Below are 72,089 nucleotides of genomic sequence, written 5' to 3'. Positions count from 1 at the left end.
TACATTAACCCTAACCCTACCCGAGGTTTTTTGGCTATCGGAAGGGAAAGAAGGAACGAAAAAGGAGAGAAGATGAAGAGGAAAGTCACTTGGCACCCCGGGATTCGAACCTCGGACCCCTCGCATGCCACGCAGAAGATCCCCAGCATGTAGCTACACAGGTGACGTTGGCCCGGCCAACGATTCCCTGGGTATATATGACTTGGTCTGATTGCGTCATCAAGTCCCGTGGAATGCATGCACGCAGAGCGGTTTTAATAGTGAGCTTTAGTGAGTCCTAGTTCTGTTAGGGTTAAGAAGGCATATAGGGAAAATATGCATTTACATTAACCCTAACCCTACCTGAGGTTTTTGGCTATCGGAAGGAAAGAAGGAACGAAAAGGAGAGAAGATGAAGAGGAAAGTCACTTGGCACCCCGGGATTCGAACCTCGGACCCCTCGCATGCCACGCAGAAGATCCCCAGCATGTAGCTACACAGGTGACGTTGGCCCGGCCAACGATTCCCTGGGTATATATGACTTGGTCTGATTGCGTCATCAAGTCCCGTGGAATGCATGCACGCAGAGCGGTTTTAATAGTGAGCTTTAGTGAGTCCTAGTTCTGTTAGGGTTAAGAAGGCATATAGGGAAAATATGCATTTACATTAACCCTAACCCTACCCGAGGTTTTTTGGCTATCGGAAGGGAAAGAAGGAACGAAAAGGAGAGAAGATGAAGAGGAAAGTCACTTGGCACCCCTGGATTCGAACCTCGGACCCCTCGCATGCCACGCAGAAGATCCCCAGCATGTAGCTACACAGGTGACGTTGGCCCGGCCAACGATTCCCTGGGTATATATGACTTGGTCTGATTGCGTCATCAAGTCCCGTGGAATGCATGCACGCAGAGCGGTTTTAATAGTGAGCTTTAGTGAGTCCTAGTTCTGTTAGGGTTAAGAAGGCATATAGGGAAAATATGCATTTACATTAAGAAGGCATATAGGGAAAATATGCATTTACATTAACCCTAACCCTACCCGAGGTTTTTTGGCTATCGGAAGGGAAAGAAGGAACGAAAAAGGAGAGAAGATGAAGAGGAAAGTCACTTGGCACCCCTGGATTCGAACCTCGGACCCCTCGCATGCCACGCAGAAGATCCCCAGCATGTAGCTACACAGGTGACGTTGGCCCGGCCAACGATTCCCTGGGTATATATGACTTGGTCTGATTGCGTCATCAAGTCCCGTGGAATGCATGCACGCAGAGCGGTTTTAATAGTGAGCTTTAGTGAGTCCTAGTTCTGTTAGGGTTAAGAAGGCATATAGGGAAAATATGCATTTACATTAACCCTAACCCTACCTGAGGTTTTTGGCTATCGGAAGGAAAGAAGGAACGAAAAGGAGAGAAGATGAAGAGGAAAGTCACTTGGCACCCCGGGATTCGAACCTCGGACCCCTCGCATGCCACGCAGAAGATCCCCAGCATGTAGCTACACAGGTGACGTTGGCCCGGCCAACGATTCCCTGGGTATATATGACTTGGTCTGATTGCGTCATCAAGTCCCGTGGAATGCATGCACGCAGAGCGGTTTTAATAGTGAGCTTTAGTGAGTCCTAGTTCTGTTAGGGTTAAGAAGGCATATAGGGAAAATATGCATTTAAAACCCTACCCGAGGTTTTTTGGCTATCGGAAGGGAAAGAAGGAACGAAAAAGGAGAGAAGATGAAGAGGAAAGTCACTTGGCACCCCCGGGATTCGAACCTCGGACCCCTCGCATGCCACGCAGAAGATCCCCAGCATGTAGCTACACAGGTGACGTTGGCCCGGCCAACGATTCCCTGGGTATATATGACTTGGTCTGATTGCGTCATCAAGTCCCGTGGAATGCATGCACGCAGAGCGGTTTTAATAGTGAGCTTTAGTGAGTCCTAGTTCTGTTAGGGTTAAGAAGGCATATAGGGAAAATATGCATTTACATTAACCCTAACCCTACCGAGGTTTTTGGCTATCGGAAGGAAAGAAGGAACGAAAAAGGAGAGAAGATGAAGAGGAAAGTCACTTGGCACCCCTGGATTCGAACCTCGGACCCCTCGCATGCCACGCAGAAGATCCCCAGCATGTAGCTACACAGGTGACGTTGGCCCGGCCAACGATTCCCTGGGTATATATGACTTGGTCTGATTGCGTCATCAAGTCCCGTGGAATGCATGCACGCAGAGCGGTTTTAATAGTGAGCTTTAGTGAGTCCTAGTTCTGTTAGGGTTAAGAAGGCATATAGGGAAAATATGCATTTACATTAAGAAGGCATATAGGGAAAATATGCATTTACATTAACCCTAACCCTACCCGAGGTTTTTTGGCTATCGGAAGGGAAAGAAGGAACGAAAAAGGAGAGAAGATGAAGAGGAAAGTCACTTGGCACCCCTGGATTCGAACCTCGGACCCCTCGCATGCCACGCAGAAGATCCCCAGCATGTAGCTACACAGGTGACGTTGGCCCGGCCAACGATTCCCTGGGTATATATGACTTGGTCTGATTGCGTCATCAAGTCCCGTGGAATGCATGCACGCAGAGCGGTTTTAATAGTGAGCTTTAGTGAGTCCTAGTTCTGTTAGGGTTAAGAAGGCATATAGGGAAAATATGCATTTACATTAAGAAGGCATATAGGGAAAATATGCATTTACATTAACCCTAACCCTACCGAGGTTTTTGGCTATCGGAAGGGAAAGAAGGAACGAAAAAGGAGAGAAGATGAAGAGGAAAGTCACTTGGCAACCCCGGGATTCGAACCTCGGACCCCTCGCATGCCACGCAGAAGATCCCCAGCATGTAGCTACACAGGTGACGTTGGCCCGGCCAACGATTCCCTGGGTATATATGACTTGGTCTGATTGCGTCATCAAGTCCCGTGGAATGCATGCACGCAGAGCGGTTTTAATAGTGAGCTTTAGTGAGTCCTAGTTCTGTTAGGGTTAAGAAGGCATATAGGGAAAATATGCATTTACATTAACCCTAACCCTACCTGAGGTTTTTGGCTATCGGAAGGGAAAGAAGGAACGAAAAAGGAGAGAAGATGAAGAAGAAAGTCACTTGGCACCCCCGAACCTCGGACCCTCGCATGCCACACAGAAGATCCCCAGCATGTAGCTACACAGGTGACGTTGGCCCGGCCAACGATTCCCTGGGTATATATGACTTGGTCTGATTGCGTCATCAAGTCCCGTGGAATGCATGCACGCAGAGCGGTTTTAATAGTGAGCTTTAGTGAGTCCTAGTTCTGTTAGGGTTAAGAAGGCATATAGGGAAAATATGCATTTACATATAGGGAAAATATGCATTTACATTAAGAAGGCATATAGGGAAAATATGCATTTACATTAAGAAGGCATATAGGGAAAATATGCATTTACATTAACCCTAACCCTACCCGAGGTTTTTGGCTATCGGAAGGGAAAGAAGGAACGAAAAGGAGAGAAGATGAAGAGGAAAGTCACTTGGCACCCCTGGATTCGAACCTCGGACCCCTCGCATGCCACGCAGAAGATCCCCAGCATGTAGCTACACAGGTGACGTTGGCCCGGCCAACGATTCCCTGGGTATATATGACTTGGTCTGATTGCGTCATCAAGTCCCGTGGAATGCATGCACGCAGAGCGGTTTTAATAGTGAGCTTTAGTGAGTCCTAGTTCTGTTAGGGTTAAGAAGGCATATAGGGAAAATATGCATTTACATTAAGAAGGCATATAGGGAAAATATGCATTTACATTAACCCTAACCCTACCCGAGGTTTTTTGGCTATCGGAAGGGAAAGAAGGAACGAAAAAGGAGAGAAGATGAAGAGGAAAGTCACTTGGCACCCCTGGATTCGAACCTCGGACCCCTCGCATGCCACGCAGAAGATCCCCAGCATGTAGCTACACAGGTGACGTTGGCCCGGCCAACGATTCCCTGGGTATATATGACTTGGTCTGATTGCGTCATCAAGTCCCGTGGAATGCATGCACGCAGAGCGGTTTTAATAGTGAGCTTTAGTGAGTCCTAGTTCTGTTAGGGTTAAGAAGGCATATAGGGAAAATATGCATTTACATTAACCCTAACCCTACCGAGGTTTTTGGCTATCGGAAGGGAAAGAAGGAACGAAAAAGGAGAGAAGATGAAGAAGAAAGTCACTTGGCACCTCCGGGATTCGAACCTCGGACCCCTCGCATGCCACGCAGAAGATCCCCAGCATGTAGCTACACAGGTGACGTTGGCCCGGCCAACGATTCCCTGGGTATATATGACTTGGTCTGATTGCGTCATCAAGTCCCGTGGAATGCATGCACGCAGAGCGGTTTTAATAGTGAGCTTTAGTGAGTCCTAGTTCTGTTAGTTAAGAAGGCATATAGGGAAAATATGCATTTACATTAATTAACCCTAACCCTACCCGAGGTTTTTTGGCTATCGGAAGGGAAAGAAGGAACGAAAAAGGAGAGAAGATGAAGAGGAAAGTCACTTGGCACCCCCGGGATTCGAACCTCGGACCCCTCGCATGCCACGCAGAAGATCCCCAGCATGTAGCTACACAGGTGACGTTGGCCCGGCCAACGATTCCCTGGGTATATATGACTTGGTCTGATTGCGTCATCAAGTCCCGTGGAATGCATGCACGCAGAGCGGTTTTAATAGTGAGCTTTAGTGAGTCCTAGTTCTGTTAGGGTTAAGAAGGCATATAGGGAAAATATGCATTTACATTAACCCTAACCCTACCGAGGTTTTTGGCTATCGGAAGGGAAAGAAGGAACGAAAAAGGAGAGAAGATGAAGAGGAAAGTCACTTGGCACCCCTGGATTCGAACCTCGGACCCCTCGCATGCCACGCAGAAGATCCCCAGCATGTAGCTACACAGGTGACGTTGGCCCGGCCAACGATTCCCTGGGTATATATGACTTGGTCTGATTGCGTCATCAAGTCCCGTGGAATGCATGCACGCAGAGCGGTTTTAATAGTGAGCTTTAGTGAGTCCTAGTTCTGTTAGGGTTAAGAAGGCATATAGGGAAAATATGCATTTACATTAACCCTAACCCTACCGAGGTTTTTGGCTATCGGAAGGGGAAAGAAGGAACGAAAAGGAGAGAAGATGAAGAGGAAAGTCACTTGGCACCCCGGGATTCGAACCTCGGACCCCTCGCATGCCACACAGAAGATCCCCAGCATGTAGCTACACAGGTGACGTTGGCCCGGCCAACGATTCCCTGGGTATATATGACTTGGTCTGATTGCGTCATCAAGTCCCGTGGAATGCATGCACGCAGAGCGGTTTTAATAGTGAGCTTTAGTGAGTCCTAGTTCTGTTAGGGTTAAGAAGGCATATAGGGAAAATATGCATTTACATTAACCCTAACCCTACCTGAGGTTTTTGGCTATCGGAAGGAAAGAAGGAACGAAAAGGAGAGAAGATGAAGAGGAAAGTCACTTGGCACCCCTGGATTCGAACCTCGGACCCCTCGCATGCCACGCAGAAGATCCCCAGCATGTAGCTACACAGGTGACGTTGGCCCGGCCAACGATTCCCTGGGTATATATGACTTGGTCTGATTGCGTCATCAAGTCCCGTGGAATGCATGCACGCAGGAAGGCATATAGGGAAAATATGCATTTACATTAACCCTAACCCTACCCGCTTTCCGGCCACGACAATGTAAAGAAAAAATGAAAAAGGAGAGAAGATGAAGAGGAAAGTCACTTGGCACCCCTGGGATTCGAACCTGTTTTTCTTCGTGATCCGGCGACCACCGCGATCTACACTCTCTCCCTACACAGGTGACGTTGGCCCGGCCAACGATTCCCTGGGTATATATGACTTGGTCTGATTGCGTCATCAAGTCCCGTGGAATGCATGCACGCAGAGCGGTTTTAATAGTGAGCTTTAGTGAGTCCTAGTTCTGTTAGGGTTAAGAAGGCATATAGGGAAAATATGCATTTACATTAAGAAGGCATATAGGGAAAATATGCATTTACATTAACCCTAACCCTACCGAGGTTTTTTGGCTATCGGAAGGAAAGAAGGAACGAAAAGGAGAGAAGATGAAGAGGAAAGTCACTTGGCACCCCGGGATTCGAACCTCGGACCCTCGCATGCCACGCAGAAGATCCCCAGCATGTAGCTACACAGGTGACGTTGGCCCGGCCAACGATTCCCTGGGTATATATGACTTGGTCTGATTGCGTCATCAAGTCCCGTGGAATGCATGCACGCAGAGCGGTTTTAATAGTGAGCTTTAGTGAGTCCTAGTTCTGTTAGGGTTAAGAAGGCATATAGGGAAAATATGCATTTACATTAAGAAGGCATATAGGGAAAATATGCATTTACATTAAGAAGGCATATAGGGAAAATATGCATTTACATTAACCCTAACCCTACCCGAGGTTTTTTGGCTATCGGAAGGGAAAGAAGGAACGAAAAAGGAGAGAAGATGAAGAGGAAAGTCACTTGGCACCCCGGGATTCGAACCTCGGACCCCTCGCATGCCACGCAGAAGATCCCCAGCATGTAGCTACACAGGTGACGTTGGCCCGGCCAACGATTCCCTGGGTATATATGACTTGGTCTGATTGCGTCATCAAGTCCCGTGGAATGCATGCACGCAGAGCGGTTTTAATAGTGAGCTTTAGTGAGTCCTAGTTCTGTTAGGGTTAAGAAGGCATATAGGGAAAATATGCATTTACATTAACCCTAACCCTACCCGAGGTTTTTGGCTATCGGAAGGAAAGAAGGAACGAAAAAGGAGAGAAGATGAAGAAGAAAGTCACTTGGCACCCCGGGATTCGAACCTCGGACCCCTCGCATGCCACGCAGAAGATCCCCAGCATGTAGCTACACAGGTGACGTTGGCCCGGCCAACGATTCCCTGGGTATATATGACTTGGTCTGATTGCGTCATCAAGTCCCGTGGAATGCATGCACGCAGAGCGGTTTTAATAGTGAGCTTTAGTGAGTCCTAGTTCTGTTAGGGTTAAGAAGGCATATAGGGAAAATATGCATTTACATTAACCCTAACCCTACCCGAGGTTTTTGGCTATCGGAAGGGAAAGAAGGAACGAAAAAGGAGAGAAGATGAAGAGGAAAGTCACTTGGCACCCCTGGATTCGAACCTCGGACCCCTCGCATGCCACGCAGAAGATCCCCAGCATGTAGCTACACAGGTGACGTTGGCCCGGCCAACGATTCCCTGGGTATATATGACTTGGTCTGATTGCGTCATCAAGTCCCGTGGAATGCATGCACGCAGAGCGGTTTTAATAGTGAGCTTTAGTGAGTCCTAGTTCTGTTAGGGTTAAGCCTAACCCTAACCCTAAACATAACTCTAGCTCTAACCCTAACTGTAAACCTAACCCTTACCCTAAAATTTCGGACTAGCGGTGGTTCGGACTGACGGTGTTTCGGACTGACGGGGAGACCCCAAGAATTCTGGGCATTTTTGCCATGACGCAATAACGCTACACCGCAGACAAACAAGCACCTAGACCTCTGACCGCCCATCCTAAACCACAGCGTCGACTTCACTACACGCATCGAAGTAGGTACTTACTTGTTTGTCTGAACTATTACGGGATCATTGGATGACAGCAAATTAAATTAAAACGGGGTCATTGGGTGAGAAGTTGTAACATTTTGCTGCCCATCTCGTTTAGTGGCCAGGAGGAGTTCACGAGCACCCCTAAAACTAAACTCTAACATTTAGTTTTAGCACCCCTAAGTCATCATATTTAGGAATTTTGATGTTACCAGCGAAAAAATGTCCAACGGGGGCCTAATTAGCATAAATTCACAATGGCTGCCGGACGCCATCTTGAAAATTGAACTTTTGAACCACTTGCTCTAAAACGATCTATAATACCACTTTTAAGGGGTTTTGGGATGTGTAGAATCCATTTCTGATTTAATTTTTCTATTCAAGGTCAAGGTCAGATGCTAAATGTCAAATATCCAAGATGGTCGTCGGATCGGACGTCATCTTGAAAAAGTAACTTTTGAACCACTTGCCATAGAATGATATATAATACTACTTTTAAGGGGTTTTGGGGTGTGTAGAGTTCATTTCTGATGTTATCTTCTCAATTCAAGGTTAAGGTGCTGAAGGTCAAGTATTCAAGATGGCCACCGGACGTCATTTTGAAAATTCGTTGACAATTTTGAAAATTTGTTGAACCATAATGAAATGAAATGAAAGTATAATGTATAATACCACTTCAGGAGGTTTTGGGTGTGTAGAATCCTTTTCTGATAGGTTTTTTGTCAATTCAAGGTCAAGGTCAGGTGCTTAAGTTCAAGTATCCAAGATGGCCGACAGACGCCATCTTGAAAATTGAATTTTTGAACCACTTGCCCCAGAATAATATATAATACCAAGAGATTTTGGGGTGTGTAGAATCCAATTCTGATGTTATTGTCTCAATACAAGGTTAAGGTCAGGTGTGAAAGGTAATCCAGGTAAGTTCAGGGGCCCGAGGATTCAGGGCCCCGAGCTAGCAAAAGCGATAAAGGATAGAGTCTGATAAAGGAGATGTTAAAAGGGCCCAGCACTGCTCATTGTCCACTGTCCCCCGAGGTGGCCACTGTGTGGACAACTTCTTTTTCCCAACACTCATCGTCCACCAGTTTGAGCGTAGAGAGAGAGAGACGGTGAGATCTACTTAAAGCAGGTGACCATGAAGCATGGCATGATGAAGTCCTTAATTGCTGTCCATGTGCAGTATGCCTGCTACTTCACCCAGAACCACATGTTTGTACTCAACGCCGAGGACCAAAGTGACCTTGTCTGTTGGTACCCTAATGGGTACTGCAACGCTGTCTTTGCTGACCAGTTTGGAGTGCAAACTGCCATCAAGATGATTGGCGAAGGGAGTTCTCAAGAGCATGACGCTTTCTATTGATCTAGCTGTACCTTCCCTAAATTGCCGTCTATGTGTCCGCGTGGAGTATAATATCTACTCTGATTACACCACGTCAAACTGTGCAAAAACAGCACAAGGAAAAGCTGAAGTACCGGTGCATTTTGAATGCGGAAGATCGGGATGGCGGCGAAACACTGTACCCACACCCACTCAACATGCTCACGGGCAACAAGGTAACAAGCCAGGTCAGTAAAAGACAGCTATTGATGACTGGTCATGAGAGCGGCAGGCTGCGTTTGGATCCATGTTGGCCTACGAACTGTGTGCACTAGTGTCTTCATCGTTTATCGATCAACAAGTCGGATCTGGTCAAACACCCTGTGTGCTTGAGACCTTCCCAACAGCTGCTGACGTGGATGTTACTATACGATATTTTACGATATGATGCACAATATGTGGCCACATGGTGGCAGTAACTCACATTCTGATTGCGTCCATACAGGGTCGTTTAATTCGCTATCAAGATGGTACTGAGGAAGTTGTTGTCTTTGACAAATACCAACATGTCTCTGCCAAGGATCATGAGGGAATGAGGCAGGCTGATTAAATTATCATGGATTATGAGCTCTCCATCAGCAGCCCTCTACCCAAAAGAGTTGCAACCATGAATAGCAAGAATATAACAAGTGGATGTTGGCGAGAGTGTTGTGTACCTTCAATCCAGGAGAGAATGCGACAATGGAGACTCGAGACGATGGTGTGTTTGGTCATGATGATGCGAAAGTCACCATTGAGGCTGTGGCCAGATCCGTGTACTTAGTGACGACATCGACATTGACGTGTTTGTCCTACTGGTTTATTGGGTGTTACCGAGCGGAGCGGAGAATAGAAGCAGTGCAAGGTATAGATGGAACGGTGGGACTACTGGATATCAGTGCCACCTTGGGGCCAAAATGACTGCAGCTGCTTGGTATGCACGCCCTCATCGGGTGCGATACATCATCTTAGCCGTATGCCAAAGTTAATATGTGAGTGGACACTACGAATGAGCCGTAAACTCGGCAAATTGTATTCTGAGATACAGTGCAAAATGTGCGTGCAGGTCGTATTCATAAGTGTCTCAATTATGCGCGACATGTTTCTCATTTGATAGCGTTTAAACCAATCAATGATCCTATTGCTGAAGAGGATAATAATCTAATCATTAAATAGCTCTAGTCTTTGTTTGCTTTGGCTAAATCCTGTTCAAGTGGTGGGTTAGAATTGCATTGTATTTTGTCATGGTATGTATAACCAACAATAACAATGAGAGGACATTCCTGAACCTCGTTGACTTGGGGATGATTTGAAATGACCACCAATTATGACTTTATTACAAGCAATGTGGAAAAAGAGACACACGTAGAACCGAAAAAAGTTACCATTTTGTTGAAGGAGCAGAGTTCAACAAACCACAACCCCGCTTCTGGATATCGTTTGAAGTCAAATGATATACTATTTTAAAGCTTATGATATATATTTTCTAAACACGAAATAAAACAAAATTGACTGGGGGCCGACTTTACGGCTGATTCGTAGTGTCCAGTCACATATCAGTATACTAAACACTTTGCTCGCTGGAGACTTCCCAGGATTATCTGATGTGCTGGGTGAGGTGAGCACCACACAGACAGATCATATGGTGGCAGTTAAACCTTCTTCATTGCTCCTTATGGTCAACCGCTGGGACATCATTGGAGTCTGGCCGCTTCACACTCTTCAGAAGAAGAAAAGTTATGCCCCTACCAGGCCTGCCTCCAATGTCTGCCAACCCGCTGCAGCATTTGCTGCGGGCTAATCTGCAGGTCAAATTGTGGAAAGCAGCAGAAAATCAAGCCCCACCAGATAAGTCAGCCGATATCACTGGGAGGTCCAGGATAGCACACAGTTCTTGTTATTACTCAGTGTTACTCAGCTCCATCAGAGTTACTTGGCGTGATTCAGTGACAGTATAGGACACACCGACATCGCCTGGCTAATAATTACTTTCTCTGCAGAGATACTAAAATCAATACCCGGGATCGATACACGTGAATGTCCTATGCACGAGTTTGCATCTATGGCACGATTTAGGATAAGAAAAATCTGCTCTGTTTATAAACAGAGCTGAAAACAGAGAGGATGCTGCCCTCTAACGGCGGAGCTACTGTGCATATACAAATGTGTCTGTGTGTGTATTTTGTAACGCATAGGCCTACGTTCATTCGCGTCTTGTCCGAGTGCTGTTGTCTCCACAATTTAGGCTTTCTTCATTAACTAGGTAACAGTCAGCAACCTGGACAACCGATTCTTTAGAAATGCATAGTCGCGCTAAAAGTCGATCGATACATGTTAAAATCAACACAATTCAGAGATACACCTTTTTGCTATGAAATTAATTTTCTCGGTCAAATATAAAGCAATAATTTTTTTTCTTCAGTAATGTCACTTAAAAACGTGGTGCTTGGATATTGCTTATGTCGACTCTTGTAGTCGGACTCCCATAATGGCTCTCCAAACTGCTCTGTCAAGCATACAATTCTTGGTGTCTGGGCCTGTTAAACCTGTATCATCTGCCAACATCTTGATATAATCCTTCTTGTGTGCACCTCTTGTTCGCTTTCCATGTTTGGGCTGCCATATAAGAACACTTGAAGGCTGCTTCCTCTTCGCTTCTTGCACAGTGCCCTGCAAACTTTAACCTTCTAATCCTGAGCCTCTCAGAGATTGGTGACAGATTCCCATATAGTTCTTTGTTGGTGGTGTGAGCTTGCCATGAGATATCTAGTGCCTTCCGCAAGAGACGGGTATAGCAGCCATACATAGCTTTTCTCATTTGGGTTGTTATTGTCCATGTTTCAGCGCCATATGTTAGTACCGATTCTACAGTGGTGGTAAACAACTTGATCTTTAGATCTCTTGGTAGATTACTTTTCCAGATCTTGTCCATGCTGTTGCATGCTTTCCAAGCAAGTGCCTTTCTAATGTTGAAGTCCTTCTCACTTGGACTTCGCTTGGATATACATTTGTTTTTAAATCCAGGTGTTAAAATTAAGCATCAAATTGTGTCTTTTAGTGTGATATTTTTGATTTTTATAGGCCTTGAGTTCGCCCGCGAGCTTTTTACGGAAGTCATTTTTTAGCGTCTCAAACTAATATAGTTTGCTAAAGAAAGATATTTCCCACCTCTGTAAGGCACATCGTGTGGGTCTATATTATAGTTTTGTCAGAATTTCCGTTTTTATTTTACCCTTTTTCCCTTCATGCTCCGAAAATGTCAAACTCAGTACTTTTATCTCGAGAGCAACCAGCAGAAATAGTCGATATTTCCTTTGTTGTTATCCAGGTCAATTTTCCATTGAAAGCAAATATTGCCCGACCAGCGATTTGGTAGCCCAAATCCCCAATTGGGTGTTCTGGTAAATGAGGTGAATTTTAAAAATTTGCTCCCGTGATAGCCTGAATTTCAATTTATAGGCCTATGGATTCCATGATTATAAAAACCATTTTGTCTGTCTGTTTGTTTGTTTACCTAGGTTAGTCCGTATTAAGAGACGCACGCTTGAGGTCCATGGGAAAATCCACGGTCCAAACCTAGAAAAATTAGCGCGTTATTATAGGGGATTTTAATCTTCTGTCCTCCTATCTCCTCACCCCCGCCCCCATCGCGGGTTGGTATTTTCATTACACCCTTCAGACTTGTGTTCGGGTTTGTTTTTAATTTGACATGTAGGCCTATAACCATATTTGTCATAATTTAGCGCTATACCTATATAAATGTATAGCTATAGTCGTGCTATATAAATATTATTATGTACCAGTATGTAATATCATGTACATGTAGGCCTATGGGGTGGGGTGGGTGCAGAGGTGTGTGAGGTGGGTAGTGGGGGTGTATAGGGAAATTTTGGGGTGGTACTCAACACACTTTAACCATGACTTTCAATGCAAGGCTCATTGTTGCCACAAATGTTTTTTTTTTTCCTTTAGGTTATTTAATAGGTTTTATAAACTTCCATGTTTATCCTGGTATTGTTTTGGCTGCTTCATTAGGGCCTATGACTTTCGGTGGGTTTCCAAAAGCAGTTTCAAACAAACACAAACAAAAGGCACCATACCCAGTCACCTTCATGACAATTGAAACACTACGTCAAGTATTAACATCCAATTTATTCTGTTTTTAGGCAAGCAATTTTAAATAATTGCTTGAACAGGTTTTTGTTTAAAAACAAAAACCTGTTTAAGTTACAATGATAATGAATGGTTCTTATCAGGCACAATCTCGTCTGATGAGGAACTCAAAGCGCGTAAAGCATGAAATTTACAAATAAACGTAAAAACAATCAATTTACAGAGATGGAAGTGTGTTCCAAACAGTTTGCTTGATCATAAAACATACAGCGTAATATTTATGTTTTGTAAATAAAAGTTTTGCTTAAAATATTGCCCAATTGCATGTAAGATTAGTGCTTAAACATGATCAGTAGGAGCGCTACATATGTATAGGCCTGGGAATTTCTTTGCTATATTGAAGTTCTGGCAACACTGTAGCCATGCCGGTATTCCTATTAAACCCAGGGATATCGATCCACAATGCTAGTATTAGCCTTAGATTTCACGCGTTGATTTAAAAAAAATTTCAGCCGGCAGTAAAAAATGGTGAAATCAAAACGGAAATTCTGACAAAACTATGATATATCGCTCCCGGTGATGTGCGTTAGAAAGTTGGGAAAAATCCTTCATTAGCTTACTTTGAAAAGCTAAAAGGTTGATCCAAAAAAAGGCTCGCGGGCAGAGTTTAAGCCTATCAAAATCGAAAATCTTACACTAAATGAATAAATTTGACGCCTAAGTTTAACACTAGGATTTGAAAAAGAAAATAATACAGTATTAAGCACTAGAATTTGTCCTGACATTTACTGAAAAAATGAAAATGATTGCTTTTCATTTGGCCGAGAAAATTAATTTTACATTGAAAAGGTGTAACTCAAAATTTAGCTCATTTCAACACCGAATTCGATCGTTTGTATTGCCTCATTAAATGACTGAGTGAGCCTTGCATTTCTAAAGAATCGGTTGTCCAGGTTGCTGACGGATACCATTCAACATTTCAACTAACATTACAACATATTTAGTGTTTGATCTAAACATAATTATGTAGGCCTAATTTGTTATGAAGCATACTGCAGTTACTGTCTGTTTTCCTATACACAATACACAGTGCTCCTACCATTGACGCGTGACCTCTACAAATAGCGTACGTTAGAAGTATGGGGATTTGCCTAGTTAACGTCGCTGTGTGAAAAATAACCGGCCAATATTAAAAGTACTCTTCTAAAATTCTAGAAAATATAGTTTTGTAACATGTCCTAAATTTTTAGCTAATTTAGATGTTTGGAAATATTCGTACTTTGGTGTTTTAGTGTATGTTATAGGTAATAGTACATTGCCTAGTTAACGTCGCTGTGTGAAAAATAACCGGCCAATATTAAAAGTACTCTTCTAAAATTCTAGAAAATATAGTTTTGTAACATGTCCTAAATTTTTAGCTAATTTAGATGTTTGGAAATATTCGTACTTTGGTGTTTTAGGAAGGATATGTAAACGACAGATAACACCAACAAATATGAAGAAATTATTTCCAAACCGTGTTAAGTCTGCAAACCACCATGCTTCTCATTTAACTCTGGTTAACAATAAGCACGTATTGTCTCATTTCGTAAACAAAAGCACACACAGAATTGTTCTCTAGCGTTCGCTTTATAATCGTTCACCCAACTGAAACGATAATACCAGCTCATTGCTCCATTGTACGTGTAAAGCATAAACATATGTTGTGTGTATTTAACCAGAGAAGATATGATTTAATCAGTTGAGCTGTTTTCAATGAGTGTTATCTTGGTTTAATAGCTTTTAATGGGGTTTAAGTCCTGCAGAGGTCGTGGTGAATTCTACTGTAGACATGACTGCATCATGGTTAGTAGGCCTACAAGTGCAGTTTCGTTTTACAGCATTCGTCACACGAATTAAAAACAAATCATTCAAACTACCGTATCATATTATAACGAAAAGTATGCTTGCTATAAAGTAGGTCTATGTAAGTGGAGTTTAATTTTAGAGCATATGAATTAAAAACAAACAGGCCTAGGCCTATGTTTCCAATGGATGTTGTACACTGCCCATAGCATACGGGTGTAACAGCCATCCAGCTCTTTGGCTAGTGTGGGAGTTATGGTCCAGGCTTCACATCCGTACGTTAACACAGACTCCACTGTTGCACTGAAGACCCGCAGTTTGAAATTCTTTGGTAGAGCAGACTTCCAGATCTTGCTTAGGCTGTTGCATGCTCTCCAAGCGGCTGCCTTGCGTGTTTTGACATCGTGCTCAGTGCTAGCCATCCATGCTCCTAGATATTTGAAGTCTTTCACTTCATCTAGCATTGTACCATTATTTGTGCTGATGTTAACTTGCTGATCTTGGTTAAAGGACATGAAATTTGTCTTGGTGGCATTCATCTTTAAGCCGACTCTTCCGACTGATGCTTCTACCCTTTGTAGCAGTTCCTGAGCTTGTTTTATTTCTTCTGACAATAGGGCGATGTCATCAGCGAAGTCCAGGTCGGTTACCACTTCTGGCCCAACTCGTCTGCTTTTTCGCCTTTCAAGCTGGAATCCTAGTGCTGCTTCCTTGCCATCTATAGCCATTCTCAAGGCATAGTCAAGCACTATCACAAACAAATACGGGGCAAGTGTATCTCCTTGTAGAACGCCGGCTACGATGTCAAACAGCTCAGTTTTACCACCACCATTAATGGTACTTCGGTTATTCTGAGCAGATGGCAAAGGCTCTTATCGACCATACCATGCGGTAAGAGGAGCAGAAACTTTAATTTAAAAGGTCTTGACAAGTGGGGCGTGCGAGAGGACAATGACGATTGCTGCGATGGCAGTCGATATCAGGTGCGGGCTGGTATTTTACCAGAGTGAGGGAATGAGCGCCCTCTGCCTCCCTAGCTCAGTTGCTGAACATGCCAGCTTTAGGGCGGAGGAAACCATCAGGTTCAACGGCCAGTATGTTCTAATGTCTTGGCCATTTGTTTTTGCTACTGTAACAATGTAGACAGTACAGCCAGCGACACAATCATGATGAGATATTGCTCCGTTCTTTCTCCTTCTAGTTACTCATATCTTGGTGTTCATGGCATTTTGTTAGGTTAGGTTTAATACCAGGTCTTTCAAGAGCACTAATACTTGTGAGTTATGTTCCGGCCGGAATTTGTCCTTAAACTGCTGGAGAACAGTGCGGTAAGATCGGGTGCTGTTTTTCTGGTAGGGCTAGTTTAGTTCCAAGGTCCCTTTGCCATGAACATCAAGCTCCATCTTCATTTTCTTGAGTATTCTAAGGGGTCAAGGACGGTAGTGATTCTCTTCATATTGGAGTAGCCTATCTCAATGGCTCCGAATCTTCATCATGGGCCAAAGAGCGGAAGAGGAAAATTTACTTCTCAACGGTCATTAGGCTGGTGTTGAACATGTCATCATTGGTCAACCTTCCAACACTGGCCAACATGTTCCAGATCAGGGGCGAACTACTACATATTGGTAGATCTCGGCTGCTGTGTGTCCAGAAATAAGCTGAGACAGGGCTGATCACCCGTAAAGCTGTTGGGGCTGGACCAAAATAATTCCCAACAAACCTCATGATTACGAAAACTACAAGCAAATCTTCAAAAATGCCGAGGGTAGATGAGCGGCAGGCTACCGTTGACTTCATGACGGACCAGCGGGAACTCGGCACACCATCACGAACTGTTGGCCCTGATTATTGTCGCTTGTCTACCTTCAAACCTCTTGTAATATCTACTTATAATGTTCGTACTGTAAATCAACAAGGGAAAATGCATCAGCTATTCATGGGCTGTGCTGATGCAGGTATTGACATTGCCGGAATTCAAGAACATCGTCTCATTACATCAAGCCCAACTGATGAACTTTGGTCAGATGATAGGAACTGGGTTTTAATATTCAGTTCTACTACCAAGCAAAGGCACGGAGGAGTTGGTCTGGTCATGTCCAAGCACATTCACAGATGCCTTAAGAGTGTTGAAGCTGTTTCCGAAAGGATACTATTGGTAACATTCCATGGCAACCCTCAGCTTAGCATCACTGTTGTATATGCATACACTGAGTGCCCAACATATCTGACAAGGAGGAATTCTATTCGTCTCTATCTGACCACCTGGATGGTATAAAAAGACACAACATCCATCTCATCCTCGGCGATTTTAATGCCAGAATAGGAGCAGATAGTCATCTTTCTCATCCTTGGGTTAGTGGTCCACACTGCTACCATGATTCAACCAACGACAATGGTGAGCGCTTGGTCAACACTTGTCAGGAGTACTATCTCAGACCGGCCCAGATGAGATTCCTCAACCCAGGAACCGTCTCTGGACTGGGACCCATCCAGCTGGATCAACCCATGCACAGCTAGATCACATACTATAATAAACAGCAAGTGGGTAAACTCTCTCCGCAACTGTCGAGCATACAACTCAGTAGAAGTGGACTCCGATCATCGTATTGTCTAGCTGCCAGTCTGGGAACTAGCAAAGGAAAACCTTGCAAGAGACCAAAATTCAACTGGAAGAAGTTGCAAGATCCTGATACAAAGAAGGAATTTCAGCTGGAGCTATCAAACAGATTCCAGGTCTTGAGCATGGATGACACCACCCCCATCTCTGATAGGTATGAGACCTTCGAAACAGCGGTTCTAGAAGTTGCTGAGAAAGTGGAAAGCAAGAGCCATGCGGACTGCCAAGTTGGGTATCAGATGCAACCATCAGACTTAAACTTGAAAGGGATGAGGCCAAAAAGCGGTACTCCATTTCAAAGTCTCGTCAATCTAGAGAAAGATGGAGGAACTTGAACACCAGCCTTAATAACTCTTTATAAATCTGATGAGCTTGCTACCCTCAATAAGCAGATGGAAGACCTGAAGCTGGCCGACGAGATGTGGAATTATTCCACCACCTGGAAAATCATACATTCGCTTTCTGGGAAGAACTCAAGAGAGACGGATCAGTTCCAACCAGTGACCATGAACTCATTGAGGAATGGAAGGAATATTTTAGCTCACTCCTTAACAACGACAGTGGCACAGCAGCTTCAGAACTTCCTGCACCAGCTGTTGAAGATCTTCCTATTATCACTGAGCCCCCAACTCGTGAAGAAATAGTCGAAGCAATAGCAGCCATGAAGACCAACAAGGCAGCAGCATTGGACTGTGCTATAACTGCAGAAGCACTTCAGGGAGGAGGGGATAGCATGATTGATATGATTCTCGAATTCAGTATTCTCAACGCTGACACCGCCACGTCAATGGGTCACGAATGTAATCATTCCTCTACCAAAGAAAGGTGACCTCTCTCTCTAATTGACCTTGTCGGTAAATCCCATAAGCCTTTGCGAGTACACCTGGGATGCCGGCATTTGACGTCAGTACGCGTCATTCCGATGCGCACATCGTTTAGTGATCAATGATTTTTTTTTAAATCAATTTCCAAGAATCAATATCTGACCAATTTTATCAGGATACACCTTCTCAATAAAATCTTGTCTGATCGATCATTGAATTTGTGATCAATATTGCTTCAAAAATTTATAACAATGAAAATTTTGAGTAAGGTACCATAATAAATTTCCAATAATCAATATTTGATCAATTACTAGTAACCATTGCAATAAATCAATCGATCTGATAATTCTGATCGTCATCGATCAATTTCAATCGATCAACAATATACCAAATGTTTCAAAATTTGATGAAAGTTTGACATTGAAAATCTTGATTATCAATTTACAATTATCATTTCAATTTATCTGACCAAATTTGACCAGATACACCTTTTTAATAATTATTGATCAACAGGAATACAACAATCAGATGCCCAAGTCAATTTCCCATGGCATCTTCCAAATAGTTTCCGAATTGTCAGGAATGGCAATTCAAGCTCTTGTTCCAGAAGTTTCAAGGCTAGTCCAAAGCAACAGCAAAGTTCAGAAAACGAAACGGCCAATCACAGTGCCAGTGGAAGGTCACATCAAAAATTCACTCTAGGCGACAAAAAAAATTTTGTCACTTTTGAATTTTGAATCATGTAAAATCAGCTGTTTTGGGGTTACAATAAATTTATATTTGAATTGACTGAAAATTTTTTTAAATCAGAACATTTTCAAACGATTTTTTCAAGACTTTCAAGCTTTTGGTGATATTTTGACCTTCAGAAAAACAAAATTCTGACTGACCCTACTTGAATACTCCATAAAATAGGGTGGGTTTTTTTTGTCGCCTTTTAACTATCAAAATATGCATTCTTTGCTCATATTTGTACATTGATTTATTCATCATTGCTAATGTCACTGAAGAATGCGAAGCCAACCAAAAATATGGCTTTTTGGAATCTAGCCTTGCAGGTGTACATTGTAACTATTCGTATGCACTTTTGAAGCTTGAGTTCTTGTAAGCAAGCTAGCTAGTTGAGTATCCATTGGCTTTTGTTTCTCTGGTGCTTCAATTCAAGCAAGCCTACTACATCTACACTATGTAGCATTGCATCTCTGGGCCATTATATTGCATGCCATGGCATGGTTATTGTGTGATGGTCAACAGACTCAACACTCAACACTACTACACTAGAGCCGGGTCTCTCCCGGCTAGGGTTTGTTTTCCTAATCGGTCACCAAATTCTGGCAACAAAATACACATTTTTTGCTCCAGCTCAGACATGCTTCGACCGATTTTGACCTAACTTGGTCACAACCATCATTGACCACGACCATACATGTCACGTGACTTTGAATGGGTTAAAGGTTACAGAGGGGTCAAATAGGCCATAAATGTGATTTGAGCTAAAAGTGCTTTTCCTCCTACATGCAACATCCTACAATGACGTCACTTGCACATAAGCATCTGCTATATCCACTGTTTATAGGGTGCACACAAAATTGGGGTCAAAGGTCATTAAGGGGGCGTTACCGGTATAAAACCAAATACCTGTAAAATGCTTGTGCCACAAATTACATAGTACAATATATTACTTCCACATATAGCATCGGCTATACCCAGTGTCTAAAGGTTGCACACAGAATTGGGGTTAAAGTTCATTAAGGGGTCATTTCCGGTACAAGTCTAAAAAAGCTTCAAAAATTTATATCTGCTACATGCAGCATAGTACGTTGATGCCATTTGCACTGATGCATGGCCCATTGACCAGTGTTTGGGGAGAAATGTTAATTTTTTTAATAGCCACTCATTAAAGTGCATATTTGAAGTAATTAAGCCATTTTTGCTCACATTTAGACACCTCAGGACACCTTGTAGATATGAAGCACAGCTGGCTATTGCTAGAGATCATCCCTGACACATGTATACTTGGGTAATCACAGCCACAAAAGTGCAATTTAAGGTGTGTTCAGACATGGGGTATAGTATTCAACTCGAGCAAATGGGCAGGCCTATTTACCTTGAGTAGAGTGCCCAGTTGGGGTAAACTTGTGATGAATGTTGAGTTTGTGCATGTCTGGACATATTTAGCTTCCCTTTGCAATTCCAAAGCTGACTGGGGCAAAATTTGAGGATTTCTACATGTAGTAGTGTGGACATAGGAATAAGGAATCACAATTCTCAAGGATTCTATCCTGTCTGAACATGATTGGATTGGGTGTCGGCGAGTGGGTAGTAATTCATTTCTGGATACACAGGTAGTACATTTTTTGGCCACATCGATATATTTATATGTTTCTTTGGCCAAAAAGATATAATGATCTGTTTCCCATTATAATATGAATACGGAAAAATAAAGTCCTTAACTATAGTGGTGGTGGTGGTGATGGTGGTGGTGTGGTGTTGGTGGTGGTGGAGGGGGGGGTGATGATTCCGCTGGGTAGTATGAAGCCATGAAGGTCATCTGAGGTAAAAGGTCAGGTCAAATTCAAGGTTGCTCCAATGGGGCTGTAACTCGGGGGAAATGAAACATGACACTTCACATGCCCCCTCCTGTAAGAATGGAACATTGTTTCCATAAGGCATGTCTGTGACATAGTATAGATCTCAATTCTTTGAAAGATTAAACATGCACAATAACATTATATCAATGTCAATATATTATTGATGAACATATCAATATACTAGTAAGTGCAAATGCGGTGGTAGTATGAACGGACCTTTAGAGTTGTCTTGTTTTTGTTCAACTCATCATTTTCCACTGGTACAAAGTTCTGGAAAAGATGAAAGTTAATTTCTTCTACCCTGGAACTTAGGGTGCTGGAAGCAATGTTCAGCATCTTCTTCCTAAAATTTACAAATCAGCTTCAGCTGTAGTTCTCACTGAAATCTTTAAGGAAGTTGGATATGGTCCCTGGTGAAGTGTAGCGATAGTCAGCTCTTATTTCAAACACAATTATTATATCATTGGAAAAGTTATAATTCATCTGTGTTGCCCTAACAACGAAGAAATGTTCATAGTAACCTTTGCCCTTGGTGTACAAAGTGATTGTAACAGTTATTGTATGGCAGGATTTTCGACTTGAGTGTAAGATATAGTATGGAATATCACTGGAATATATAGTTCTGCTTGCTGAGATTCTGAGGACATGAAGTAATTAAGCAGTCATATTTTAAAAGCAGCATACACATAATAGTTCAGGTAATGGTATTAAAGTCAGCAGTTCTTACTCTCTAAATGTAAAAAAGAGTGAATTTCCACTCTTTCAAGGAGTTGAATGAAGGACAACCCATTTTTGAGCATGTGAGTGGAAAACACTCTAAAATTAAATAAAGTACATTTTCTTTAGGCAATATTCACAATTTTGAGAGCATACAGGGTGTAACAATAAAATGTGTACAATTGCATTTTGACTTCTCAGTAAAAAACTAAAAAGTTACGGCACAAATTTTATATGCAATGGAATCAGTAATATCTTGGCTAAAAGAAGACGTTTAGTTGATTTCTTTACTAGATTGGGTTCAAAAGTTATGTCCGATTAATTAAACCGTCCAGAAAACGTGTTGGGCCACTTTTGCCATGTTAGCGTATATCAAGTTTGAACCGCGTAGATTGTGCTTATCATGATTAAACATCAAAGAACTGACACAAAAGAATTATAAGGGGTGTTTCTTCATATAATTAACATGAACTTAATAATAATGTGATATTTTTTTAAATTATCTTATAAATAAAGTAATTTCTCATATCCCTGAAATATCATTGGTAAAACTGAGAACAGTTTTTGCACCCATAAGTACAAAACAATAAAAATTTGAAATTAAGTTCAGCTGGGCTTCTAGCTATTCTGGGGCGACCACTATTGCCAGCATTTCTATCAACAAATTTTACACACTTCTCATACCAAGCAAACACAAAAACGTTTTTAAAACGTTTTGAATAAGTTATATTTTGGCTTTTGGTTTAGGTAAAAACGTTTTAATAACATTAAAATGTCGGGTTATATAAAGGTCATGAAATCGTTTTAAAACGTTTTGTATGAAAACACACCACAACAATATTTTTTTAATGTTTTTAAAAATGTTATTGTAAACTTTTTTCGCAAACGTTTTTTGCCAAATATTTTGTCAACACTTAAATAACATTATGTTAAAATATTTGCACCCAGCAAACACAGAAATGTTCTTAAAATGTTTTTTACAAAACGTTTTAATAACATTTAAATGTCGGGTTATATAAAGGTCGTCAGTGAAAACATTTTAAAAACGTTATTGTAAATATTTTGGGCAAACATTTTTTGCAAAATATTTTTCCAACCCCAAAATAACATTCTGTTTAGAATGATTTGTACCAAGTTTTCAAAAATGTTTTTGGAATGTTATTAAAACGTTTTTATACCCTTTTTATAACCCGACATTTAAATGTTTTCTGTAAAACATTTGTGTTTGATGTGCAGGAAATTACCAACAAATGTTATTTAATGTTATGAAAACATTTTATACCAATAATGTACCCTTTATATAACCCGACATTTAAACGTTTTCTGACAACCTTTTATAACCTTTTGTGAATGATGTCTAAAACGTTTTGTGTTTGCTGGGTAGTTATATGTAATTGTATGCCTTGATGGAAGACTAGAGTTTGGAAAATGAGATAAACAATCTTATGGTTTCTGCTTGACTCCATGTTGACACTAATGTAACAAACATAAAAATGCGCTCTTCAAACGTAAATTGGGGTTGAAGTTGTTGAGCTTCAGCTACGATTTCTAGTAAATGAGGTTGTTATGTCAGTGCTTAGTTGTGACTTTCAAAAACTCAAGGAGATATTCTATTATGTAATCATTTCTACCACTTCGAATATACCCCATTGTTTAAAACGACCTATCATAAGAGCATCGTCCAACTGGTCCATGGTTCAACTCTATTCAGTCACTTTTAGACAAAAGTGACAAAAGTGGCCCAAGTGGTTTTAAGACTAGGTTACATAATTGGCTATATCTTCACTTGTATACCTACGATTTTATTGGAACAAAGCTTATCTGGTGGCTAAAGAAATTACCTTGATAGACATACAAATATCAAACCAAAAAGCAAGCAGCATACTTGTGTCATTCTATTTTCAAAATTGTGCAAATTTTATTGTTACACCCTGTATAGACTACTTTTTCAATCCTTTTAGAGTGAATTTTTCCACTCAAGGGGTTGTCCTCCATTTCACTCATTTTCCACTCTTTCCACTCGGTGTACATTTAGAGAGTAACTGGAGCTTAAAGTAAAGGTATCTCGTTCAAATCAGATACATAATTGTCTCTGTTTTTATGCATGTCATCTCATGCCTTTATATACGTAAAGCGACATGGTTTCAGAATTACGTTCTTCATCCATAAGCTATTCTGTCTTACAATGAAATAAGCATATACGTTTCAATCAAATACTCAATTTTGAGTAACATAACTTGAATTTCACATATTTCACATGTATATTCTTTAATTTTCCAGTTTATTTGTATAGGCAATATTGGTAGCCTAAATGTTGCTTATAGTTTCATTCATAGTTGATTTCTTGTTTGCAATTAATCTTGAGTTTCAATAAACCAAATTCTAAATCAAAACAATATTACAGTTTCTTTAGTTTTGTTAAAATAATCGAAGTCAGTCTGTAATGTTATTTTGTTTTTATTACTTTTCATTTGAACACTATGTCCAATTATATACTGGAAGTAGTTAGATTTTTCATGAGATCAAATTAACATCAAATTTTGCAAACTTCTAGAGTAGTGGTCATTAATAGTGCTAATGTATTTTTTAATAGTGTCAACACATTCTTTGTTTTAAGATAGCGCATGTATCTCTCTATGTCACAAAAGGTCATCAGAGGTCAAAGGTCAGAACAAATTTAAAGTTGCTCCAACTAGATTGTAACTTGCAGACAATGATCCCTGACACTTGGGGAGTATTAAACCATAAAGGTCATCCGAGGTCGAAGGTCAGGTCAAATTTAAAGTTGCTCGGACTGGGCTGTAACTTGTGGAAAATGATCCCTGACATATGGGGAGTATGAAACTGCAAAGGTCATCTGATGTCAAAGGTCAGGTCAAATTCAAAGTTTCTCCGATTGGGCTGTAACTCATCAAAATGATCCTTGACACTTGGGAAATATGAAACCGCAAAGGTCATTCAAGGTCAAAGGTCAGATCAAATTGTAAGTTACTCCAACTGTGCTGTAATTTGGGGAAAACAATCCTGGCACTTCGGGAGTATGAAACCGCAAAGGTCATTGGAAGTCAAATTTAAAATTGTTCCGATTGGACTAACTGGTGGAAAATGATCCCTGACCCTTGGTGAGTATGGAACCGCAAATGTCATCAGAGGTCAAAGGTCAGAACAAATTTAAAGTTGCTCCAACCAGGCTGTAACTCCCAGACAAGGTTCCCTGACACTTGGGGAGTATAAAACTGTAAAGATCATCCAAGGTCAAAGGTCAGGAGAAATTTAAAGTTGCTCCAACTGGGCCGTAACTTGCAGACAACGATCCCTGACGCTTGGGGAGTATGAGACCATAATGGTCATCCAAAGTCACACGGTTGTTTGATGTATATAGAATTGGCTTCATTATTAACTAAATGCAAACTATAGATGGCGCTATTTATCCTAAATCATATTCTTTATATTTTGCAAGGGTTAGGAGACTGCCAAAAGAGGGGAAATTAAAGTTGGGAATGGCTCAAAAACATCTGTATATATTAGCATGATATCACTTTTAGCTGTTTAAGCCTTAAATTTGGTTATACATGACGTTTTGTTTAAAAAACTAATAAATGATCCCATCAAACAACCGTGGTCAAAGGTCAGGTCAAATAATTAAAGTTACTCCGACCGGGTTGTACCTTGCGGAAGTAATCCCTGACATTGGGGCGTATAGCTCCAAAATACCAACACGCCCCCGGCTAGGTTTGTGGTCTATGACCACCATTTGCCACTAGTTTAGTTTACATCGTCCGCGTCCAAATCTCATTTTCAGCATTGTTTGTCAGCACTTGGCACTGCAGTGCAGTTCAGTACGAGGAACCCATACCGTTACGGTAGTCTAGTAGCTCATAGGGCGTCACCAATAACGAAAATGTCATACCGATAAATGATGTGTCTGTTTGCCCGTTAATACATGTAGGTCTCCCAGTTGCATATAACCCTAATTAAAACGCAACTCTCCCTTAGCTAGACTGTGGCAATCCAAAACCATGTTATATCATAAACTCTGGCTATATCCTGAGAACTGCTAAACCCAGCGACCGCTCCCCCAGAACCTTCGGGTGGAGCGGTCACTGGGTTTTAGCGGCTCTCGGGTATAGTGTGATTAAAAGGCCCTATAGTAGGGCTAGTGTCAGTCACGCATAGCACAGTTTGCGTAGGTGCTGCGCCCTGCCGTGTGTAGGATCGCCATTCTATATAGGCCTATATCAATCCACAATGTTACAAGTCTCGCCTATTACGAGCTGATCAGGGTATCCAAATTGGGTCACATTTCTGGTGATATTTTGTATGAATATGGGATGGGTTCTACTTTCTGACTCTCATTGGCACATTATCCCTACCCACCCAGGTACTCACCAGATAAGTTGGAAGAGTTGAATTATCCCCAGCAGTAGAATTCCCCACCATTGGCATGTCAGGTACAGCCCTATGTAGGATACTAATTACTGTAGGAGTCTTATATCAACTGTCTTGATCAGTTCCAAATATGGGCATCAAAATGCCAAATGTGGCCATCAAAAAGCCAAATATGAACATCAAAACGTATACGGTGCCTAAATAAGGTTGAAACAAAATTCTGCCACATAATTTCACAAGGTATTGTAGATGGAAATGTCTGTTTTTCATCAGCTATTAATAATAATGTTTAATTAAAGCTCAGTTTTGTCAGAAAAGGCTCTTAACTGCAGACATTATTATGTCACATATTTTGCCAACTTGAAAATTGAGATTCACATGTTTGGTGCTGATTAAAACATAGTTGAATGTAAATGGTATTACAATATATTATGTAGTTTAATGTAATTGGTATTTTTGATGTTTTTTTAGTCAAGTACCATGACTTGTGAGAATAAAATTGTAATTATGTGTAAATGTGATTAACTGAAGATGTTAGACTGGGGGGTTCAGACTCCAGCCAAGCATATTTACGTATTAGGGCTATTCCAGTTATTATAGTTATGAGTCGTCATTTTTTTTCCGCCAATTATAAGCCAGATATTGGAACATCATTGTTTTTCTTGGAGGTTTTTTGTATTGTTTTGGAAAGATTCAAACTTTTAAACTCATCTTCCCAAAAGGTTAATCTTGGACATATCAATTCCAAATATGGGCATCAAAACTCCAAATATGGGCATCAAAATGCCAAGTTTGGTCAGTTCTGGCTCTGAACCAGGGGTTCTCTATTATATTTACTAGGGTATAGGGGGCCAAAGAGGGTCAAAATAATTTTTTAAAGACTTGTGTTCAAATACACCTTGGTTTGCCATGTTTACTCTACACTACAAGTCTCAAAATCAGTGGTAAAAAATCAAAACTTATGACACATCGTCAAATCCATTTCTTTAATATGATTGCTACCCTCCTTAAGTAATAGGGATTTACTACGGGGATCATTCGCAAAGTTATGTCGCGTTAAAGGATATTCGTCACTTTCGAATGGTTACTTGAGTTACAAAGGGTTAAAACCCCTAAACTCTTATTGCAAAATGTTAATATGGTCCACATTTTGTGACACATTCCAAGACTCACAAATCAGAAACATGTCATGAATTGATATGAAGTCGGCATTGAGTCTGTCTTGCTGACATAGGTGGCAAAATTTCCTGCTGGCCATAGGGTATTGTGTGTACAAGCCAAGGGACCTGCTGGCCCAAAGGGTAATGTACATGTATGTGCAAGCCTGCTGTGATTTACACAGGCTATTCTAGTTGAAATCCATACACCCCCGATGGAAGAGATTAACTTAATCTCAGGGAGTGTGAATTCAAATGGAATTAAAATTGACACTCCCAAGTGTGGGAGAATAAGGTCACATATTCCATAGGGGTGTATGAATTTCAGTTGGAATAGCCCATTGGCTCAATATAATACAGTCCAACTTTTTTTATACGGCCATGATGGGACCAAGCATTGTCCGGATAAGTGAAAAATCCGGATAAGTGAATTACATGTAATTCTGTATTGAAAGTTCCAAGGACTGAAATTGTGACAACAAAAGATTGTGCTAATATGGGATAATAGCACTAAAAGATTGCTTTAGAGTGCTTTGTGCAATATAGATGTCATTCTAAGCATTCAGAGCATGGAATTAAGGTGTTAAATCATCAAACACATGTTTTCCTCTGAAAATTTCAAAGCCGGATAACAGAGAGATCCATATAATATAAAAGAGGTCCGGATAAGAGAGGTTGGACTGTATGGCAATTGGCAGTGTGGTCTCCTTTATGGCTAAGATAGATTCACCATATTCATTAAATGGTACATACTTCCGAAGGTTGTCATTCATCCAGGTTTAATAAATATTGAATTAAACATAAAACTGATCAACTGGACTCACATTTATTTGAGAGGCTACAGTATCGCACCTAATCCAAGGTGCATCTTCAGGCCGTCTGATGATCTGGCGGCAAAAGGTCGTTGACCTGAGACAAGGTGGTGTTGCCAGACAACCTTCACAAACGTATTCTTAACCAATTTGGCCAGGATAGCCTAAATTCGGTTAGAGATTTAGAGAGAACTTCTAGGAAATTAGCGGACCATAGGAACCATCTACGCTTCAATTTGCGGTGTTTACATTCCAGCGTTACGCCGCGAAGTTTATGGATCAAACCCCTGGTGAAAGGATTTAAAGCGGGTAAGATCATCGCTAAAGCACAGAACAACCTTCACTAAACAGGGGAGGCGGTCTTCGCCATAACTTGGCGGGGCTTACAATTCTGTCATCAAGAACATTCCTAAGAAGTTCAACTCAAGATCCACGACCTCTGGCAACACCACCTTGTCTCAGGTCAACGACCTTTTGCCGCCAGATCATCAGACGGCCTGAAGATGCACCTTGGATTAGGTGCGATACTGTAGCCTCTCAAATAAATGTGAGTCCAGTTGATCAGTTTTATGTTTAATTCAATAGGTACATACTTGCTATTAATATGCCAGATATTAGAACATAATTGTTTTTGCTGGAGTTTTTTAATTTTTTATTGTTATTTGTGACCGTACAGCACGAATGAGCCGTAAATGTCCTCAATTGTATTCTGAGTTACAGTGTAAAATGGGCATGAAGGTCGTATTCATAGGTACCTCAATTTGGTGCTACGTGTACCTCATTTAATGAGATACACGTAGCACCAAATTGAAATACCTATGAATATGACCTTCATGCCCATTTTACACTGTAACTCAGAATACAATTGAGGACATTTACGGCTCATTCGTGCTGTACGGTCACATTTTGGAAAGATTCAAACTTTTATATTCCCAAAAGGTCAATCTTGGACATGTCAACTGTGTCTTGATCAGATCCAAATACGGTCATCAAAACTCCAAATATGGGTATCAAATATTGCTTGGGGGCCAGAGAGGGCCAAATTATTTTTAAGATTTGCGTTTGAGGGCCAAATATACACGTTGGTTTGCTATGTTTACATGACACTTCAGGAGTTATGCAAGGGCCAACCATAAGTGTTCGGCAGGCAGGATTTGACCCACAGGCTGCCTATTGAGAACCTCTGCACTAAAGCCCTTCATTATTATGTGTATTGATTTTCAAGTATAATAGGTATACCATGGAAGAAAGAGATGAGAAGGAACCACAACGACTTCGATCGGCCAAGTTTTAATCCGCTTATATATTGACGCATGAAAAGAAAAGCTATCAATGGTACTTACTTTCATGTATGATCCATTTACCGCGATCGATGCTTGGCGAAATCATTACTGGAAAAAAACTATAACAAACCCATCCAAGAACAAACAAACGCTACCCAGAAGTAAGATTATGGAATTTCACTGATGTTCTGAACATGTATAGTAGCTTTGTTTTGGGATCTACAGTCAAACTGTTTTCTTGATCGTGTTGTGTAGAAAACGTCCTTTAACACATCGAAAAGGTCATCAAAATCGGCCGTTTTTTGCTGAGTTTCATCTTTAGCAAATAAGGTAAGATTTTGGTGACTTTTCGATGAAAAATAGATGCAAAATGTTCTTAAATAATGCACAATGTTCCGGTTGAGTCCGGTACATGAAACCTATTTAATTTAATAGTTTATATGTGTATAATCGTAACTAGCTAACTCGTTTCAGTGCCAAAGACTGCCAACTCTGAGAAAAAAGTCATCAAAGTTCGGGAAAATTGGGCGAAATGGAAGAAAAGATGTAGGCCATCAATGACCGATGATCACGTCACCAGAGAAAATCCTATAGAGTGCTTGCACGGAAGGTCATTAGTTCAAATCATCCTTCAGACACGCTCCAGAAGACATGCAAATACATGGAGTACAATACCAATCACCTATTTAACGCAAGTAAATCCTCATGAATAACAATGTCAATTAAATGTCGGTAAAGGGAGTGGACAAAGTGAATGCGTTCGTTGTGGTTCCTTCTTATCTCTTTCTTCCATGGGTATACTGAATTCCTACCTTAAAATAAAAACATTGACTTATGAAAATTTGTGTCATTAATAATAAAATGGGGCCTAACAAGAAATAAGATAACTTATAGATTTGCAAATGAGGAATTGGGATTACTAATGTGATAATCATCTATTCCTTCCCATAATGCATTGCTGTGAATATTGTGAATCATCCAGGTAGCTGACAATGCATCTTGGATGATACTTGCAGCCAGCATAAGTCCAGATGAACAGTTCAAATATTTTACTAAACCCATCGGCACTAAATCGGTTGACAAATTAGACAAGAGATGATTCTATCAGGATGTATTATGTTGATGATCTATGACTGCTAATTCTGTGTTTATAAGGTAGTCATTACTCATGCCTTATAAACAAAGAATATAATTGAAGACCAAATTAAAAAGACTAGTTAGCATATGACGTCCTGTCAAGTTCAACCAGACCAAAAACGTACTGCGCATGTCAGTAACCAATCACGGTGCGTTTGCCCTGACGTTGGACGCAAACTAGTCTTTTAATTCGGTCTTCAATTATAGCAAGCCTCCATGGTGACAAATCTCATTTTCATGCAATGCACCATGGGTACACTTGATATTCTGCCGTGGGTTTACACCTTGCCTGCTAATAGCCCAGTTCAGCGTCGAAGTGGTTACGTAATTCTCTTGGTACCTGATCATGCTATTTTGGTATGCCTTCAAGTGCCATATACTTTGTGTGGTGATTGTTTCGATCGTGGTTCATTACTCAAATGTGTGATCATTACGTAACTTCGCCGGCGAATTGTAAATATGTTTCCTCTGGTGGATGGATACTTGGGTAAAATAAACAGATTTTTATGTGTCATCATAGAACATAAGAACAGCTGGTAAAAATGTCTTGTAACCATCCAGGATTTGAACCTTGGACCTTTGGGTTACTAGGCTACGGTTCTACTGATTCAGCTAAATGATTCAACAGATCTGGACTTGTCATCATACAGCATGAGGATAGCTACACTATATTTCACTACTTCCGGTCAGCAGCATTAGCCTGTACATATGCGCCACTTTGATCATGCACATTAAAAGTACGTACACACACCAAGTAACGCTAGGCTAACACAGAACACGCTGAACCTCAAAGCTAGCTGATGACTTGAAGTAGTGAAATACAGTATAGCAGAAATATCATGTGACCTCCAGGATTTGAACCCTGGACCTTTGGGTTACTAGGCTAAGGTTCTACTGATTCAACTTATGATTCACCTCGACAGAGACAATGGTTCAATGGTTCTACCGATCTTTATAGCCCTGCGGGGCCTATATAAAATTAACTCACTTGGAGTGTTTAGTCGTCGTATGGGAGTCGCCGGCCTCGGGCCTTCGGCCCTGCGGCCTTGCTGTTTTTAGTGCCAATGTTTTCCTTTGAGTCTGCTTACGCAGAAGTTTTTCGGTTTTTGAAAGATTTTTAAATACAATGCTTTTTGGAGCATGTAAAATTAGATGGTTCATTGAGTGAGATATTTTAATATGCATGTCTGAAGTAATACTACTAAGTTTCGAGAGATATAAGTGGTATTAGTTTTCTTCAACATGGCGATATTATATTTAATTATACTACTATTCTAATTCAGAAGAAGAAGTGGTGTATTTAAGAAACACGTATACTTTCCTTAAACATGTTTAAGGAAGTAGTGTTTCTGGTAAATATGACTTTTGTGTCATGATTCGTTTTTGATGTTTCACAAAATGAGACAGATTTTGGATATGTTCTTGTAATTTTTACCCCTTTGTGGTTTTGATTTTGGACTGGAGGCAGGTTTCTTCCAGGGCCCGTAATTTATATAATAATAATAATAATAATAATATGGTCAGCAAATCCTTGATATAGTAGTCACTCACACTGTTTAGTGATTTCAAATTTGTTTATGCTATTCGGCAAAAGAAAAAAGGTTTGTGTCAGTAACTTTTGCCTCAAATCATAAGTATTATGCATATTTGTTAGAAATATTGGATTACATTTTGGCCTATTTTCTGCATTGTATTTTACTTTCGATTTAAAAACAAAAATTGCAAAAAAGCTTAAAAATGTGCTAGGATGTGATAGTAAACACATTTGGGATGCTGATATATGAACCTTATTGTCTTGGCCTTCTTAAATTGACTATTCCAGTTGAAATCCATACACCCCCTGTAGAAAGCATGACCTTCATATTCCACACAGGGAGTGTAAATTTTAAATGGGGTTACCTGAATGGGTGACTCCATCTGAAATCTGCACCCCCTGTGGAAGATTAAGGTCATGTCTTCCATAGGGGTTTCAACTGGAATACTGCCTGTTTATTAGTGTTTCTGTAAAAATTGTAAATAATGTTGTTGTTTTTATACTAGCGTATGTCTAAAACTTGTTAAATCATGTCCAAGAAGGGAGTGTGTATTATTACCATGCCCTGAAGCCTCATCATTGAGGCAAAGTTTAATAACCTCTGTTCAACATCATGGGGCAAGAGTTGACCCTGAGTTGAATGAGTTTTTGTACTCACACAAATGTCATGCTGTAATTTGCTGTCACAGTGCACGTTATAATATAGCCGTTGCTAGGTTAACTGGATCACGCTTTCTTTTTTACGAACCACTGATCGAAATGATCACAACACAAAGCCTATGGCATATCAAAATTCGGAACAGGTGTGTGAGCCCAGGCTTGGAGCAGTAACCAATGGTTACTAATGTGCACTACGACAGCGAATTATTGAAGCAAATGGGATTATAAATAGAAATGTGTCCTGACGAATTGTAATGTTTGAGTTTGCAGGTAGCCTACAATCTTGGTGCTTCACGTAAGGGTTCAGACACTGACAATACCCACACATTAGCCAATAAGCTGCTGACTCTCATCAACCAATGCCTACGTCTTGGGGGGGGGGGGGTGTATGAGAGTAGGCTAGTCCAAGATCCTAGTACTTGCCAATGTGTGTTCCCTGTTTATATATTCCATTTAAAATCCACAAGATTTTGTAAATATCTTTTACAGGGGGAGTATGCATTTCAAATGGAATTAACACATTAGGCTGCTCCATTTGAATATCTCCCTCCATTTGTGGTAGATTCCTCAGATTTTCATTTTCCATAGAGGGTGTATGAAATTCAATTGAGCTGCACAATGTGTTAATTCCATTTGAAATGCATTTCATGGGGGAGGGTGGATTTTAAATGGAATAGCCCGTATGATTTAATCAGTAAATGGTATGCCAATATAGTTTCATTTCACCAATCAGACCCCGTATTTATGCAGTATACTGACTACAAGAGTAATGAAGTGTGAAGGGGTGTAAGATATGTGACACAATCCATAGATCTATGCACTATCTGATCTAATCAGACCAAAGCTAGTAATGATGATATTGAGATCATTGCAGGTAAAATGAGGAGCAAACATTCAATAAAAATTGACATATATTGTTCATGACTTTGCAGCTGAAGTATGCCAATGATTTAGAGTTAGGTACTGAGCAAGTTAGTTATAGCAATAACTCAAGTTAACATCAGTAAGAGTTAGGTACCGGAACTAAGTCAGTTAGTTATAGCAATTACTCAAGTTTCAAAATGTGCTACTTTGGTGTGATTAGATCACATTGTGCATGATTGCCGCATAGGGACAAATACCAGATTGGGCTATTTCAGCTCATACAATACGCACAAGATGTTATCTTCAACTTCCACACATGGGGTGAAATTTACAAGCTACAACCCCTGTGTGGGATATTCAGGTCATGTCTTCCATAGGGGGTGTATGGATTTCAACTGAAATAGCACATTGATAATGAATTGTCTGTATAATATATATATGACCAGATCTGGTCCAATCAGACTCAAGTCAGCAAAAATGAAACTGAGATATAGGCAAAAAGTGAGGAGGAAAAAGCAATAAGAAAAATGGACATATAAATCAAAATGGTTCATAACTTTGCCACCAAGTATTCAAAGAGACCTGAGGATTCAATATCAGTAATTGTATGTACTGAGCATTAAAGTTAGTAATGGCAGTAACTCCATTTTTAAAATCTCAGACTTTGGCCCGAGTTGATCAGATTGGGTCACATATATAAATGATCCGCCCAAGCATCTACTTGTATACTTCGAAATACAAGCCAACATTTCCAAATTGATTACAGTGATGTGCAAACCCATTTTTGCCTTGGTCGTTGCATGTCTCCGAAATACTCAAATGTCTCCAAATTACACCCAAAATCCCAAATGTCTCCTAAAATACACCTAAATATCTCCAAAATATCCCCAAATGGCTCTTGTTTGAATAAAGCTCAGACACTGATAAATTAATAAGTGAATTAAAGTAAAGTCAAGACAATTAAGTTTAAGAAATGTGTCTCTCTGAAAGTTGTAATCTTATACGTCTTAATTTGAAAATAGTACATTTTTGTAACATTCGTAGCTAGGTCCAAATAAAGGATTGATACTAAGCAACACAACAAAATTGTTCCAAGTCTTTATTGTGTTTTCATTTGGAAAAAATATCTGTTTTAGGTTTTTGTAATTGATGTAAATAACGGTGTGTTGGGATATGGATTTGATAAGTAGTGTGTAGTACACTACCGGCCAAATAATCAGTCTCTAAGAACTGTTTTGATTGGTCACAAAGAGGAGAATAACATGCATTGAGCCAATCAGAGATGTGGTTAGACGGTATGTTTGGATATGGACTTGACAAGTAGTCTGTACGGGCTTTAACTCCATGGACACTACCAGCCGAATCGACCTCTAAGAACTCTTGATTGGTTACAAGGAGGAGTATGTGGTTAGATCAAAATGCACTTTTAAACACCTTAAGGGGGTACTACACCCCTGACCAATGTTGTGTCTATTTTTGCATTTTTCTCAAAAATTATATAATGCATTGGTAACAAGTAAGATAATTATAGGAGCCAAGACTACATTACAACTACTGTACTGAAAATTCAGTAACTCAAGGCAATTAGTTCTTGATTTATTGATCAAATATTGGTTTTCCCTCATTTTTGACTGTAACTCCACAACTGTTGTCTGTGCTGAAATAAAATTTCCAGTGCAGTAGTGGTAGTCCTTGCCCCTATAATATACATATCTTACTTGTTACCAATGCACTATAATTTTTGAAAAAAATGCAAAAATAGGCACAAAATTGGGCAGGGGTGTAGTACCCCTTAAATATGGTAATGTGATGTAGGGACCTTTTAACCTAATGAGAAAAATGTCTTCAAAATAATGACACTAATTTAAACACATTGAAGTGTAAACACGTCCTATTGTTTAGGTAAAACACTAACATGTTTAAGTGTTTAAAAGTACTATTGGAAATGAACAGATGGTTCACGAAGATTTATGCATGACAATTTGCTATTTATTAATGTTTTCAAGAGAGTATATCTCAACAATACAATACAAAACACTTTGACAATGTCACATGTGTTTTTGAAAGACATCTTACATCAATTATAAATGTTTCATCTCAAAAGAGTTTACAATGCAAAACATTTCATAGATATCATAAATTGATTTTGTCTTAAAGACCTATCGATACAAATAATAACAGTTTATTCATATTATTTATTTCCCAAAATGTTTTCAGGCTTTATTTGCATTAAATTTGGCTCCAAAAGTTTCGGCTCCAAAGACAGTTTTTTGCAATCAGCTCTCGACACCCACACTTATAAAAACCTGTGCAGCACATCTGTGTCACATTATCACAAAATTCATATGTCACCATACCATGTATACAACATCAAATTCCTAGAAACAAAATTCAGGGTATACGAGGTATTGTTGGTCAAAGCAGCAAAAAAAAAAAATTGATTTTTATTATCTGAATCAATATGTTATTGAAAAATAACATTTGGTGTTTTGCAAAAGTTCATTCTACAAATCATATACTTTGAAAACTTGCTTAATTTATTGTATTATTTGTTGTTAATGAGTTATGTACGTTTTACAAAAGTGTTGTTGTTTCAGCCTCTCATGCTCTTTACAACATAACTCAAGAACCACAGGACCTACAAAAATATATCTGTGATATTTGAATTCTTCTACACGCTCGCTATGAATTGAGCAATGCAATTTTTGCTCACTACCATTCACGAGAACTACTTTTTTTTCTGCTGCTTCGACCAACAATACATCGTATACCCTTACGATTTCAAATATGGAGCTAATGCATGTACTTGCCAGTAAGAAACTTGATTGAAAAGTAATTACCGTATTCATTCCAATAGAAGTTATCCACTTAACTCATGCGTGACTTCTAACAAAAGGCACTGGTTCCCGTAGTATTCCTCATTCAAACTAATTCAATGCACGACCTCGGAGTTACCTGCATGACTTTGGCGGGCTATTTCGAAATAGTCATGGTTGCACATGCAGGTACTTCTTTTGAAAGTCCTAAACAAGGTATAGGACTGGTAAGATATGCAGCTTATAGAACACGGATAACCTCTATAAGCGCCCATGCCCCAATAAGCGCCCACCCAGGGTATTTTCAATTTGCTAAAGGCGGGTACCATCAATGTTGAAGTGACAGATAGACGTCGATACAGTGAAATAGCTGGAGGACTAGATTTCTACATCAGAAAAGCTACTAGAACATTCTCAGGACCCATTTATAACATACATAAATTTGTCTCCAAGAAACGCCCCTAACAAAAAAAATAGGTAAACCAGGTAAAAAATAAGCGCCCACACAAAATGACTTTGTTAAGCGCCCTGGGCGCTTATTAGAATGAATACGGTAACCTTTATTGCAATTTTACACAGTATGAGATTCTGAAAGTTGGAATAAACTTTTGTTTTCCATTTACCTCAAGCTAAGGCCCAAAAAATTGTTTGTTTGTCCTCCACAGCTTTGAAGAGAGGATTTGCGGGCAGGCGTTTTTTATTATTATTATTTTTTTTTTTTGATTTAGCATATTCCTGGACCTAGCTAAAAGCTACAATCATTCATGGGGACTTAAAAAAACCCCATTTTGTTTCTTTAATATGCAAAGTTATAATTTGTGTTCATGTCTTAGTCTTTAAATGATTTAAAAATGGATATAAATCCAATGTATTTTGAAGTCATAAAATAATAATAGATTATGACATGAACACAAATTAAAACTTTGCATATTGAAGACATAGTTCTTTTTTTTTTTGGGGGGGGCTTTTATTTTCAACCATGAATGATCCTACCATTTAGCTCTAACTAGGTCCAGAGATACTCCAAATCTGAAAAAGAAAATTGAATTTTTATTTATTAAAAAAAAAAAAAAAAAAAAAAAAAAAAATATTGGTCAGGCCTTAAACTGAGGAGTGGGCGGTGGAGGACAAACAAACAACTTTTTTTTTTTGGCCTAATGAGTGGTTGGAACCATTTCACTGAAAATTCAGCAACTCAAGGCAAGTAGTTATTGATTTATTGAACAAATATTGGTTTTCCCTCATTTTTGACTGTAACTCCACAACTGTTGGCTGTGCTGAAATAAAATTTCCAGTACAGTAGTTGTAGTCATTGCCCCTATAATATATATCTTACTTGTCACCAATGCGCTATAATATTTGAAATAGGCACAGAATTGGGCAGGGGTGTAGTACCCCCTTTAAACAATTTAAAAACATCAATGACCAGGTCTCAAAAAGCTTTTTGGTTTACGAGGGCTATTTTTGACAGATTCCATGAATAGCCCTCGCCCTCATGTGTGCATTTTGCCATTGACAATTTTTTTCCATGGGGCTATTTTGGGAAAATTGGGGCGAATCGCCCTTTCCCCCGTGTATTTTGATCCCTGTCAATGACAGCTATATACCACTTGAGAATCTATAATCCCCACCTAAAAAATCCAAACGATGCACCATTCAGTATTATCAGTGCCGTAACTAATGGGGGGAGCCGTTCATTATTATGCATGTACAAGAAGTGTCAAGTTTATTCAAGTTTATCGCACCTTGACAAATGGAATTAATCTCAATCAAGCCCACATTCTCAGTTAATATAAGTAGGCCTATACCATCGTTCGGGTTTTTTAGGCAGGGGAGTATATTATATTATAGTGGCAGTTTAAAAAAAAAAGACAATTCCTGTTTTTCATTTCGTATCATTTTTGTTTTACATGTTGGTGCATTACAAACATGAAATCTAAAATGAGAGTGGAAATTAATTCCATATCACTTGAATCAAAATGGGCTATTCTAGTTGAAATCCATTCACCCCTATGGAAGACATAAATATTCCACACACAGGGCGTGTGAATTTCAAATGGGGTTACCTGAATGGGTTACTCCATTCAAAATCTACACCCCCTATGTGGGACATTCAGATCACATCTTCCATATAGGGTGTATGGATTTCAAATGGAATAGCCCAATGCATGACAGCAGTTATTTGACACAAGTCTTATAGACGAATCCAATTTCACACATTCCTATACCTTAATGGCTGCCAAAGTTGGGTCCCCGTCGGCTCAATCTCACCTAAAATGTGAAATAATGCGGCCTTGGAGGGTATTTTAAACTGCATTCTATCACCCGTGTTACACGTAGACAAACAAATGATGACAGTTTACAACACAAAAGAATCTAACATCAATTTTTAAGCGGCTTTTTGGTGTTGTGGGGACCCAAAGATGGCCGACCAAATCCTGACCATGACTTGGCTCGTTGGATTCGTCTATATGAGACACATCTATGATGAAAATTATATGAATTTAAAATGGGGATTTTGTTCCACCCTGTAGAACAATTTCAAATTACATTTAATTTCTTAAAAGAAAATTAAAGCTTACTTGGTGAATGTCAAATCATTTGATTTTCTACAAAGTCATATAAACATTTTATAAATGTATGTTCATGAATAAAAACACTGGTGATATCCGCGAATAACAAGATTAACATAACACATTCACTGCTTTTAAAAGGCAGGGGTTTCCTGCCGAGATTGCAACACTAATGTTCACTTATTGGCCTTAACACTTCCAGGTGTGTTTCCTGCAGTCGCACTGGTACTAGAGGGAGGCACACACCCTGTGGAAAGTAGACAAGTGTTTGGGTTGGGGTATGAATGTTTGGACAGTATTTATTGTGGTACATTAGAGCACATCAGACATATCGAATTGCATTCTGAATACGAAGAATGTCATTCTGATATCAAATAATTTTGATTTTTTGAAATTCGCAATTTAATACACATTTTATGGCAAATCATTAAAATTGATATTTTTGATATTTAACAGTACTTGAAGTAAACTTTATAAATCTGATGATTTATACTTAAAGTGTATGTAGGTGGGATAAAGGGCCGACGATCAATTGAAAATTCTGACCTATCGTAATGAAGATATGGATTTTTTTCCCCAAAACACCAAAAAAAAAAATTAGGTCTTTTTGGGAAAAAAATCCATATTTTCAATATGAAAGGTCAAAATTTTCAATTGACCGTCAGCTTTTCCTCCCTGCTACATACACTTTAAGAATATATCATTAGATTTATATAATTTACTTCGAGGACTGTTATATATCAAAAATTTGAAAAATATCAAAATTTTATAATTTGTCATAAAATTTGTATTATATTGTGATTTTCAAAAATGAAAATTATTTGATATCAGAAAGACATTCTTCAGATTCAGAATGCAATTCGATATGTCTGATGCTGTCATGTCCCACAAAAAATACTGTCGAAACGCTCAAAACGCTCATTCCAAATCCCTTAACTTAAGATAGTAATTTTCTTTTAGGTTGGATATGAGCTATGTTTGTTTGTATTCATGAACTCCCATGGCTCTCAAACCCGCCCCATAAGAATCATGTGAAAGCCATCCTAGAATGTAGACCTGCACGCTGGTTAAAGGCTTTTCTTATTTACTTATCTGAAAGAAAAAAGAACATTATTGAGGGGTCAGTGACACAAAGACGTAACTCCATGTTATCTAAAAAGGAGTTACGTCTTTGTGTCACTGACCCCTCGATATGGTCATGTAACAAGCTAACGCTAAACAATTTCAATATTATTCACACAAGGTTATAAAAGGTGTCATGTTATAAGGGCGTGAAATGTTTTTCATAACATTCATTAACATTTTTTACAAACTTACTATAGACCACTTTACATTCTTGTTTATCAACAAAGGCGAGGGATTGGTCTGTCGATATGCCCGAACGAACCGCTTCACTGTTCAATGGCTTTCTTGTACTATATGAAATGTGGTGGGAGATTTAAAATACACATGCCCTGAGCAGACTACGATGTGCACGCACACTGCAGGGCAAAGCCGGGCAATGACGTCACATGTCAAGTGGTCTATACAATCTAGCATAACAATGAGAGAATGATTTCAATATATTCAACCAGATTAAATCATTCTCTCATTGTATGATTCCCAGATGATTGAGAGTATTCACAATCTAGCATATATAACATTATTTATGTGGTAACAAAATATTGTTTAAATGTTTGCCGACAATATTTTAAATATTTTAAATAATATTTTAAACATTTTGTTGCAGTGTGGTTTCATAAAAAATGTTTTAAAAACGTTTTATGTCCTTTAGGTACAAATATAACCTGACATTTAATGTTATTAAAACCTGACATTTAATTTTCTTAAAACGTTTTTACCAAAACTTATTAAAACGTTTTTACCAAAACCAACCAACCCCAAAAAAAAACCTGTTTAAAATGTTTCAATAACGTTTTGTTCTTGCTGAGTAGCTGTTAAAAACAAGAAAAAAAGTAGGCCAACAGACCCCCACACTTACCCAAACACAAAATCCCGTGCAGCACATAGCTGATTTTACTATTAAAAAAAAACGCATATCACAGCTTTTTGCAAAATGTTTGAGAGACAAAACTTTTTTGGCCTAATGAAATATCAAAATATATTTAAAAAATATAAAAATATACATTTTTAAATCATTATTTTGATTTCAAACAAGAAAACTATTTACAAACAGATACAGAATTCCATTAGTTTTCTTAAGACTATATTATAAAATCTGGACCATGTATTTTCCATGGTCATAAGCCGGGGGTGTACTCAGTACACGGGGGTGTACTCGGCCGTTTGGTATATCAATGACCCCTTTTTCTAAGCCAATTTTGGTACATGGATGGGTCTTTTTTTCAAAATTTTCTTCGGAAAATAGCTAAATTTTGCTTAAATCTAGCCAAAATTTTGGAAAATTTGTTAAATTTGGCAGAAAATTTTGACTTTTGGTATATTGATGGGTCCAAAATGTTTGATAATTGGTATATTGATGAGTCCACTTTCAAATTCTCAGCGGCACACCCCTACCAAAACCAAACTTGAGTACCCCCCAGGTCCTAGGTGTGTGTCCCTTTTGGACCAACCTAGGAATTAAACAAACAAAATATATCACATTATTGATTTGGAAAATAACCCAGTGTTCCTAGAGTCTTCTGCTTCCTAGATGCTCAGGTTACCAGGGTAACACATCCCAGTCTGAATTCAACAGTTGAAAGACACATGTTTCAAATTTGTTCAGGGAGTGTAAATTAGAGACTCGCTTTGGGGTTTCATGTATGTAAGATGGTCAAGACGCAATCCTTTTTATGGCCTCGCAATTCAAGACATATCATATTTGGGGTTTCATGTACATGTAAGAAGGTCAAGACGCAATTAATCCTTTGTATGGGCTAGCACTGCAAGATGTACCATATTTGGAGTTTTGCGTTTGTAAGATGGTCAAGATGCAATCCCTATGCGCTCACGCTGCAAGACATATCATATCTGGGGTTTTATGAAAATTCTTCGGCCACGTACAGCAAATGAGAAATGACAGATACCTCGAAATTGTTCTAGAGGGCAATGTGTATGTGAAAAGACCATGAGGAAGACCTGCCAAAAGATGGATGGACACTACTAAAACGGACTGCTTAATTAGCTCGAAACATCACCTCCATAGTAGCAGCAGGAAGGCTAGGCTGGCCAAAGACCGAGTGGTATGGGATGGAATCACCATGGATCAGATGGTAAGGCAGATGAGTGCATCAGCATCCAGTCAAGGCCAATGCCTTAAATCAAGGTCAAGGTACGAAAAATGGTCAAGACGCAATCCTTTGTATTGGCTCTCACTTCGACCCATCATATTTGGTGTTTTGTGTATGTATTTTTATGGTCAAGACGTAATCTTTTTTATAGGCACTCCCTACAAGGCCCATCGTATTTGGGGTTTTATGCAAGATAGTCAAGACACAATCCTTTTTATGCGCTCGGTATCACATTTGGGGTATCATGTATGTAAGATGGTCAAGACGTAATCCTATTAATGGGCTCTTACTATGCACGACCCATCATATTTTGGGTTCCATGTAAAATGGTCAAAATGCAATCCAATTTATGGGCTCTATATTTGGGGTTTTGTGTAAGACGGTCAAGGCGCAATCCTTTCTATGTGCGTTCACCACAAGACCCATCATATCTTTTTTTTTCAATTTTCCATTTAATAGCTAAATTACATTCATACCCCATTCACCCCGCCTTCACGATGAGGTGCAATGCTCATTTCAAATCTTTTCATTTCACAGCCAAAGCACCAAACTTGGCCTCCAGTACTGTCAGGTACCCAATACATTCATAGGTCATTCAATGAATGTACTGAGCATGTTTGAGATTGCTCTTCTTACAAACATCTGCACATTTCTTCACATAGTCCCCAGCCATCCCAGACTCATAGCTTTCACCAGTTATACATCTAATTAACCCAGATTCAAAATAGGGACCCCCCCAAAAAAAAATAGGCAATCATCAAATTGTCTCACAAAGAGACAAAATTATAACGATGAGTTTTAAATGTGTGAACGTCAACCATAAATGAGCCCAGAAGTCGGCCCTTCGTAAAGTTGAGATTATTACAAATTTAGAAAGATCATACCTGAAGCTTCAAAATGGCACATCGACCATATGTACCAACTCTGTACGATATCTAGACTATGCCATAGTCGAATTTTATTAAAAATAGGTTATTATTAGTCATGATGAACCCATTTCGTTGAACTCAAAATTATACTGATGTTTATTAAAATTAAAGTATTCAATAGTAAAATGGTCATAAAGAGTTAAAAATATCAGATGATTAGTGACAATAAAAGTACCGGTAATTGAATGCAACATTAATACATTATCTTGCATAATTATAATGGCTCACTTCAATACTGAACAATTCTGATTTTGGAATCTACCAGTTTATTGATAGCGAACCCCGAAAATTCCACTATGGACTTTGAATTGTAAGCAGAACTTTACCCCCTGGACTTTGCTCTCTAAAAACACACTGTCAAGCATACTTGTTTATCAGTCCATTAACCACAAGTACTAAGCATGGTATAGTACAAGAAGCGCCAGATGTTTGATGAGAGATTAACTTCCGCGTCACACAAAAGCGCCACAAATACCACAGACAGTTGTGTACGGTGTAGTTAATGGTAATGGCGCGGGCCCAGAAGATTTAAACCATAGCGAGATATGGGCGACCAATCACAAGGCAGATCCATTTAAAGATGCATTACATCATGGCCAATTTTAGTTAGGCCAGAAATTGGCCTAACTCTCCATAGAGTCCTGTGTTAAAAATCTTAACCACAAGGCAAAGTCAGTAGTCCACTTGGGAAGCTAACAAAGAGAGGGAGTAGGGTGACTAAAAAGATCAGATGTGAAAATCTATCAATTGTGCACAGTCACTGCACACATTAATTAAATCAGAGTTTTAAGCTTAAATACAATATCCAGAGTATGCACAATGGGCAAGTGGACTACGGGGTAGTCTATACGATATCCTGAAATGAAGTTACGTTTCTTTCAAATTTGCCTTACAACAGAGTGCAACACTGAGTAAACTGGACTTAAAGTTATCAAAATTCTATTATTTCTGTTGAAACCAGTACCATAAAATGTTAATTTCTAATTATTTTTAGTTTTTGTATCGCGGTGTAGCTTTGTAGCTGTATAAGCATGATAAGAGAAATATGACATATTTTAAATCTGTAAAAAATCTAATTTTCTCAAAATATGAAATTTTTGGATATTTTTGGATACTGTAGCTCAAATCACATTTGGCGTCTTTTGGGCTCATTTTTGGTGGATGGCCACATTTTGTTCAGCTTTGTTGCTTCATTGCAAAAAAGACATCAGTGGCGTAACTAGGGTTGGTAGCGCCCGGGGCAAGAAACAAAATTGGCGCCCCTACCCCCCACCCGACAATATTTTAGACGCGGGCAGTGGCGTAGCTAGGAGCAAAGGATACATAATGCCCCCACCATTCTTGAAACAATTGCGCGCGGAGCACGCGAAATTTTGGACATATAATACACTCATTAATTTTGGTTACTGGAAGTTGAATATCGGTCTTATAATGTTCTTTCAATTGATTTTGTGCTGAAATGCGTGCGAAGCGTGCAAAAATTTTGCCTTTCATCGCTTGCAGGGGCTCGATAGAGAATTGATGCTGAATTGGTCAATTTGACGCCCCCTAAGGGTGGCGCCCGGGGCATGTTGCCCCCCTCTGCCCCCCGTAGTTACGCCACTGTAAGACATAATAGCTACATATCATAGGTCAGGAAAGCCAAGTCCAGTGCCTCTAAAACAACATTCAAAGCTATTCAACATAAATTATACATTCGTTATTGATCAAAACATGGGTCTCGATATCTTTCACTTTACTGACTTAATCGCAGAAAATTGCTTGACCAATCAAAAGAATGATTCATCACCCAAACCGTATGCTTACACGAATGTAATACCAGGTATATATCAGGTGACAACTATTCTTAACTTTAGAAGTGACGGGTATGCACATGTCAATAGGCCCCTTAAAAATAAAAAAAATAAATGTAGACATTTATATAGCGCTTTATGCCGTAAACAGCCTCTAAGCGCTTTACATTTATTCCGCCGTCATTAGAATATGTCGGAACCACGTTTGCAGCCTACAAGTGGCGCAGGGTCCATCAGTACAACGACTGTGACTACCCCTAACAGCTTCCCATTGCACCTGGGTGGGGTGAGGCAAGCGAGGCAAAGCGCCTTGCCCAAGGGCGCAACACGGTGGTGGGACGGGGAATCGAACCCACGCACGTCGTATAAGCTCTCAGATTATGAGTCCAAGGCCGTAACCACTGGGCCACCGTGCCCTCACCCTTCTTAAAAGTCATACCTGCTGACCCCCTTCTTTAGGTTAGGCTACCCCATGACCCCCTTTTTCTAGAATTTTATCAATAAAGTGCCATTAAATAATGTGGAAACTTTAAAATTCTCTTAATTCAGCAAATTCGTGTTGTAAATTAAGCAAATTTTGAACAAAAATAGAGTTTTGCTCCATTTTTTCAAAGTTTTCAACCCAATGACTTATTTTTTCAACAACAAAAAATTACCAAATGACCCCCTTTTTTCAAAAATGTATACCCAGTGAACCCCTGTTTCATTTTATTTCTACCCAGTGGCCCCCTTTTTTAACATGTTTAAAACAACATTTTATACTGATATAGGCCTTTTGTCCTGATTATCATGCAGGGTGCTACTATTAGTGTTGTATTAGACTTGGGCTTAAAATGAAGCAGCTGTACTGCATTTTGTTTATTTGAAAACCCCAATTAAAAAATTGCATTTTCTTGCACTCAAACAGACTGGGTGGGAAACATGGTGTATGTGCAATTGGAGGTAGATTTTTGGATGTACCCTGACCTAAAAAAAGAAAAGAAACTGGTAATAAAAACATTTGACCCAACATTTTGCATTTTGTGTTTAGGCAAAGGAAACAAACTTGTCTTTTGCCTTACTTCATCATTCTATACTTCTCTTGTCCATGTAGTATTGAGCTATTTAACTCCTGACTATGTCACACACTAATTGGATTTGATCAGATGATAAATATGCACCACCATACTTACCAAATCTCCAACCAATTTTCCTGCAGCAGTCCATTAGTAATGGTGAACATTCTTTCTCATACAACGTAATGACATCTAGGTCCAACTTCTCAAGCTTTGGCAGGTAAATGAGATTCCTGAACAAATACTCAACACCTTCAGGACCAATAGAATTGTTGTATGAAAGATCAAGACTCTTTAATTCTGACAAGTGTGTGAATGACTGGGCTAGTGCTGATGCTCCATCTGAATCAATGATATTACTATCCAGGTTAAGATGCTGCAGTGCTGGAGTGTGTTGGAATGACTGAGCTAGTGCTGATGCCCCATCTGAACCAATGCTATTACCATCCAGGTTAAGATGCTGCAGTGCTGGAGTGTGTTGGAATGACTGAGCTAGTGCTGATGCCCCATCTGACCCAATGCTATTATCATACAGGTTAAGATGCTGCAGTGCTGGAGTGTGTTGGAATGACTGAGCTAGTGCTGATGCCCCATCTGAACCAATGCTATTACTAGGCAGGTCCAGATGCTGCAGTGCTGGAGTGTGTTGGAATGACTGAGATAGTGCTGATGCCCCATCTGTACCAATTCTATTCCAAGCCAGGTTGAGGTGCTGCAGTGCTGGAGTGTGTTGGAATGACTGAGATAGTGCTGATGCCCCATCTGTACCAATTCTATTCCAAGCCAGGTTGAGGTGCTGCAGTGCTGGAGTGTGTTGGAATGACTGAGCTAATGCTGATGCCCCATCTGAACCAGTGCTATTACTAGCCAGGTCAAGAAGCTGCAGTTTTGGTGTGGGTCCACGCAAAAGTACATTCACATTACTACCAAGTTTACATTTGGAAATCGTAACATTCTGAAGTGACGTCAATGGCACAATTCCTTCAACAATCTCATCTTCTACATCAATATCGGACATATGATAGTCGGTTACTTCAGGAAATTGTTGAATGAAATTTGCAAAGTTGTCAAAAAATTTCACATTTTTGAGAATGCATTTTTTGACATTTTTATTGATGCATTTTTCAGTTACATTCCCATAAAGATACACACTTTGTAGTGTTATCTCAGAGAGGTCTTGCTGACTTTTGACCATATTTGTCAATGCCTGTATGTTCAAGAAGCATCCTGAGAACAGATTTGTCAAAATCTTAACACCTTGATGACCAATATATGTGTTGCCTAAAAGAGAGAGACTCTTTAATTCTGGTAAGTGTTGGATTGACTGAGCTAGGGCTGATGCCCCATCTGAACCAATGCTATTACCTAGCAGGTTAAGATGCTGCAGTGCTGGAGTGTGTTGGAATGACTGAGCTAGTGCTGATGCCCCATCTGAACCAATGCTATTATCAGCCAGGTCAAGATGCTGCAGTTTTGGTGTGGGTCCACGAAATAGCACATTCACATTACTACCAAGTGTGCATTGGGAAATCGTAACATTCTGAAGTGACTTGAATGACACAATTCCTTCAACCATCTCATCTTGTACATCAATATCAGACATATGATAGTCAGTTACTTCAAGAAATTGTTGAAGGAAATTTGCAAAGTTGTCAAAAAATTTTACATTTTTGAGCATGCATTTTTTGACATTTTCATTGATGTATTTTTCAGTTACTTTCCCAGAAAGAAGCACACTTTGTAGTGTTATCTCAGAGAGGTCACGTTGACTTTTGACCATATTTGTCAATGCCTGTAGGTTCAAGGCACATCCCGATAACAAAATACTCGTCAGAATGCTTTTTTGCAAGGGGTTTGAAGAAAAACAGTCGAATGTTAGGCTTTGCCGATGGGCTTCACGAAGTTGTTTGTTCTGATTTGCTGATTGCACACGGCCTGGCGCACACCAAGGCTGCGATGATTGTTGTCTAATACGTCCCCCAGACAGACATGTTGATTCTGACCAATGCATGGATGAACTCTGTCTAACACGTCCCGTAGATGATGCATTCTGTGTCTTAGGCTTACCCTGGTTCCCAGTTATAGGTTTTAACAAGGGACTGTCTGATCTCCAAATCAGTGAAAGTCTAATGGATGTCTGTGCTCCTAAAAGCATTCTACTCAAAACTGTTCCAAGTGACTGACCTTTGCATTTACTATCACAGACAATTAATTCATCGAGTGAGTTGATAGTGACGTGGGATTTGCTCTCAGTTTCTTCCACTAATGTAACTGTGTCGAGTTTCATGGAAAATGCTACTATCTGGTTGGAAAGGAACATAATGAAATCAAGTTCAAATACATTAAAACCTGAAAAGATTACCTCGGTACGTTGGCATTGCTGTATGTCGCTGTCATTCTCCACATATTTTGCTAGCCTCAGATTACGAAGAATATGTGTGCAAGAAACTTGTGATTGAGGGATTGATGAGCTCAGTTTCAATATGCCAAGTTTTGACAGAGACCCTACAAGTTCTGTTTGCTCTCGTGCTAGTGATGGGCCAATATCGATTTTTGTACAAAAGACAATGACAGCAAACTTGACCTGAGATAACCAAGATGTGTCATCCTTTTTGGAGATGAAGTACTGAAGGAGGTGACACATTTCGTTGTCAGCAGGCCAATTTCCATGATTCATTCGTATACTCTCGACTAATGGGTTGAGAATTGCATGCAGCTGTTGACTAGTCTTTGCAGAGTCCTCAGACATTTGTGACTCTGCTTCAAACAAAAGAAGGAGAGGAAGTTTCCACGGATTAGCAACACGTGGACCTACACCAAATATACATGTATCACCTCTTTCTACATTGACGGCCGTTGTACTTACTATGTGTTGAAGTATAGTTGAAGCAGCTGTCAAGCTAAGACCACAACAAAACTGAAGTATGTTCTTATTATCAACAACCGGTGTTATTGATGATAAGAACTGATCTTGGTTGGTATTAGCTATGTCTGCCAGATACTTGGCAGCACAAAATCCTTGAAAACTTCTGTGCAAGGGAAAGGTCAAGAATTTTCTTTGTCTGAACCTTTCTCGCTTTTTATGAGTTGTACAGATTCCTATGCGTTGGGATACTTGCAAATATTCTGCTGGCACCTCTTTGGCCATGACCTTCTGGCCACAAAGATCTTGCAATGCAAATTTTCCAACACCTTGCAGAACACGTTGAACATTTGGAATGGCTTCAGCAGAATCTGTATCTGAGTAAGATCTTGCCATCATGAAGTCAACTATGTTACTATACAAGGATGTGACTCCTTTAGGTAACTGATCACCATCCTTCCATAGAATACATAACATTGAGAGAGTAAGGGGATTTTTTGACAACCACGATAAGGAAGGAGATAGACTTGATATTGCTCTTTCTAAATTATTTGCACTTGCATTTGATTTCCCGACTTGTTTTTGTATGAAATCCAAAATCGCTGCATCTGAAAATCCTAGCAAATCTACTTGAGGGTAGCCTTGGTATCGCTTGTTAAAGTCATGCAACTTTTCTGGTCTTGAAGTAACTATTACATGGCTTCCTGATAACCACGTACCATCTAGGACAGCAGAAAGACTCTTTCCCTTTCCCTTCCCTTCCCATTTTGGAGATACCTCATCAAAGCCATCCAAGAGAAAAGCAGTTGATTGCGCATTGTCTTCCATCAATTTTTCAAGCCTTTTTCTTTGTACACCTCTGAGCAACTGATCTTTTATAATCTCAAACACATCAGATCGCGGTTCAACTTTATACATATCTATCACAAACAATAATTTGATTTGTTGGTGTTTAACACCCCTCCCCCAATCATATGCTATCCTATTGTGTATTAGTGTTGACTTCCCACACCCAGGGCTGCCAACTACAATTATACGTTTGTTGTTATCATTCCTTATCTTTAATGAGAAAATCTCATCACATGACAGATTCCTGGGTTCTTCATCGATGGAAAACAATTTAAGTTCAGGTGCTACAAATGTGTCATCTGTGGTCCGTTGTTCATCTACCATTGATGGTATAAACCGCATGATGGAATACTGTCGTGTATACTTGGCAGACAATTGCTGTTTAACATCTTCCAGATATTTGCTGTCTTCTGAAAAACGTAAAAATAATAAATAAACAATACTAACAGATGTTAATTGTTTTGTAAATAACTAAAGCGTAATTCCTCCCTGAGGTACCCCCTCCAGATTTTGACCATTGCTGCATTCAAAAACTTTTCTTAAATAAAATTAGCTGGAATGGGAAGGGGTAGCACCAGGATCCTTAATTAAGTATTCAATTTAAAAGATTTCAATTAAAATTGAGGATCGGTCACACAAATTATGGAAATAATCACAAAATAATGCATAATGGCCTATGTTTTGAACTTGCCACCCTTTGCATGGCCCTGATTGATACCCCTTAGGAGAGATCCATAGGACCCTACCCTTAAAATGAATACAATTTCTGAAAGGAATTTCACAAGAAATTCAAATAATAAGGTAGGTTGAGTGTAACATGTTATGAGTGAAAATACCTGCATAAAATTACTTTTTTTCCAAGACCTGTATCTCCCCTTTACCCATCATTGATTCCTGTCCATATTTTAATTCCTTATGTTCTTTTTGTTCAGAAAAGGTCAATTTGAACACAAAAAAATTGTCACATTTTCTGATCAAATTTCCAAAAACAAATTGAAATTTCCTCAACACCCTAAAACAATCCTTTATGATTTTTAGTACAACATGTACCATGAAGTTTCCACCGTAAATTGACAGAAAAAACATGAGGTTGTCCAGTTAAGTTAATTTATTGTCGGAGGGATCTGAAAAGTGCAACGCCTCCACTTTTTTTGGATAGCAATTAGCAAGTTCAAAACTCATGGCTGCATATTATTATGAATTATGAATCTGACGGTGCGGAGGTCCACTGTTGTTTATCAGTGACCGCGTTCAGCGTTTGTGTTTTGCCAAATAAATAAAAGATCGCATGTATCGAGTATATTAATGAGGTTATGAATCATTGTTATTACCTTTTTCTCTTGTCTCAGCAATTCTTGCGGGCAACTCTTCCAATTCTGTGATACAAAATGGAATTAAAACATGGAATTAATCGTGTTGCTTGATACTGTACACCATTGTCTGAAGAAGGACAGGCTGTTGTGTATTTGGCACATAGCACAATTTAATATATTTACAATTCATACCATTTTATTTTCCCAATATTTCCAAGCCACTCTACTCACTGTTGGCAGAGAGGTCAGACCCCCACCCTTTTTATTTTTGTGGTACCCTTTTAACCAAGGCACCCTTTTTGTGTACAAAGTCAGGACCACTTAATGCTTTATCCGCCATTTGAACACACTGCAGTCCCTCAAAAAGTTGTAGCCAATGTCATGCCGCTGTTTAAGTCCCTGTAACTTGTTAACATTATGGGTGTATGTGAAGCAAAGAGAGAACCACCTGCGGTGCTTGCGACTATGGATATATTTATAATATCAGCCTAGTGGATGTAAACATGCATCAAATGGAATTTTCTCTTGCGATATGGTTTGCAGGTTTGGCCATTATTCTTGGAAACAAGGATGATTTTATCATTCAATAAAAATATATTGCAAGTTGAAACAACCCCCACCCTTTTCATTTTACTCCCACCCTTTATATCAATCCACCCTTTTTACCCACAAAGTTTAAACCCCACCCTTTTAATGATTTTCCAAATTTCAAAGTGGCACCCTTTAAAAAGGGTGCCCTGCCAACAGTGTACCCCAAATCAATTTTCTTAATGTTGTCATAAACACATTTTGTGATATTATGTTCTTTTAATTTGAACTCAGTGTTGTGCTTCTTTGGTCCATTTGCATTCTAAAAATAAATGGAGTTATAGAAAAGACATCATGAATTCTCTCCCCTCTTCCCCTTTAAGAAATTCATAAGCCAATAATAAGGATCTTGGCCTACCTTTTTTGTAGTTCTTTTTGCCTTTCTTGTGCTTTTTCTTCTGCTTGAAGATGTCCTGGATGGTAAAAAAAAGTGAGCAACTATTATATTATATACACCCATTCAGCGATATGCTAATTCAGAGAATCATTAAAATCACCTTTGTTATCATAGATGTGCTAACATAGCCTGCTAGTGGTTATCAAGTCAATGCGGTAAAGCATTTGACTATGGTGCGAGAGGTTGCAGGTTTAACCCTGGGGTGGTTTAGTATCCTCTTGTGGAAAAATTGAGTTAGCTTGAAATTCCCCTGGACATATTGATTCCAAAATAAGAGAAATTGAATCTAATAGGAAAAGAAGACACTTAAAGGAATCAATATGGATAAGAAAGAGGGGGCAGGCTAAAGTGCAGTGATTTATAGTGCACTACACAGGGCTGTCAACTCTCACACATTGGCCGTGAGTCTCACGCATTGGGTCACTTTCTCACGGTCTCACGCCAAGGTAGTATAATCTCACGCCTAGGTAGTAAATCTAACACAAAAAGCTGGAAAATTAGTAAAATCTCACGCATCGTCAAAATAATTTGTTGTCTCTACCCCCCCCCCACTTTTTCTCGAGGGCCGTGGCTCAAATAATCACGGGTCAAAATGAACATTGTAGTCGGCAAATCCTGGTACGCCTCTGTCTCACGCCAAGCAATTCCAAAAAGTTGACAGCCCTGCGCTACAGGGATTAATACACTCAACAGGAATTGTGGCAACTACTTCCTTCCGCATATTTATGATCAGTTATTAACAGCGCCATCTACGTCGGCTACCAACAGGAAGCAACAGACGAGAAAGGTCAAAGCTGATCATTCAATATAAGGAAAGTGCTGTGATACAGAACGAAACGTCATTGAGGTATGTCAACATCACCTTTTCTTGGATTTGTTCAAGAACATTTTATATAACTGGAGCATATAATGTTTGTAAAAGGATTTCCAAAAGTGTAGCATGAGTTAATGAACTACCCAACTGTACTATTAACTTTTAAGCTTCATTTACTGTTTATTTTACCTTTGTCAATTTGACTAGTAAGTGTGTCCACCTGCTGTCTTGTTTGGTCTCTGTAAGTATCTTGTAGTGTAGTGGTCTGTTGTCTTGTCTGTCCCCTGATGGTGTCTTGAAGTCTTCTGGTTTGCCCTTCTGTGCAGTCTGTCACCTGTCCCCTGATGGTGTCAATTTGACTGGTAAGTTTGTCTGTCTGATGTCTTGTTTGGTATCTGTAAGTATCTTGTAGTGTAGTGGTCTGTTGTCTTGTCTGTCCCCTGATGGTGTCTTGAAGTCTTCTGGTTTGCCCTTCTGTGCAGTCTGTCATCTGTCCCCTGATAGTGTCAATTTGACTGGTAAGTTTGTCCGTCTGATGTCTCGTTTGGTCTCTGTAATTATGCTGTAGTGTAGTGGTCTGTTGTCTTGTCTGTCCCCTGATGGTGTCTTGAAGTCTTCTGGTTTGCCCCCCTGTGCAGTCTGTCATCTGCCCCCTGATGGTATCTTGAAGTATTCTGGTTTGTGCTTCTGTGCAGTCTGATACAGTGTCCTGTAGTACCTTTCGCTCGTTGACATGACTTCTTTGAGTTCATCCTCAGAATCTTTGACGACTTGCTGCATCCATTGTTTCATTTCAGCTGTCAATGGCCTTGTTGCTCTTTCTTCCATTTCTTGTGTTACAGCCAGGGTCTTTATCTGTGACACATGAAGGAAATATGTGAAATAATTCATTAATAAGGGTTATGGAATGCACAATGATATATCACGATCAAACAAATAAACATCCCATAAATAATGGCAGCAGGTAAGCATGGAACATGCAGGTGGTGATGGAGTAAGCTAGTTTTGACCATTATTCCGAAGGGTCATTACTCTGAATTTACTGAATTTACAGCACACTTACATGTTGTAGTTTGCATCTGATATCATCAGCCTGTGCTGTTGTGAAGTGCTGTGGATGTATTTTCTCAAGAAGCTCTACCAGATTGAAGATATCATCAAAATATCCATTTCTTGTTGGTTTGGTCACCTTCAGATTATCTGCAATTCTCTTATGGCAGAGATTGTTTCGTGCTTGGTACACCTATTTCAAAGGAGGATCAATAACAACACACCAATCACAACATAATTATAATATTGATTTATTTACAGCAGAAATAACAGATCATCAACCCAATGCTACTTTGCAACTAAATTAGTTGACGTAACTTAGAACCTCAACTTCTGTCATATACATGTACCTGCACCCTGATTGTTTTGAGAATGGTGCATATATGTGACGTGTCATGTCAAAAGGAGACACTTTTGGGCAGGATAGTAAATGGAGAAATAGCCAAAAATCTGCCCGGGAGTGATTTTTCACAACTTGGGTTTGTTATGGATTTGTGATGTTCTTAATGTTAAAAATACTGTCTGATAGTTTCAGACCGGAATATAACTGGCATCTTGTATCTTTTAAGACATTTTTCAAGGTAATTCCTAATCTCGACATTGTCAATAATATTTTTAAAAGGCCGATATCTCAATTTCCAATTTTATAATACCATAACTTACGAACTCAATATCTTAGCTTAGGAATGAATGTCCGATTTCATTGGGGTAAACGGCGTTGTGGAGCAAAATACATCTATATTTAAGATATAGGTAAAAACCTCAAAATTGATAACCTGCCCAAAAGTGTCTCCTTTTGACATGACACGTCACAAATGCTCTAGAAAAAAGCACATCTCATGGATCTCCTCCAGTGGCGTAGCCAATGAAACCAGGGGCCAGTGCCCCCCGCTCGTCGTGGCCGTTGGTACATGTAAGGCCGTCGGTAGACTGAAGGCGTTGGTGAAAAAAAAAATTAGGTTAACAATGGGCTATTTTATACCCAGGGTGACAGAAAAAGGGGACAAATTGTAAATGAAATTGAATTTTACATTAAAATTGTGTGTTTGCATATTGGTACCGCCTAATATCCTTTTCTTTTTTTTTTTTTTTTTTTTTTTTTGCTCTTCACTTTTTCAAACCATGCCAAAAAAATTTTGGTCAACAAATCACAACTTCCGTCGGTACATTTACAAGTTGTGCCCCCTCGGTTCCAAAATCCTGGCTACGCCACTGATCTCCTGTATCTGTAGGTGTACTATACAACACTCCCAATGCTGGAGCCAGGTGTATAGGGTAGTGTGCGCATACGGATGGTGTACCTTATTGTAAAACCTAGCCAATCAGTCACTTGTGCAACTATTTTTTTTTTCAAAGCGACCGCAAATTCATGTCTTAACACCAATGGTGAACAAACATTGTGAGAGTGTGGCATTAGGGCTTGATTTAATAACTGGTTTACAAGCACAGATGCATGTACATGTAAATTGGTTCTGTGCATGTAAAATTGTGCCTGTGCATGCAAAATTTTGTGATATTCAACCCATATATTTAAGGAAATACTGCAGTGATGCACGTAACTTTCATTTTCTAAATCGACCCCTGTGTGGCATAGAAGTGATAGGTAACTTAACTATACTTTTTTTTAATCCTTATATTTTGAATTTTGAGCCCTGCATTAGCGGCCATTTTTGTTTTATGTAAATTAGCATTTTTCCCATATTCCCTTTTCTGTCCTTTTTAGCTATGTTGTTGAGGAGGGTTTAATTAGAGTCACTGGCAAGCAGTAACATAACATTGGTGTTCTCTAATTAGTTGACTACGGTAGGCCTACTTATCTTTATCTTAGCAGAAATCAATATAATGAAATTTTAGTTAATTTGAATTTCTTTTACACTTTTAAAAAGGGCATTTCGTGATCAACAGCATGCATCCCCCCACTTTTCTCCAAAAAAGTTGAGATTTTTATACCAATGGAAACCTCTGGTTACATAATGTTATGTACAAAATATTTCTTGCAGATTAATTCGTTTAGCAAAAATATCGTGAATTTTGAATCATTGTCTATGGAGCAGTGTAATAAATCATGCATAAATTGCAAACGCAAAATCGGAATCAACTGAAATTTTGGGAATAAGCCTTTTTCGTGCATATCTACTGAAAAATGTCATAAAAGGAGGATGCTAGGATCACAAAATACTCCTTTAAATGCAGAGATTTGTATTCCACATTTTTTTTTTTTTTGCAAAATTTGCAAATAACAAAAATCATCGTGCAATACAACATGATCAACTCATAAAGGATCGCAATTAATCACACTCTGGGCATCTCCTGTCATAAGTGAGCTTATTCCATCAAGATGTGTAAAAAAAATCAATGTCCTACCTTGTTTATAACATCATGATTAGCTGGATTGTTGAGATGACATTCTCCAAATTTCATCATGACCTTCAAGATGGAAGCAGAATCAAAGTCACCAAAACAAGTTGGACTCTGACCTGGTGGAAGACTAACAGCAAAGGCTTTGGCTAACTCAACATAATCATGGAAGAGTCTTGATGGGTTGATGTTTCTCCAGGTGACACGTGCATCCTTCTTTGGATATCTGTTGGTCCAAAATAGAGTCTCTATTGCATGGCACCATTGGCTGCAATTCTTACAAGGTGGAGGGTATACAGGGCAGTCATGAGATTGCCTTCTACGTTTGTTGTCTGTTATTCTGGTAGAACATTGTGTTGAACGTAAACAAGGTTGGAGGGTAACTTGTTGATTGGTAGGGTGGATGATGATTTGTTTTGTGGTATGCCAATCTTTGATAACATTCTCTGCACATGGTATAACTGCTTGATCACACACTACCTGGATGGCTTCGTGGCATTGGACATAGTAATGAAATTCTTCAAGATCCCCTGATGTAGTCATTGTGATGATCAGCCTCCAAGAAATTTATACCTGAAGATTTCTGAATGATAATCCTAAATAAATCGATACATAAATAATTTGAATCAAAATTGTAATGTTAACCATTTATATGCTTCAAATCTGTCATTAGGCGATGAAAAAAGAAAATCCTGTTCTACGGGCCCGACCGACCCAGATTTTGAACAAATTGGGGGAAAAAATTTCCTGTTTCAGAAATTTCAGGAACAATTTTTTTTGTATTTTCTAAAATTGCAAATTATTTATAGGTTTTGGTGATTTTTGGATCATATAAAAAAAAGAAAAAAAAAGGCTGACCAACCGACCCTACTTGAAAGGTCCGTCCTCGTCCGCCCAGTAGAACAGGGTTTTTTTCGTCAGCTTTATGGATCCCAAAAATTGTATGCAATTAAGTTACTCATTGGACATGGTTTTTGTTCCACTGCTGACAAATGCTTGTGTACTTTGACTGCACACAGGCACATTTAAAATGCAAATTAGTCTGTGTTTGATAATGTAAACATGGAGAAAGCTAAATCGACTAATAACCGTCGATGTCCAAATACATAAAATAAAAGAGACTGCAAATGACTTTAAATATCTCACATATATTTCAACAAATATCTAGTCCATAAAAATGTCACAATATTTGCCCAAAATTTTGCCCTGAAAAATCCCCGGCTTGGTAAGTTACAAGTACTTGTAAACTGAATTTTCTTCAAAGTACATTTACAGAATATATTTTGACTGGTAACTGTGTACTGGACATGAGAATTAAATATAAAACGAACAAAATTTTTTTTAAAGCCAACTCTCCAACTGTCATATCGTACATGGAGCAAGGCGTGTGGCCTGCATAAGGTAACCTATAGGCATGCGATATTTTTTTTTGGGGGGCTTTGGGGGCACGAGCCCCCGGGTAAAAAGCAGGGCGGCCAAAACGAAGGGCAGCGGAAGAAGAAGGTGGCAAAAAGAATTAGTAAAGAGTAAAGAAAAAAGGGCGGAAAAAATTTGAAAGAGCATAAGAAAATTATGAAAAAATGGTACTATACATCAAAATGTGTTGCTTTTAGCACCTATAATCCTTTTTTTTTTTTGCTCTTCACTTTTTCAAACCACCGAAAAAAGAAAATTGGGTCAACCTTTTCGGCTGTTAATTGAGCAAGGCTGCAAAATAGAATTTTCTTCAGCCCCGGGATAGGAGCAGCCACAGTACGCCACTGATACATGTATGTAATTAGGCTACTTGCGCTGTATCCTATTCCTGCTCACACACAGAATGTTTAGTGCGAATGCAGAGTGACCTATTTGTCAGACACTGCTGTCCGAAACTTCGAATCATGATATTTACATTAATTCTCAAACATGCTGTCAGCTACTCAGCATGAACCAGGGTAGCTTGCGAGTGCACCTTGGACTCTAGCCTCAAGTCGAAAGTGAAGCTATCACATACACACACACCCCGAGGATCGTACCGTATTACAACCACGGGAGTAACATGCATGGGCGCTAGCAGTAAATTCCAATTTTCTATGCTTTACCTCACTTGTTCGGCTCAAAATTAAAAGGGGACATATCTGACAGTAAAAGCTAACATTTTATGGAAAATAAATACTAATCTATTTTTAGAGAAATATTATATGGCTTTAACTAAGGTTTGCCTGTGATACCTATAGTAGGCCATGCATTTTGAGTTGGGGGATTTTTGCCTGACATTGCATATTTTTGGGAAATTGAAACATTTTTTGTTTAGAATGACCACAATGGAATTAAGTGTACTTTTATGTGTACTTTTTGTGTTTTTATCCTTGGTATGAACCTAAATAAAGTGAAATGAAATCATTTCAGTACTTGTACATACATGCAAATTGAAATACTACAAAAGTACAATGTATTGTATATATGTGATGCGATCAAGCAAAATCAGTCGGAACTCGGAAATATTGATTTTGAGATATAGCCAAACAAAGAAAATATTTCCTTTTGTTTCATATTGTTTTGACAACTCTTTAATTGCTCATATCTTTGGAACTGGCTATTTAATTTCAATGGGGTTTTCTGCCAAATCCAGCTTTTAAAATACTTTTTACTAGGGGCCTATCATGTAAGAAACTGAAAATTTATTATTGCCGAGTTCCGACTGATTTTGCTTGATCGCATCACATAATGTGCTATAACGCATGGCATGGCCAGGGTCATGGCCAGTACTAGAGTAGTCTATTCTCAAAATTAAATCTGTATCTGTAGGTATACTAGCCAGGCGTATAGGCCTACTATAGGGTAGTGTGCGCATACGGAGTGAAAAAGTTAGTCTTGGCGAAGGTGCTGAAGCACAGCTTCCTTGAAAGTTGAAACTTGTTGCGCCAAGTAAACCCGGAAGTAAATAATAATTATGTACCGTATATTTTAACTTGATATTACATCGGTTCAGCTTATTCAAATCGTACATCATAATGTTCTGAATAAAAGCTTACCTTTATGAAAGGATATATCGAATAAAAATCCTAGAAACAGAACAAAAACGGCTCACTTCGAAATCACCCCATCTTGTCTTTTCAGCTTGAATTGGGTATTCCCCTCGGCGAAATACAAAGGGCTGACATTCCTTTTCTACAAAAATATCTTTAAAAAGGAAAAGGGGTGCAAATGTATATTGTATTGTTTGCTTATTTGTTTGTTTGTTAGTTTTCCGCTATCTACTCAATTATAGTATTTATTTGTAAATTACAAAGAAATTGAGAAAGGTTGAATAATTATATTTTGTTAGGCCTATCTACTGATGATAGCATTTTCAAACCTAATGAAATAATACGAAAATGAAGGAAATCATAAGACTTCGCATGAGACGAGTCAGAAAGATCATTTGGTATATTCTTTTATATTTCATGTTTGTTTGTCTGTCTGTTTGTTTGTTTTTATCCATTTACGGTGCAATTTGCAAATCACCCGTTGCGACATCCATCATCTTCTGTGAACACGCGTACGCGTGAGCCCACTTACGATCTGCATCATTTACGATCTGCATCATTTACGATCTGCATCATTTTCTCGCATCGCGCTCGCAAACGGCTATCTTCTGAAGATAGCATAATTTGCGGGCCTAATAATACAACAGAAAATATTAAGAAAACGTCTGTTAGGAAAGTTTGTTTTGATGTTATTTGTTTGCTTGTTAGTTTTCCGCTATCTACTCAAGATAGTATTTATTTGTAAAATACAAAGAAATTGAGAAAGGTTGAATAATTATATTTTGTTAGGCCTATCTACTGATCATAGCATTTTTAAACCTAATGAAATAATACGAAAATGAAGGAAATCATAAGACTTAGCATGAGACGAGTCAGAAAGATCGTTTGGTAGGCCCCCCTATATTCTTTATATTTTATGTTTGTTTGTCTGTCTGTTTGTTTGTTTTTTCTCCATTTACGGTGCAATTTGCAAATCACCCGTTGCGACATCCATCATCTTCTGTGAACACGTGTACGCGTGAGCCCACTTACGATCTGCATCATTTACGATCTGCATCATTTACGATCTGCATCATTTTCTCGCATCGCGCTCGCAAACGGCTATCTTCTGAAGATAGCATTGCGGGCCTAATAAAACAACAGAAAATATTAAGAAAACGTCTGTTAGGAAAGTTTGTTTTGATGTTATTGGTTTGCTTGTTAGTTTTCCGCTATCTACTCAAGATAGTATTTATTTGTAAATTACAAAGAAATTGAGAAAGGTTGAATAATTATATTTTGTTAGGCCTATCTACTGATCATAGCATTTTTAAACCTAATGAAATAATACGAAAATGAAGGAAATCATAAGACTTAGCATGAGACGAGTCAGAAAGATCATTTGGTATATTCTTTTATATTTCATGCCTGCTTGTCTGTCTGTTTGTTTGTTTCTTATCCATTTACGGTGCAATTTGCAAATCACCCGTTGCGACATCCATCATCTTCTGTGAACACGCGTACTCGTGAGCCCACTTACGTTCTGCATCATTTACGATCTGCATCATTTACGATCTGCATCATTTTCTCGCATCGCGCTCGCAAACGGCTATCTTCTGAAGATAGCATAATTTGCGGGCCTAATAATACAACAGAAAATATTAAGAAAATGTCTGTTAGGAAAGTTTGTTTTGATGTTATTTGTTTGCTTGTTAGTTTTCCGCTATCTACTCAAGATAGTATTTATTTGTAAAATACAAAGAAATTGAGAAAGGTTGAATAATTATATTTTGTTAGGCCTATCTACTGATCATAGCATTTTTAAACCTAATGAAATAATACGAAAATGAAGGAAATCATAAGACTTAGCATGAGACGAGTCAGAAAGATCGTTTGGTATATTCTTTTATATTTCATGTTTGTTTGTCTGTCTGTTTGTTTGTTTTTTCTCCATTCACGGTGCAATTTGCAAATCACCCGTTGCGACATCCATCATCTTCTGTGAACACGCCTACGGGTGAGCCCACTTACGTTCTGCATCATTTACGATCTGCATCATTTACGATCTGCATCATTTTCTCGCATCGCGCTCGCAAACGGCTATCTTCTGAAGATAGCATAATTTGCGGGCCTAATAATACAACAGAAAATATTAAGAAAACGTCTGTTAGGAAAGTTTGTTTTGATGTTATTTGTTTGCTTGTTAGTTTTCCGCTATCTACTCAAGATAGTATTTATTTGTAAAATACAAAGAAATTGAGAAAGGTTGAATAATTATCTTTTGTTAGGCCTATCTACTGATCATAGCATTTTTAAACCTAATGAAATAATACGAAAATGAAGGAAATCATAAGACTTAGCATGAGACGAGTCAGAAAGATCGTTTGGTATATTCTTTTATATTTCATGTTTGTTTGTCTGTCTGTTTGTTTGTTTTTTCTCCATTCACGGTGCAATTTGCAAATCACCCGTTGCGACATCCATCATCTTCTGTGAACACGCGTACGCGTGAGCCCACTTACGATCTGCATCATTTACGATCTGCATCATTTACGATCTACATCATTTACGATCTGCATCATTTTCTCGCATCGCGCTCGCAAACGGCTATCTTCTGAAGATAGCATTGCGGGCCTAATAAAACAACAGAAAATATTAAGAAAACGTCTGTTAGGAAAGTTTGTTTTGATGTTATTTGTTTGCTTGTTAGTTTTCCGCTATCTACTCAAGATAGTATTTATTTGTAAATTACAAAGAAATTGAGAAAGGTTGAATAATTATATTTTGTTAGGCCTATCTACTGATGATAGCATTTTTAAACCTAATAAAATAATACAAAAATGAAGGAAATCATAAGACTTCGCATGAGACGAGTCAGAAAGATCATTTGGTATATTCTTTTATATTTCATGTTTGTTTGTCTGTCTGTTTGTTTGTTTTTATCCATTTACGGTGCAATTTCAATTCACCCGTTGCGACATCCATCATCTTCTGTGAACACGCGTACGCGTGAGCCCATGTACGTTCTGCATCATTTACGATCTGCATCATTTACGATCTGCATCATTTACGATCTGCATCATTTACGATCTGCATCATTTTTCTCGCATCGCGCTCGCAAACGGCTATCTTCTGAAGATAGCATAATTTGCGGGCCTAATAATACAACAGAAAATATTAAGAAAACGTCTGTTAGGAAAGTTTGTTTTGATGTTATTTGTTTGCTTGTTAGTTTTCCGCTATCTACTCAAGATAGTATTTATTTGTAAAATACAAAGAAATTGAGAAAGGTTGAATAATTATATTTTGTTAGGCCTATCTACTGATCATAGCATTTTTAAACCTAATGAAATAATACGAAAATGAAGGAAATCATAAGACTTAGCATGAGACGAGTCAGAAAGATCGTTTGGTATATTCTTTTATATTTTATGTTTGTTTGTCTGTCTGTTTGTTTGTTTTATCCATTTACGGTGCAATTTGCAAATCACCCGTTGCGACATCCATCATCTTCTGTGAACACGTGTACGCGTGAGCCCACTTACGATCTGCATCATTTACGATCTGCATCATTTACGATCTGCATCATTTACGATCTGCATCATTTTCTCGCATCGCGCTTCGCAAACGGCTATCTTCTGAAGATAGCATTGCGGGCCTAATAAAACAACAGAAAATATTAAGAAAACGTCTGTTAGGAAAGTTTGTTTTGATGTTATTTGTTTGCTTGTTAGTTTTCCGCTATCTACTCAAGATAGTATTTATTTGTAAATTACAAAGAAATTGAGAAAGGTTGAATAATTATATTTTGTTAGGCCTATCTACTGATGATAGCATTTTCAAACCTAATGAAATAATACAAAAATGAAGGAAATCATAAGACTTAGCATGAGACGAGTCAGAAAGATCGTTTGGTATATTCTTTTATATTTCATGTTTGTTTGTCTGTCTGTTTGTTTGTTTTTTCTCCATTTACGGTGCAATTTGCAAATCACCCGTTGCGTCATCCATCATCTTCTGTGAACACGCCTACGCGTGAGCCCACTTACGTTCTGCATCATTTACGATCTGCATCATTTACGATCTGCATCATTTTCTCGCATCGCGCTCGCAAACGGCTATATTCTGAAGATAGCATAATTTGCGGGCCTAATAAAACAACAGAAAATATTAAGAAAACGTCTGTTAGGAAAGTTTGTTTTGATGTTATTTGTTTGCTTGTTAGTTTTCCGCTATCTACTCAAGATAGTATTTATTTGTAAAATACAAAGAAATTGAGAAAGGTTGAATAATTATATTTTGTTAGGCCTATCTACTGATGATAGCATTTTTAAACCTAATGAAATAATACGAAAATGAAGGAAATCATAAGACTTAGCATGAGACGAGTCAGAAAGATCGTTTGGTATATTCTTTTATATTTCATGTTTGTTTGTCTGTCTGTTTGTTTGTTTTTTCTCCATTCACGGTGCAATTTGCAAATCACCCGTTGCGACATCCATCATCTTCTGTGAACACGCGTACGCGTGAGCCCACTTACGATCTGCATCATTTACGATCTGCATCATTTACGATCTACATCATTTACGATCTGCATCATTTTCTCGCATCGCGCTCGCAAACGGCTATCTTCTGAAGATAGCATTGCGGGCCTAATAAAACAATAGAAAATATTAAGAAAACGTCTGTTAGGAAAGTTTGTTTTGATGTTATTTGTTTGCTTGTTAGTTTTCCGCTATCTACTCAAGATAGTATTTATTTGTAAATTACAAAGAAATTGAGAAAGGTTGAATAATTATATTTTGTTAGGCCTATCTACTGATGATAGCATTTTTAAACCTAATGAAATAATACAAAAATGAAGGAAATCATAAGACTTCGCATGAGACGAGTCAGAAAGATCATTTGGTATATTCTTTTATATTTCATGTTTGTTTGTCTGTCTGTTTGTTTGTTTTTTATCCATTTACGGTGCAATTTGCAAATCACCCGTTGCGACATCCATCATCTTCTGTGAACACGCGTACGCGTGAGCCCATGTACGTTCTGCATCATTTACGATCTGCATCATTTACGATCTGCATCATTTACGATCTGCATCATTTACGATCTGCATCATTTACGATCTGCATCATTTTTCTCGCATCGCGCTCGCAAACGGCTATCTTCTGAAGATAGCATAATTTGCGGGCCTAATAATACAACAGAAAATATTAAGAAAACGTCTGTTAGGAAAGTTTGTTTTGATGTTATTTGTTTGCTTGTTAGTTTTCCGCTATCTACTCAAGATAGTATTTATTTGTAAAATACAAAGAAATTGAGAAAGGTTGAATAATTATATTTTGTTAGGCCTATCTACTGATGATAGCATTTTTAAACCTAATGAAATAATACGAAAATGAAGGAAATCATAAGACTTAGCATGAGACGAGTCAGAAAGATCGTTTGGTATATTCTTTTATATTTTATGTTTGTTTGTCTGTCTGTTTGTTTGTTTTTTATCCATTTACGGTGCAATTTGCAAATCACCCGTTGCGACATCCATCATCTTCTGTGAACACGTGTACGCGTGAGCCCACTTACGATCTGCATCATTTACGATCTGCATCATTTACGATCTGCATCATTTACGATCTGCATCATTTTCTCGCATCGCGCTCGCAAACGGCTATCTTCTGAAGATAGCATTGCGGGCCTAATAAAACAACAGAAAATATTAAGAAAACGTCTGTTAGGAAAGTTTGTTTTGATGTTATTTGTTTGCTTGTTAGTTTTCCGCTATCTACTCAAGATAGTATTTATTTGTAAAATACAAAGAAATTGAGAAAGGTTGAATAATTATATTTTGTTAGGCCTATCTACTGATGATAGCATTTTTAAACCTAATGAAATAATACAAAATGAAGGAAATCATAAGACTTAGCATGAGACGAGTCAGAAAGATCATTTGGTATATTCTTTTATATTTCATGTTTGTTTGTCTGTCTGTTTGTTTGTTTTTTATCCATTTACGGTGCAATTTGCAAATCACCCGTTGCGACATCCATCATCTTCTGTGAACACGCGTACGCGTGAGCCCATGTACGTTCTGCATCATTTACGATCTGCATCATTTACGATCTGCATCATTTACGATCTGCATCATTTACGATCTGCATCATTTACGATCTGCATCATTTTTCTCGCATCGCGCTCGCAAACGGCTATCTTCTGAAGATAGCATAATTTGCGGGCCTAATAATACAACAGAAAATATTAAGAAAACGTCTGTTAGGAAAGTTTGTTTTGATGTTATTTGTTTGCTTGTTAGTTTTCCGCTATCTACTCAAGATAGTATTTATTTGTAAAATACAAAGAAATTGAGAAAGGTTGAATAATTATATTTTGTTAGGTCTATCTACTGATCATAGCATTTTTAAACCTAATGAAATAATACGAAAATGAAGGAAATCATAAGACTTAGCATGAGACGAGTCAGAAAGATCATTTGGTATATTCTTTTATATTTCATGTTTGTTTGTCTGTCTGTTTGTTTGTTTTTTATCCATTTACGGTGCAATTTGCAAATCACCCGTTGCGACATCCATCATCTTCTGTGAACACGTGTACGCGTGAGCCCACTTACGATCTGCATCATTTACGATCTGCATCATTTACGATCTGCATCATTTACGATCTGCATCATTTTCTCGCATCGCGCTCGCAAACGGCTATCTTCTGAAGATAGCATTGCGGGCCTAATAAAACAACAGAAAATATTAAGAAAACGTCTGTTAGGAAAGTTTGTTTTGATGTTATTTGTTTGCTTGTTAGTTTTCCGCTATCTACTCAAGATAGTATTTATTTGTAAATTACAAAGAAATTGAGAAAGGTTGAATAATTATATTTTGTTAGGCCTATCTACTGATGATAGCATTTTCAAACCTAATGAAATAATACAAAAATGAAGGAAATCATAAGACTTAGCATGAGACGAGTCAGAAAGATCATTTGGTATATTCTTTTATATTTCATGTTTGTTTGTCTGTCTGTTTGTTTGTTTTTATCCATTTACGGTGCAATTTGCAAATCACCCGTTGCGACATCCATCATCTTCTGTGAACACGCGTACGCGTGAGCCCACTTACGTTCTGCATCGTTTACGATCTGCATCATTTTCGCATCGCGCTCGCAAACGGCTATCTTCTGAAGATAGCATAATTGCGGGCCTAATAAACAACAGAAAATATTAAGAAAACGTCTGTTAGGAAAGTTTGTTTTGATGTTATTTGTTTGCTTGTTAGTTTTCCGCTATCTACTCAAGATAGTATTTATTTGTAAAATACAAAGAAATTGAGAAAGGTTGAATAATTATATTTTGTTAGGCCTATCTACTGATGATAGCATTTTTAAACCTAATGAAATAATACAAAAAATGAAGGAAATCATAAGACTTAGCATGAGACGAGTCAGAAAGATCATTTGGTATATTCTTTTATATTTCATGTTTGTTTGTCTGTCTGTTTGTTTGTTTTTTTATCCATTTACGGTGCAATTTGCAAATCACCCGTTGCGACATCCATCATCTTCTGTGAACACGTGTACGCGTGAGCCCACTTACGATCTGCATCATTTACGATCTGCATCATTTACGATCTGCATCATTTACGATCTGCATCATTTTTCGCATCGCGCTCGCAAACGGCTATCTTCTGAAGATAGCATTGCGGGCCTAATAAAACAACAGAAAATATTAAGAAAACGTCTGTTAGGAAAGTTTGTTTTGATGTTATTTGTTTGCTTGTTAGTTTTCCGCTATCTACTCAAGATAGTATTTATTTGTAAAATACAAAGAAATTGAGAAAGGTTGAATAATTATATTTTGTTAGGCCTATCTACTGATGATAGCATTTTTAAACCTAATGAAATAATACAAAAATGAAGGAAATCATAAGACTTACCATGAGACGAGTCAGAAAGATCATTTGGTATATTCTTTTATATTTCATGTTTGTTTGTCTGTCTGTTTGTTTGTTTTTTATCCATTTACGGTGCAATTTGCAAATCACCCGTTGCGACATCCATCATCTTCTGTGAACACGCGTACGCGTGAGCCCATGTACGTTCTGCATCATTTACGATCTGCATCATTTACGATCTGCATCATTTACGATCTGCATCATTTACGATCTGCATCATTTTTTCTCGCATCGCGCTCGCAAACGGCTATCTTCTGAAGATAGCATTGCGGGCCTAATAAAACAACAGAAAATATTAAGAAAACGTCTGTTAGGAAAGTTTGTTTTGATGTTATTTGTTTGCTTGTTAGTTTTCCGCTATCTACTCAAGATAGTATTTATTTGTAAAATACAAAGAAATTGAGAAAGGTTGAATAATTATATTTTGTTAGGCCTATCTACTGATGATAGCATTTTTAAACCTAATGAAATAATACGAAAATGAAGGAAATCATAAGACTTAGCATGAGACGAGTCAGAAAGATCATTTGGTATATTCTTTTATTATTCATGTTTGTTTGTCTGTCTGTTTGTTTGTTTTTTTTATCCATTTACGGTGCAATTTGCAAATCACCCGTTGCGACATCCATCATCTTCTGTGAACACGTGTACGCGTGAGCCCACTTACGATCTGCATCATTTACGATCTGCATCATTTACGATCTGCATCATTTACGATCTGCATCATTTTCTTGCATCGCGCTCGCAAACGGCTATCTTCTGAAGATAGCATTGCGGGCCTAATAAAACAACAGAAAATATTAAGAAAACGTCTGTTAGGAAAGTTTGTTTTGATGTTATTTGTTTGCTTGTTAGTTTTCCGCTATCTACTCAAGATAGTATTTATTTGTAAAATACAAAGAAATTGAGAAAGGTTGAATAATTATATTTTGTTAGGCCTATCTACTGATGATAGCATTTTTAAACCTAATGAAATAATACAAAATGAAGGAAATCATAAGACTTAGCATGAGACGAGTCACAAAGATCATTTGGTATATTCTTTTATATTTCATGTTTGTTTGTCTGTCTGTTTGTTTGTTTTTTATCCATTTACGGTGCAATTTGCAAATCACCCGTTGCGACATCCATCATCTTCTGTGAACACGCGTACGCGTGAGCCCACTTACGATCCACTTACGATCTGCATCATTTACGATCTGCATCATTTTCTCGCATCGCGCTCGCAAACGGCTATCTTCTGAAGATAGCATTGCGGGCCTAATAAACAACAGAAAATATTAAGAAAACGTCTGTTAGGAAAGTTTGTTTTGATGTTATTTGTTTGCTTGTTAGTTTTCCGCTATCTACTCAAGATAGTATTTATTTGTAAAATACAAAGAAATTGAGAAAGGTTGAATAATTATATTTTGTTAGGCCTATCTACTGATGATAGCATTTTTAAACCTAATGAAATAATACGAAAATGAAGGAAATCATAAGACTTAGCATGAGACGAGTCAGAAAGATCATTTGGTATATTCTTTTATATTTCATGTTTGTTTGTCTGTCTGTTTGTTTGTTTTTTTATCCATTTACGGTGCAATTTGCAAATCACCCGTTGCGACATCCATCATCTTCTGTGAACACGCGTACGCGTGAGCCCATGTACGTTCTGCATCATTTACGATCTGCATCATTTACGATCTGCATCATTTACGATCTGCATCATTTACGATCTGCATCATTTTTTCGCATCGCGCTTCGCAAACGGCTATCTTCTGAAGATAGCATAATTTGCGGCCCTAATAAACAACAGAAAATATTAAGAAAACGTCTGTTAGGAAAGTTTGTTTTGATGTTATTTGTTTGCTTGTTAGTTTTCCGCTATCTACTCAAGATAGTATTTATTTGTAAAATACAAAGAAATTGAGAAAGGTTGAATAATTATATTTTGTTAGGCCTATCTACTGATGATAGCATTTTTAAACCTAATGAAATAATACGAAAATGAAGGAAATCATAAGACTTAGCATGAGACGAGTCAGAAAGATCATTTGGTATATTCTTTTATATTTCATGTTTGTTTGTCTGTCTGTCTGTTTGTTTTTTATCCATTTACGGTGCAATTTGCAAATCACCCGTTGCGACATCCATCATCTTCTGTGAACACGTGTACGCGTGAGCCCACTTACGATCTGCATCATTTACGATCTGCATCATTTACGATCTGCATCATTTACGATCTGCATCATTTTCTCGCATCGCGCTCGCAAACGGCTATCTTCTGAAGATAGCATTGCGGGCCTAATAAAACAACAGAAAATATTAAGAAAACGTCTGTTAGGAAAGTTTGTTTTGATGTTATTTGTTTGCTTGTTAGTTTTCCGCTATCTACTCAAGATAGTATTTATTTGTAAAATACAAAGAAATTGAGAAAGGTTGAATAATTATATTTTGTTAGGCCTATCTACTGATGATAGCATTTTTAAACCTAATATAAAATAATACAAAAATGAAGGAAATCATAAGACTTAGCATGAGACGAGTCAGAAAGATCATTTGGTATATTCTTTTATATTTCATGTTTGTTTGTCTGTCTGTTTGTTTGTTTTTTATCCATTTACGGTGCAATTTGCAAATCACCCGTTGCGACATCCATCATCTTCTGTGAACACGCGTACGCGTGAGCCCATGTACGTTCTGCATCATTTACGATCTGCATCATTTACGATCTGCATCATTTACGATCTGCATCATTTACGATCTGCATCATTTTTTTCGCATCGCGCTCGCAAACGGCTATCTTCTGAAGATAGCATTGCGGGCCTAATAAACAACAGAAAATATTAAGAAAACGTCTGTTAGGAAAGTTTGTTTTGATGTTATTTGTTTGCTTGTTAGTTTTCCGCTATCTACTCAAGATAGTATTTATTTGTAAAATACAAAGAAATTGAGAAAGGTTGAATAATTATATTTTGTTAGGCCTATCTACTGATGATAGCATTTTTAAACCTAATGAAATAATACGAAAATGAAGGAAATCATAAGACTTAGCATGAGACGAGTCAGAAAGATCATTTGGTATATTCTTTTATATTTCATGTTTGTCTGTCTGTCTGTTTGTTTGTTTTTTTATCCCTTTACGTTACAATTTGCAAATCACCCGTTGCGACATCCATCATCTTCTGTGAACAGCGTGTACGCGTGAGCCCACTTACGATCTGCATCATTTACGATCTGCATCATTTACGATCTGCATCATTTACGATCTGCATCATTTCATTTCATTTTCGCATCGCGCTCGCAAACGGCTATCTTCTGAAGATAGCATTGCGGGCCTAATAAAACAACAGAAAATATTAAGAAAACGTCTGTTAGGAAAGTTTGTTTTGATGTTATTTGTTTGCTTGTTAGTTTTTCCGCTATCTACTCAAGATAGTATTTATTTGTAAAATACAAAGAAATTGAGAAAGGTTGAATAATTATATTTTGTTAGGCCTATCTACTGATGATAGCATTTTCAAACCTAATGAAATAATACAAAAATGAAGGAAATCATAAGACTTAGCATGAGACGAGTCAGAAAGATCATTTGGTATATTCTTTTATATTTCATGTTTGTTTGTCTGTCTGTTTGTTTGTTTTTTATCCATTTACGGTGCAATTTGCAAATCACCCGTTGCGACATCCATCATCTTCTGTGAACACGCGTACGCGTGAGCCCACTTACGATTCTGCATCATTTACGATCTGCATCATTTACGATCTGCATCATTTTCTCGCATCGCGCTCGCAAACGGCTATCTTCTGAAGATAGCATTGCGGGCCTAATAAAACAACAGAAAATATTAAGAAAACGTCTGTTAGGAAAGTTTGTTTTGATGTTATTTGTTTGCTTGTTAGTTTTCCGCTATCTACTCAAGATAGTATTTATTTGTAAAATACAAAGAAATTGAGAAAGGTTGAATAATTATATTTTGTTAGGCCTATCTACTGATGATAGCATTTTTAAACCTAATGAAATAATACGAAAATGAAGGAAATCATAAGACTTAGCATGAGACGAGTCAGAAAGATCATTTGGTATATTCTTTTATATTTCATGTTTGTTTGTCTGTCTGTCTGTTTGTTTGTTTGTTTTTTTTATCCATTTACGGTGCAATTTGCATATCACCCGTTGCGACATCCATCATCTTCTGTGAACACGCGTACGCGTGAGCCCATGTACGTTCTGCATCATTTACGATCTGCATCATTTACGATCTGCATCATTTACGATCTGCATCATTTACGATCTGCATCATTTTTCTCGCATCGCGCTCGCAAACGGCTATCTTCGGAAGATAGCATTGCGGGCCTAATAAAACAACAGAAAATATTAAGAAAACGTCTGTTAGGAAAGTTTGTTTTGATGTTATTTGTTTGCTTGTTAGTTTTCCGCTATCTACTCAAGATAGTATTTATTTGTAAAATACAAAGAAATTGAGAAAGGTTGAATAATTATATTTTTTGTTAGGCCTATCTACTGATGATAGCATTTTTAAACCTAATGAAATAATATAAAAAAAGAAGGAAATCATAAGACTTAGCATGAGACGAGTCAGAAAGATCATTTGGTATATTTTTTATATTTCATGTTTGTTTGTCTGTCTGTTTGTTTGTTTTTTATCCATTTACGGTGCAATTTGCAAATCACCCGTTGCGACATCCATCATCTTCTGTGAACACGTGTACGCGTGAGCCCACTTACGATCTGCATCATTTACGATCTGCATCATTTACGATCTGCATCATTTACGATCTGCATCATTTTCTCGCATCGCGCTCGCAAACGGCTATCTTCTGAAGATAGCATTGCGGGCCTAATAAAACAACAGAAAATATTAAGAAAACGTCTGTTAGGAAAGTTTGTTTTGATGTTATTTGTTTGCTTGTTAGTTTTCCGCTATCTACTCAAGATAGTATTTATTTGTAAAATACAAAGAAATTGAGAAAGGTTGAATAATTTATATATTTTGTTAGGCCTATCTACTGATGATAGCATTTTCAAACCTAATGAAATAATACGAAAATGAAGGAAATCATAAGACTTAGCA

The 72,089-nt window shown here is 38.5% G+C and overlaps 1 protein-coding gene across 1 annotated transcript; it reads right to left on the bottom strand.

Annotated features, from left to right (window-relative positions):
• Positions 1 to 45,205: 45,205 nt before the first annotated feature.
• LOC140141381 (uncharacterized) lies at positions 45,206 to 53,408 on the bottom strand. Its single transcript, XM_072163231.1, has 4 exons — positions 52,848 to 53,408; positions 51,809 to 51,860; positions 50,878 to 50,924; positions 45,206 to 49,956 (listed from the first exon to the last, which is right to left on the bottom strand). The coding sequence occupies exons 1-4, from the start codon at positions 53,302 to 53,304 to the stop codon at positions 45,884 to 45,886; spliced, it is 4,629 nt and encodes a 1,542-aa protein (XP_072019332.1). The 5' UTR covers positions 53,305 to 53,408; the 3' UTR covers positions 45,206 to 45,883.
• Between the last annotated feature and the right edge of the window lie 18,681 nt (positions 53,409 to 72,089).

Source organism: Amphiura filiformis, chromosome 19, assembly GCF_039555335.1.
Source record: "Amphiura filiformis chromosome 19, Afil_fr2py, whole genome shotgun sequence".
Classification (NCBI taxonomy): domain Eukaryota; kingdom Metazoa; phylum Echinodermata; class Ophiuroidea; order Amphilepidida; family Amphiuridae; genus Amphiura; species Amphiura filiformis.
Note: the sequence above shows the minus strand (reverse complement) of the source record. Positions and strands in the feature narration are given on the sequence as shown.

Bases quoted from the DNA above. Each gene is read 5' to 3' on its own strand.
- LOC140141381 (XM_072163231.1), bottom strand. From the start codon at position 53,304: ATGACAGACTGCACAGGGGGGCAAACCAGAAGACTTCAAGACACCATC. The intron at 51,861-52,847 runs GTAAAATAAACA...TTTACCATCCAG, and splicing joins TACTAGTCAAATTGACAAAG to GACATCTTCAAGCAGAAGAA. The intron at 49,957-50,877 runs GTAATAACAATG...TACGTTTTTCAG, and splicing joins TGCTGAGACAAGAGAAAAAG to AAGACAGCAAATATCTGGAA.